Consider the following 60,948-nt stretch of genomic DNA (forward strand, 5'->3'; position numbering starts at 1 on the left):
TTTTGAGTTGATTACATTATTGAATAATTTTTATTAGAATTATATTATTATTTGTTATAATTATTTATAATTATTTATTATATTATAATTTATAATTTTGTTTTAAAAAAAATGTCATATCCGGGATGCCTACTAGACTCTTGTTTGGTCAGATTTAAGTGAGTTATTCCTAAGAATTACAGGCCTACAATATAAAACGCCAAATTTCCTTGCAAATAATGGTACCGCTTTCAGCACCTTTTTTCTGAAATAATCATACCGCCAGGGAGGTTAAAGTGCATTTTTGATTGGAAGATGAAAGTCAGCAGACTCCTCATTTACTAAGCTCTGGAGCAAATGTTCTTTCAGAGTGCAACTGCACTTTGCAAAGTGCACAATCTATTTGACTTTAGTAAATCAACCTCAATAACTTTGACAGTTCTAGAAGAGTGCTGGTGTGGGGTTATTAAAAGATAATCCATCCTGGGTGTCAAATGCACTAGCTATGCCACTGTGTGTGGAGTTACCTTTCTATATATTTGCTCCTTAGCTGCAGAATTGTGGAGTTTTATATATGTGTTCCTTATTGGCAGAACTTAGCGGAGTACAGTATATATTGGAAACACCAATATATCACTGGTAAATGGGCCCTATAAATAGCACACACACTGTTGTATATAAAGCTCTCCTATGCAGATAGCACACCGCTTTGTACACAACACGTGTTTAGGTGGATTTAGCAGCGGGTGTGAACTTGCATGAAAACTTATTAAAATTCCTCACAGAGGGAAGCGGAAAAATCAGAGAATGCAGACACAGAGACCTGCAGTGGGGGGGGGGGGGGGGAATGTTCACAGGCAGACAGCTAAGGAAAAGCGAATAGACTGTAGCCAGTCAAAGTCAAAAACAAAAGGGATGGAAAATTTTGGGCAAATACGGAATACAGAACAAACAGCTGCTTGGACAGTAGGATAGTACTGATAAAGTGATTTTGTCTAAAGAAAAAAATAATTAAAATACAGTTCGTAAGCTCAACTCTCCAGCGGCCCGTGTCCCCTCGACTCCAGCGCTGCAGCCTCCATCAGTATATTCTGTGTCCCCTGCCTCACACAGTGGTTACATCTTCTGATCCCTATGTCCCTATGCTGTGTCCTGTAGGGCTCAATGGATGGAACCACAGTGCACAGCAGCGAACGCAGACACCTGACACTCCCAGTTTAAAATTGACAAAGGCTGCAGCACTGGTGGGGGAGGTGAGTGTATCCTATCTTCTTTGCAGGCAAATTATATTTGGATATTTACCAAGCTAGATGTGTTTTTATTTAAAAAAAGTGCCCCCATGGTAAGCTGCTTACTATAGGGACACTTCTGTGGGAGTGCTCTAAAACTGGGCTATGTGTGTTTATAGACACACACAGAGCAGCTTGACCCGCCCTGCACCCTGCATTCTCCCCACAGGTTTTTGCTAACAGCAGCAGGAGCCAATGGCTCCAGCTTCTCTCACTAAGGAATGCAGAAAGCAGGCAGAGAGGACAGTGGGACTGCCAGTAGGGACAGCACTGGATCGAGAGTGTTGTCAGGTAAGTGGTTAAGGGCACACACATTGGAAGTTTTTTTTACCTTAAGGCTGGGTTCACACTTATACGAATAGGATGCAGGTTTCTCTGCATCCAATTCACATGACATTAGAGTGTGACCGGTTCTCAATTGAGCCGGTTCACACATCTCCGGAGCGGCTGTAGAGCACATTGCACAGGAGTCCGGTCTGTCTTTGGCTCCCTTTCAGGCCCGAATTCAGGCAACAATTTGGCCGTGATTCGTCCCTGAAATGGAGAACAAGGACGCCCGGACCCCTGCTGTGAGCCACATCCATATTAAGTGTGAACCCAGCCTAATGCAGAGAATGCAGTAAGGTAAAAACACTTTTCCTTTTAGAATAGGGTGACCAGACATCCCCAGTTTCAGGGGACAGTCCCCTGATTGAGGACACTGTCCCTGGACCAAGTCTGTCCCTGGGTTTGTCCCCAGATTGGATTTAATAGGGGGCAGGGGCAATTTCGAAGACAGTCAGTGCAGAATTTAAATAAAAAAATTTGAATTAAACACCCCTGCTCCGCCGTGCCTACTAGCTTAGGGGGGTTGTATTTTTTTCATTATCTGTGCCCCTTTCTGATGATCATGTGCTGGTCAGAGCGGATGGAATATTTCTTCAGCTTCGCTCGCATGTTCTTCTGCCTTGGCTCAAATCCTGGCCAGCCGACCTGCTTATCTCCTTGCCTTCCCTGGCGGAGTGATCTTCCTCCGCTCCCCATCCAGTAGTAGCCGGGGCCTGAAGAGTAAGGGCTCTTTCACACGGAGCGGACCGTTTCTGGGTCTGCTCCGTGTGTCTCCGTCGGCTCAGCGGGGATCCCCGCTCAGCTGTCGGCGGATAGGGCGGTCCCCGCACACAGTGCAGGGACCGCCCTGTCTCAGCTCCGCTCTGCCCTATGGGGAACCGGATGCAGACGGACCGTCTGTCCGTCTGCATCAGTTCTGTTCCGCCGGACGGAAGAAAAATAGGGTTTTCTTCCGTCCGAAAACCGGATCCCGACAGACGCGGACGCTAGCGGATGCTCCATCCGCTAACGGACGCGATCCCATAGGGATGTATTACAAGTCCGTTAACGGACTTGTAAAAACGGACAGGTGGAGCGGACGTCTGAAAGGGGCCTAAGACTTGAGAGGCTGTGAGGCGGGCAGAGAGTCGCTGATTGCCGCAATTACTAGTAAAAAAAAATATGTCCCCGGATTTAATTTAAAAAATCTGGTCACCTTATTTTAGAACCACTTTAAAGTGTACCTTACTTCATTTTAAACTTTTGAAAGTAAAAGTCCTTCCTCACTTCAGATTACACAAAGTGCTTTTACTAGAGCCTTTATAAGTCTGAACGTCTTTTTTTGATTAACAGCATAGGTATGTCCCTGGCTGCCAGTTTGCTGAGTCATTGTGTATAACAGACACCTACAAGAATGTCCTGGATGATGCAATCATTCCATAGATCATTTAACAAACGTCACTAGAAGTTGTACTTTTTACATTTAAAATACTACTTTATTAATATAAAGTTCAAACAATATTTAACTGAAAATCCAGATAATCTTGTATCTTATTGTGCAGGTGTGGGGCTTGACTCCCTACTCTTCACCCAAGCCATTGGTTATGTGTTGCCTTTCTAATCATGCATGATTTGCCTAAGCATCAGCATCTTGACAATAAAAAATAGTGGCATGATAATGGGGATGATTGGATTCTGGTGATTAGTGGACTGACTAGGATATATATTCTCCTTCTACCCCTAGCTCCATCTTGGCTCTATGCCTATACCGAATATTATTTACATCTATTCACCCTATTCTGACTCCGATTGTTGTGAAGCGATCTATCCCTTGTGAGACCTCTGTGCCTGGCCAGTATAGGCAGATATAAAACAGTTAGGCTGTTCTACTCACAATTACCAACAAAGCATTCCACAACTCTGCCCCCAGCTACATCAATGACCTAGTCTCTAAATACCAACCTAATTGTTCTCTTCGTTCTTCTCAAGACCTTCTACTCTCTGGCTCTCTCATCACCTGCTCTCATGCTCGTCTCCAGGACTTTTCCAGAGCCTCTCCAAGCCTATGGAACTCCTTACCCCAATCTGTCTGTCTATCTCCTTCTCTATAAGAGGAAAAACTTCAGAGAAGCTTATCCTTCCCACACCTAACAACTGTATTTTCATTTGAGTCCATCTGATCATCCCCCACAGCTAACTACCCTTTGTTCCACTTGACCCTCCCTTCTAGATTGTAAGCTCTAACAAACAGGGCCCTCTGATCCCTCCTGTATTGAATTGTATTGTGACTGTACTGTCTTCCCTGATGTAAAGCGCTGCGCAAACTGTTGGCGCTATATAAATCCTGTATAATAATAATAATAATAATAATAATAACAATCCTCATCAGATAGCTTGAACTCACCAAGTACCGATTCTATTCGCAAAGGTGCTTTTATTCCGAACATTGGTTTACAGCAGATGACAGATAACACAGATGAATAGGTTGTGGTACTTATGCGGTCAAAAGATGATATTGTCTGTAGATTACTATGCAGAACACTTGTGCCCTGTGTGACAGGAAGTCAGGTAAATCTGGGGGTGTTGTCACAGACGGGAGATACATGTCTGCCTTGTTTAGAAAATTCACCAATTACTATCAGGTGTCGGCTGCAGAGGTAGCCAGAAAGGTTCAAGGACGTTGGATAGCTTCAGCTGTTCAGAATGAGGCAATTAAGGCCTCTATAAATTGTCCAGAGGATTACTACTCAATGCTGCATCCTGAAGCTTGTTGAGTTAAGGAGAGCAGTGAGCTGAGGAAGACTTCTGAAGGTGAAGTGGTTGTTGATATCTTTGCTGTGTGATAAGAAAATCAAAAAGACTATTGTTTTCTGCTGGAAGACAAGCAGTGTCTGCCCAGCAGTAGGCTGTGCCAGACTCCATAGGTAGGTTCCTGTGTTGTGAAGGTAGACAGCCCAAGTGGCCAGGGTTTATTGTATGTTTTATTTTGTTTATGCTGTTTTGATGCTTGCACTTGTTTCCAGCAATATGGAAGAATAAACCATAACCCTTGTTTTTCAACCACCCACGGCTGCCTCTCTGTATAATTCAGTGTGTAGTGAACCCACTCAGGAGGTCACACACCCCTCTACCGAGCTAACCCCTTACACCTGTTACATGTGGCCTATTAGCTTCAGCCATTACACATGAAGTACAATCACAGGAAGAAGGGGAGGAGCATTACATAGAAAGGAAGTATGTCATAACATCAGAGAAAAGACATGTAAAAACAAATGCATTACCATAAAAGGTCACTAGATGGCAGCATGTTAACCACTAGCCGACCGCCCACCGCCGTTCTACGTCGGCAAGTTGGCTCGGCTGGGCGAGAGCACATGGTATAACGTCCTCTCTCCCAGCCGCCACAAGGGGCGCGCGCGCGCCCCCCCCGACTCCCGTGCGTGTGCCCGGTGGGCGCGATCGCCGCCGGGCACACGCGATCGCTCGGTACAGAGCGGGGACCGGGAGCTGTGTGTGTAAACACACAGCTCCCGGTCCTGTCAGCAGGGGAAATGCTGATCTTCGGTTCATACAATGTATGAACCGAGGATCAGTGTTTCCCCTAGTGAGGCCACCCCCCCCCCCACAGTAAGAACACACCCAGGCATACTTAACCCCTTCCCCGCCCCCTAGTGTTAACCCCTTCACTGCCAGTGGCATTTTTATAGTAATCCAATGCATTTTTATAGCACTGATCGCTATAAAAATGCCAATGGTCCCAAAAAAGTGTCAAAAGTGTCCGAAGTGTCCGCCATAATGTCACAATACCGAAAAAAAAATCGCTGATCGCCGCCATTACTAGTAAAAAAAAATATAATAAAAATGACATAAAAATACCCCCTATTTTGTAAACGCTATAACTTTTGCGCAAACCAATCAATAAACGCTTATTGCGATTTTTTTTTACGAAAAATATGTAGAAGAAAACGTATCGACCTAAACTGAGGAAAAAAAAAGTTTTTTTATATATTTTTGGGGGATATTTATTATAGCAAAATGTAAAAAATATTCATTTTTTTCAAAATTGTCTCTCTATTTTTGTTTATAGCACAAAAACTAAAAACCGCAGAGGTGATCAAATACCACCAAAAGAAAGCTCTATTTGTGGGGAAAAAAAGACGCCAATTTTGTGTGGGAGCCATGTCGCACGACCGCGCAATTGTCTGTTAAAGCGACGCAGTCCCGAATCGCAAAAAGTACTCTGGTCTTTGGGCAGCAATATGGTCCGGGGGTTAAGTGGTTAAATAAACATAACATCCATAGAAAAATGGTTCAGAGAAACAATATGAGCTAGATTCAGAGACATTTTACGCCGGCGTATCTATTGATACGCCGCATAAGTTAAAGTATGCGCCGTCGTATCTATGCACGGTATTCAGGGAACAAGATACGCCTGAACGCCTGAAACGCCGATTCACGAACGTACTTGCGCCCGTCGCTGTAATCTACGCCGTTTACGTAAGGTGTACGTCCGTCGTAAAGTTATCCCTGCTATAGGTGCCGCAACCAATGCAAAGGTATGGACGTCGGAACAGCCATAGAATTTTACGTTGTTTATGTATGTCGTACGGGAATGGGGCTGTGCGTAGGCTACGTTCACGTCGAAGGCATTGAGCCGACATAGCTTAGGGAGTATATGCAACGTGATTCTGAGCATGCGCGATCATGCGCCGTTCGTATGGGGTCACGATTCATTTTAATACAACACGCCCACTACCAGCCTACTTTGAATTAGGCAGGCTTACGCCGACCATATTACGCTACCCCGTGGCAACGTATGGGGCAAGTGCTTTGTGAATACTGCTCTGGGCTCTGTGTGCGCCTTATCAAATATACGCTAAGCCGGCAAAACTATGCGCCGAGCAACCAGAATCAAGCTCTATATATCCAGAACTGTCAGTTTGACCATCTCTGTCCTTGCGGTCAATATGTGTGGGGGGTTACATGCTTGTGGCGCCCCTATGCTTGCCCAGGGAAATAACAGGTACGTGTTTGGTTATCCATGATCAACAGTATGAATTTGCATTGCTCATGCATATAGGCATAGCTCCCAACTATCCCTGATTTGGAGCAATGCCTCTCTGTCCCTCTTTGCCCCTCATTTCTCCCCCATTCTGATCTGTATAGTTGTATATAAAATGCACTTTTTTTTTTCCCAGCGCTAAACCTTTTATCCAAATTATAAATTTCTGTATTTGTAAATTTTAACAGCCAATATAAAGGAATAGTAGTGGTAAAAAAAAGTCCATTGCTAAATCAATTAACCTTTTTTTTTTGGTTAATTATCCTGTAAGGGAGATATAGGAGAATGCCCTATGCCTACATACCTTAGCTAGTAGGTGTCCCTCATTCCCATCTCAAAATGTTGGGATTTTTTGCATATAGGTTCTGCCTATTGTATGTGAAATTGCTGCGTTTAAATCTTACATTACTATATGTTGTGGTACTAATATCATGTTATTGTAGGTAATCCACTCTCTTCTTGTCTGGGTCCTGAGGAAGCCAAATGCTTGGCGAAAGGTTGACCTTACAGACAGCAGCTTATCACACTGGTGGTGGTATTTTATTTTTAATGTCATTTTAACTTTGTATAATAAAGATAAATTTGTTTTACTTACCTGTGTCTCCACCATGTTGCCACTATAGTTTGTGATTGTAGGCCACTGGAGTTTGCGCCGTGAGATTTTCAGGGAGCCAAGGGAGTTTTGAAAAATATAAAAAATTGCTAGCGTTTTGAAACCTTGAACATATCGGAAAAGTAAATGGTAAATCAATGTCGCAAAAGTTAAAAAAGTAACATATGTAAAAATGCAATCTTTGTCAGTCTGTGATTCAATGGTTCCTTTCATAACGGGAGACTGGTGCGAGATCTCAGGAGAGCTTGAGCACTCTAATTATATTATAATATAGACCTTTCCATTTCTTTGTTCTGTTTATCGACTTTGGAGCCTTGCTTCAATCTGATTTGCTCTCGAAAGCAAGCACATTCTTCACATTCAATTAAAAATGTAATATATATGTAAATATAAATAAGTTCTTCACCACAAAAATGTATAAATCTTTTCAGGTGTGCCTTGAAAACTTTTAGATGTTTTTGGTGCAAAAAGTTTGAGAAACACGCTCCAGTTTATGCCTAAATATTTTCTTGTTCTGTTTTAGTTGAGGCCCTAAAAGTCTCCTTTATTTACTATAGTAAAAGATCAGATGTCATAGCCATGTAGCGCCCCCTTTACTTTCAGTAAGGGCACTACGCTAAAGTTAGTGGGAGAACGAGGTAAGTTGCTCTCATTCTTGATTGTGTTAAATTTGGCTGTCGCCAAATCTGGATTGCTTCCTGGGTCAGACTGCGTTCTGGGGATGCGGTACCATCCCTGGGCGGCAGGTGGCGCCAGAGGGGTCCAGGCGGAGCCGCTTCTTCCCAGCAGCCAATGAGAGGAGTTGAGCCTCGCTGTGCATGCTGGGAGGGGGTATTTCTGTGGCGGAAGCCGTTGTTCTTGGTTCTTCGCGGGTTCCTGGTTCCAGGTGCGGCACCCACCTTTAGGGTCTGTGCCCCACCACTATGGCCTACCTGGCCTGGGGTCGCGCGCCACGCGGAGTTCCTGATTCTGGGCCCCCCTGGCCTAGAGCAACTGATGTCACAAAGGGGCCCCAGTGACTAACTGGGTCCCCCTTCTATTGAGAAGATCCCAGGCTGTGTGCCGTTCGGTGGGGGATCGGCTTGTGGAGAAACCAGAGGCAGGTTATCCAAAGAGGCTTGAGCGAACCATCGGGGATCTGGTGACCGGGACATTGACAGGTACACTTCCACTGTCAACCGGTGACCCTAGCACAATTTGCTGGGAGGATAAGCTCAACTATTTTGCTCATCCAAGTTCTAAGCCTGTGGCAGAGGCCCCATTAGAGCCACGTCTGTGGCAGAGACCTGCTCCTCCCAGCATCCTTAACCACTTAAGCCCCAGACCAAAATGCAGGTAAAGGACCAGGCCCCTTTTTGCGATTCGGCACTGCGTTGCTTTAACTGACAATTGCACGGTCGTGCGACGTGGCTTCCAAACTAAATTTGCGTCCTTTTTTTCCCACAAATAGAGCTTTCTTTTGGTGGTATTTGATCACCTCTGCGTTTTTTTTTTTTTTTGTGCTATAAACAAATATAGAGCGACAATTTTGAAAAAAATGCAATATTTTTTACTTTTTGCTATAATAAATATCCCCCAAAAATATATATATAAAAAAAAAATCCTCAGTTTAGGCCGATACGTATTCTTCTACATATTTTTGGTAAAAAAAATCGCAATAAGCGTTTATCGGTTGGTTTGCGCAAAATTTCAAGCGTTTACAAAATAGGGGATAGTTTTATTGCATTTTTATAAATATTTTTTTTTTACTACTAATGTCAGCGATCAGCATTTTTTTTCGTGACTGCGACATTATGGCGGACACTTCGGACAATTTTGACACATTTTGGGACCATTGTGCCAAATCCACAAAGATCCGGCGTAACTTATTTTTTTCCATTTAAGTTACACTGCCTTAAAATTTCTACCTAAGTGCCCGATCCACAAAGCACTTACCTAGAAATTTTGGGCTGTGTAACTTAAATTCCGCCGGCGCAAGGCGTTCCTATTGTAATGGGGGCGATTCCCATTTAAATTAGGTGCGCTCCCGCGCCGGCCGTACTGCGCATGCTCGTGATGTCATTTTCCCGATGTGCATAGCGCGAAATTACGTTACGTCGAGCTTTGTGGATTGCGACGGGTCAATAAAGTTGCGTCGGGGAAAAAAAAAAGATACGGCGGAAATTTTTTTTTTGAAATTTAGAAAAAATCGCGTCGCTGGACAGAAAGGTCTGCTTTTACATGGTGTACTAACTTTACACCTTGTAAAAGCAGCCCTAATTTTGCGTATGCAAACTAAAACTTACGGAGAAAAAACGAAGCTGAAAAGCTTCGTGGATCTCCGTAAGTGCTAATTTGCATACCCGAGGCGGCATTTCGACACAAAATGCCCCCAGCTGCGGATGCGGTACTGCATCCTAAGATCCGGCAGTGTAAGTCCCTTACACATGCCGGATCTTCTCCCTAACTATGGAAAACTGATTCTGTGGATCAGTTCCATAGTTAGGAACAGGGATACGACGGAGTAACAGCAGTTACGCCGTCGTATCCCTTTTGTGGATTTGGCCCATTGTCATTTTCACAGCAAAAAATGCTGAAGGGGTGTGTGTTTACAACTGTAGGGGGTGTGGCTGTAGGAGTGATGTCATCGATTGTGTCTCCCGATAAAGGGGATGACACGATCGATGCAGCCGCCACAGTGAAGCACGGGGAAGCCGTGTTTACACGCGGCTCTCCCCGTTCTTCAGTTCCGGGGACCGATCGTGGGACCCCAGCGGCGATCGGGTCCGCGGGTCCCGCTATCCCGGAGCTTCCCGTCGCGACCCACGGCTGGGTAGATGTACAGGACGTGCCGGTACGTCCATCTGCCCAGCCGTGCCATTCTGCCAATGTATATTTACAGGCGGCGGTCCTTAAGTGGTTAAAGTGACCCTTCGGCTGCCAGGCCTGTGGCAGGGGTCTGTCCAGAGGCACTTCACCCACTCTGGCTGGAGTGGCGACGAACTGTATTACTAATGCTGAAAGCAGGATTGCTTTCTTTTCATCCAAGCCTGATACTGCAAAGTTCCTTTACTTCATCAACCTTTTCTGTCTACCTCAAATTGATGTTGGTCGTGTTGGGCCAAGAATAAAGCATTCAGAAAACCTTATCTACTACCTAGACATTCGTTTATTGCTCTACTCACTACCTGCACCCCTAGACAACACTTAGAGGTAACTCAAAACGCCGATCCCAAAACAATCAGCGGCTCCTGAGGGGGTAGCGCTACAGTTATAACAAGCACACGAAGGGTGCAGTGGCTGAAAGAGACAGTAGTCGTATCAGGAGTCAATGATTTGAAGAGAACAGAAATCTCCAAAATCAGGAACAGTCCCCCAAAATCAGGGACAATCCTCAAAATCAGGGACAGTTGAGAGCTATGGTAAATCAACCCCAATGTTCCTGAATTACAGATCATTATTCTTTCACTAAAGACATCGGGCTAGATTCAGGTATCTGCGCCTGATCTTACGGCGGTGCAGCATATCGTATTTACGATACACCGCCGCAACTTACAGTATTCACAAAGCACTTGCTCCGTAAGTTGCGGCGGCGTAGCGTAAATGGGGCCGGCGTAAACGCGTGTAATTCAAATGTGTAAGGGGGGGGGCGTGTTTTATGTTAATGTGTGTTGACCTGACGTGATTGACGTTTTGTACGAACGGCGAATGCGCCGTCCGTGTATATATCCCAGTGTGCATTGCTCCAAATGACGTCGCAAGGACGTCATTGGTTTTGACTTGAACGTAAATTACATCCAGCCCTATTCGCGAACGACTTACGCAAACGACGTAAAAAAAAATCAAAAATCGAAGCGGGAAAGACGTCCAAACATTGAGTGCGCCTCATAGAAGCAGGCACAACATTACGCCGAAAAAGCCTTACGCAAACGACGTAAAAAACGAACGCCGGGCGCACGTACGTTTGTGAATCGACGTAACTAGGTAATTTGCATATTCTACGCCGAAAACAGAAGCGCCACCTAGCGGCCAGCGTGAGAATGCACCCTAAGATACGACGGCATAATAGAATTACGCCAGTCGGATCTTAGGCTAATGTCGGCGTATCTAGCTTTCTGAATACAGAAAGTAGATACGCGGCGCAGCTTTGAATTTACACGGCGTATCTATGGATACGCCGGCGTAATTCTTTGCTGAATCTAGCCCATCTGCTTCCTTTTTAGGTCTGGTCATTTTGCACCACTATATGGACTATAAAACTGTGACTGTTTTCTAGACATATACATTGCCCGCTTTTTAAGTTTTTCAGTACCAGTGTTTGCGCTAAGAGTTTATTCCAAATTTCCGTCTTTCACTAAAGACATACCATGGTTTTTAAGGTTTCTGGGATTCAGAGAGGCTCGTCTACATTCAGGAAGAGGCACATCATTTTCCACTGTATGATAAAAATGTTCTTCCCCAATGTGAACACATTTAGCCAAGAGAACTGTGATGAGAGTCCATGAGCGGTGGGGATGTGAGCGTGTGTATTGAGGGGCCAGCCCCTGTAAAGAGAATACCGATAATCTCTTTTCTATGTCACTAACATTTACTTTGGAAGGTATTTCACACGGTAAGGTCTGGAAATTAGACTCCCGCTTTGGTCTGTCTCCCTTTTCAAAGCACTGCCTTATAAATAGAAAATTCGATAGATCTATACAAGCAAATGTGGGTCCAGCTGTGGGGTCTAGCAGTCTAAGTTCACCAGACTCCCACAGTCCTGTCCTTTTCTCATCACATATCACATTCTTAGCTGACATGGAGACTTGTCACTGCCAAACCGACCCAGAAGAAAGTCACATCACTGAGTGACAAAGGATGAGGAGGGGAAGGAGTAGCTGTTATAAAAACGTCTGTAATGATTAAGCGACATTAAAATCGCATGGCAGGTTATAATGTGCTAGAACTGTGGAAAAGCAATACACGCTTCAAATGAATTCAATGAATAGAGCAGGTTTTACAAGCTTGCTGCATCTCCTCCCGGAGGCTGTAATGAGAATAGTTTTCTTTTTTATTTAAGAATATGAATTATGTGTGGACTCTGATAAACAAGGATGTTTGCTTCTGGGAATAAATGAATGAGGCTTACACCAGTGTTCCTGGTATGGAGTCACTGGGCCAGATTCAGATAGATTTGTCTATCTATCTGCTGGCGTAACGTATCTGTGATACGTTACGCCGCCGTAAATTTGGGCGCAAGTTCCGTATTCAGAAAGAACTTGCGCCCTTAGTTACGGCGGCGTAACGTATTTGGTCCAGCGTAAGCCCGCCTAATTCAAATAGGGATGATGTGGGCGTGTTTTATGTATATTAACTGTAACCCCGCGTATTTGACGTATTTTACGAACGGCGCATGCGCCGTCCGTGGAATATCCCAGTGTGCATTGCTCCAATTGGATTCGTCGTGAACGTAAATGACGTCCAGCTCTATTCGCGAACGACTTACGCAAACGACGTAAAATTTTCAAAACTTGGCGCGGGAACGACGTCCATACTTAACATTAGCTACGCCTCATATAGCAGGGGTAACTATACGCCGAAAAAAGCCTAACGTAAGCGATGTAAAAAAATGCGCCGGCCGGACGTACGTTTCTGAATCGGCGTATATACCTAATTAGCATATTCCTAGCATAAATATACGGAAGCGCTACCTAGCGGCCAGCGTAAATATGCAGCCTAAGATACGACGGTGTAAGACACTTACACCAGTCGGATCTTAGGGAAATCTATGCGTAACTAATTCTCTGAATCAGTCGCATAGATACGACGGCCCGCACTCAGAGATACAACGGCGTATCCGGAGATACGCCGTCGTATCTCGTATATGAATCCAGCCCACTGTTTGCCCTGAGATGAAGGGAAGAGTGTGGAGATGGAAGTACGGTGATGCCTCATTTTCCTGTGAAGATGAATCCCCACATAACCCCTTTCCCAGCTCCATGCAGGGCCGCAGGAAGAGGACTGTTGACTGTAGCGTGTCAATGTAAATATACATTTATGTGTAAAACACAGGATTTATATTCTGCAAATCTTAAACCGGAGACACAACTGGCCACTGGCGAAAATCACATTAGCAAGCCTTCACAACATCTTGGTATGTTATTTTTAGTTGTGTCTCACTTACCCCTGAAGGAGCCGCTGATGTATGGGTTCCCGGGTTCCTGGTGATAACGACCCATCAGGCAATACCGCTCCCTCAGATACACCAAGGCTGAAGGCAGGGCCGGCCCTATGATGGGACCGGGTGGTACAATGGGTACCAGGCAGCACTTTTAGGGGGGCAGCATACTGATGCCCGCCAGCCCGTTCCGCCAGCTCTGCTACCCAAATAAAATTGATGTCCTTTTTTTCCCACAAATAGAGCTTTCTTTTGGTGATATTTGATTGGTTTTTATTTTTTGTGCTATAAATATATATATTTTTTTACTTTTTGCTATAATAAATATCCCCAAAATTTAGAAAAATAAACTATTTTCTTCAGTTTAGGCCAATATTTATTCTTCTACATATTTTTGGTACCAAAAAAAAACACAATTAGCGTACATTGATTCGTTTGCGCAAAAGACATTGTGGCCGCCGGCAATTCACAGGTCCCTTTATACTCCTGGATACATGTATAGAGCCATGGCAGGTCCTTTTATACGCCTATATGCATGTATAGAGCCATGACAGGCCCTCTTTATACATCTATAGAGCCATGACAGGCCCTCGTTATACTCCTTTATACATGTATAGAGCCATGACAGGTCCTCTTTATACTCCTATATACATTTATAGAGCCATGGCAGGTCCTCTTTATATTCCTTTACATGTAAAGAGTCTCGACAGGTCCTCTATATACATGTATAGAACCATGACAGGTCCTCTTTATACTTCTTTATACATGTATAGAGCCATGACGGGTCCCCTTTAGTTATCATGATATAAAATAATGAATGTGGGGGCCTTTTGGTTGGCGTGATTTTTTTTGGGGGGGGGGCAGCATTTCATTCTTGGTCCCAGGCAGCGCAATGTCTTGGGCCGGCACTGGCTGAAGGAAAGGATGTTTGTTTGGGCAATACATTCAACAGAGCAAGTAAAGGCAGGGCAGCCATCAGAAATTTTGAGGCCCCTTACACAGCTTTAGGCCTGGGCCCCCCGGGGCCTGACCCCCAACATTCCCCACTACCCGCCCACTGGTCATCCCACCGAATCAGCCCACTGGCCACCCCACCGAGTTCTTCGGTGCACCCACTTTTATTTTAACACTCCTACACCTTAATATATGAAAAGTGGATTAAAAGTCATCAGTGCTTTCAATATTTAACAGTAAGGGATTACAACCCTGCCTTATCCCTTATTTCCTCTGTGATACTTCCTTCCATGTATTCTCTATGGAGAATAGAGACTGGAGGAATGGATGGTGCTCGGCCTGTGTGGGGATACATGGTTTGTGGAGCTGTAGAGATGGATGGTGCTCGGCGTGGATGGGGATGTGTGCGTTGGGGAGACTGGAGGGATGGATGGTGCTGGGCGTGGGTGGGGATGTGTGCATTGGGGAGACTGGAGGGATGGATGGTGCTCGGCGTGGGTGGGGATGTGTGTGTGTTGGGGAGACTGGAGGGATGGATGGTGCTCGGCGTGGGTGGAGATGCGTATGTTGGGGAGACTGGAGGAATGGATGGAGCTCGGCGTGGGTGAAGATGCATGCCTTGGGGAGACTGGAGGGATGGATGGTGCTCAGCGTGGGTGGGGATGCGTGTGTTGGGGAGACTGGAGGGATGGATGGTGCTCGGCGTGGGTGGGGATGCGTGCGTTGGGGAAATTGGAGGGATGGATGGTGCTTGGCGTGGGTGGGGATGTGTGCGTTGGGGAGACTGGAGGGATGGATGGTGCTCGGCGTGGGTGGGGATGGGTGCGTTGTGGAGACTGGTCAGATCTGCGTCTCCAGGTCAGCCAATTGCGATTTTAATAAATAGATAATAAACACTCACAGTAAAGAATGTAGCAAACAGCATCAGCATGTAAACAGGATACCTCTGCTCTCACCCGCGAGCGGAGATGACGTCACCGACGGCTCCCCTCCTTCCTGACGCGTTGCGTGGCTGTACATGCCACTTAGTCATAGGATCCTAGTGGCAACGCGTCAGGAAGGAGGAGAGCCGTCGGTGACGTCATCTCTGCTCGCGGCTGAGAGCGGAGGTATCCTGTTTACATGCTGGTGATGTTTGCTACATTCTTTACCGTGAGTGTTTATTATCTATTTATTAAAATCGCAACTGGCTGACCTGGAGACGCAGATCTGAGCAGTGGAATCTGCTGGGCTTGTTAAGCCAGTAGCATATAGGCTTAATCTAGCCTTTCTTAAGGTGAGAGGCTTGTGGAAACGAATCACTGGTTTTTGCACAGTTTCACTGTGGGGACTTGTGGTGGACTTCAGATATCGTTTACAAGCACTGATGCATTTTGGAAATTATCGATTAAAGCACTATATTTTGGACCTTTTTGTCTATATTGGAGCACTATGCACTTTTGAAATCTTATGCTGAAGCACATGTATTATTTTTTGATCACTTGATTAACTATTTGCACGAGTGTGCACAGAGACTTTTTTGAGTTACGATATTTATTTATAACACATATGGTTTATCACTTGCTTTTTTATATTTTGATTCTATTGGTGGACCTTGTGGGTCCGCACACACAGGGACTATATATACTTTATGCTTTTGTCTTTTTTGCACTTAATGGAATCATTATTGGATGTCAGTTATTTACTCTTATTTTGAGTGTGATCTCTCAATATCACATTGTTTATTTATTTTGGTTCTCACTAAAATCACTTTTCCCATCCCCCGCATCATTTGTTGATGTTTGGTGGGTCTTCAAGGATTAGGAGTGAAACATTTCTATGTATATATCTAAATAACTTTTCTGATATATTCTATTCACAAACCATTACTTTATGTTATTAACAAGCAGTATCATTTTTCTCTGTTCTGATATACTGACCAGATTTAGTTTTGGGCATTTTGTATTTATGGTATACCTTAGTTTTAGCAAGTGCCATTACACCCCCCCCATTTTTAATGTATAGTTTATACTATAAAAAAAAAATTGCTGTGCGCCACTAAAATAATCGGGTTTGACTTGAAGAAAGGGTGGCAACCCTACTGTAGGTGGCTATAGCTTATTGATTCTAATGGCTGAGAAATATTCCACTGTCAGAATACAATAGCACAGTGGGAGGGATTAGGTGTTCTTCTGTCTGTAACTCCACACAGTAATGCAAGGCTTTCTCCCTGGTGTGGAGTGTTGTGCTCGCCCCCTCCCTTGGACTACAGGAGAGTCAGGACGCTCTCTAGGTTGCAGATAGAGAAAGGAGCTGTGTGTTCGTGGGCGTTCTGACTCTCCTGTAGTCCAAGGGAGGGGGTGAGCACGACACTCCACACCAGGGAGAAAACCTTGCATTAATGTGTGGAGTTACAGACAGAAGAACAGGAAGTGAGGATTTCTCAGAAGAAATAAGGACATTTAAAAGCAAAATGGTAAGTGAAGAAGGACTGCACTAAGGTAAAGGAAGCTATTTAGGAAAAAATGTTTTTACCTTTACAACCCCTTTAATTTATATGTTAATTTGAGTCTTTGCAGCCCACAGGGTGATTTTACTATGATGCTAATAAAAGTTTTGTATTTTTTTATCTTATATATTTTGTGTCCATACTTAGAGTCCTGGTATTGTCTCCATTTTCATAATGCTACTAGTGAATTGGAATGTGGCACCACAATGTTTTGGTTGTGTGTAGAAACATGCAGTTCTAAAAGATGTTCTTTGAGGTGTGAATATCTCATCCCTTCCTCCTGGAGAAACAGTCAAGGTAAAGATAAGATAGGTTAGAAATAGGGTTGTCACCTTTCCTGGATTCACCCAGACAGTCTCGGTTTTGACTCATGTGTCCGGGTTTCAGTGCGCCTGAAAACCCAGACACGATATTCAGACAGGAATGTGACTCGGAACAGCTAGGGCCTGACAGGAGGCTGAGGGGGCACTATACAAGCCACATTACTATTCTCTTTGAAGTGTCCCAGGTCTGTTACAATCCTATAGTGTATGCTAAAAAAAAAAAATTGCTGTGCCCTGCTAAAGTGTTTGGATTTGGCTTGAATAAAATTGGCAACCCTAGTTAGAAGAGAATGAAGAGCAGAAATGAATCTGAACTGGTGTGGACTTTGCCTATTCACACCAAAGACCTTTTGAAACATGTTATGACCTTTTGGGAGGATGTTCTTGTGGGTGATTATTTGTAATACAATTTTAAAACCTGGTGGGGATGGAGATTTGTATAACCATGGTGAAGTATTCTAATCAGTCATAATACAGTTTAGTACCTATTCTTATTCATGTCTTTTGGACAGGGAAAGTGGGAGTAATTGTATCTATTTGGCCCAGTCAGCTTCTGAGCCAATATTTTTTTTCATTATTTTTTCCAGTGTTGAGGGATTCTGACTGTGGAGATTAAGGGCCAGATTCTGAAAGGACTTACGACGGCGCAGCGCCATGTACGCCGTCGTAAGTCCTAATCCGACCCGTCGTATCTATGAGCCTGATTCTTAGAATCAGGGCCAGATTCTGAAAGGACTTACGACCGCGCAGCGCCATGTAAGCCATCGTAAGTCCAAATTCGACCCGTCGTATCTATGCGCTTGATTCTTAGAATCAGTTACGCATAGATATCCATTAGATCCGACAGGCGCCATCGGATCGTAACTGCATTTTTCCGCTGACCGCTAGGGGCGTGTAAGCTGATTTACGCGTCGAAATATGTAAATCAGCTAGATACGCAAATTCACGAACGTACTCCTGACCGACGCAGTAAAGTTACGACGTTTATGTTAGGCTTTTCCCGGAGTATAGTTGCGCCTGTTATATGAGGCATAAGTGCAGCGTACCAATGTTAAGTATGGCCGTCGTTCCCGCGTCGAAATTTGAAAAAGTTACGTCGTTTGCGTAAGTCGTCCGTGAATGGGGCTGGACGTCATTTACGTTCACGTTGAAACCAATGACGTCCTTGCAGCGTACTTTGGAGCAATGCACACTGGGAAATTCCACGGACGGCGCATGCGCCGTTCGGGAAAAACATCAATCACGTCAGGTCACAGTAGATTTACATAAAACACGCCCCCCTGATCCAAATTTGAATTTGGCGGGCTTACGCCGGCCGATTTACGATACGCCGCCGCAACTTACGGAGCAAGTGCTTTGAGAATACAGCACTTGCCCGTCTAAGTTGCGGAGGCGTAATGTAAATCAGATACGTTACGCCCACACAAAATTGCGCAGATGTACGAGAATCTGACCCTAAATGTTTCAGCAGGAATTGTATAAGTTTCTCCACTATGCAATATGCATGACAATTTTTTTTAAAACGACATATAAAAACACAGTTGACTGTATGTTTATTGCAAGCCTACAACACCACCTACTGTCCATTAGTGATCACTGAAACCAATAAAGTATATCTAAAGCTCAAGCTTTTTTGGTACGTTTTTGATAGAGTATGGAAGTGTTCAAACCCCTGTCAAGTACTTTATCGTGTAGCAAAGTCCCGGGTCCCTTTAGGCCTAATGGTCAGGGACAGCTGACATACTTCTGTGTAGAGTGGGTTACAAGGCATGGTGGGTGTAATGCAAGATGAAAAGGGTGGGTGCCAGACACTTTTTTAATGCAAAGATATTTATTGTCTCTTAAACAGAACTGTGGGAGAGAGAGTTAGGGCCAAGACACCCAATGTTAATTGGCAGACCCCAAGACTTCTATAGGCAGACAGCAATGCAGATGAAGGCTTCCAGCCAGACACCACTTCTGTATAGGTAGGACGCTGGTTCTTATGGCCACACCTCCCAACTTTTTGAAATGGGAGAGGGACACCTATCAGAAAAAGTATGCAGGCATAGGACACACCCCTTGCCACGCCCCCTTTAAGGAGAATTGTACAAAAAACAAGATTGGTTAAACCCACAAGTGCTTTTTTACCACTACTCTCCCTTTATATTGGCTTTCCAAAATTCCAAATACAGAAATTTAGAAACCAGATAAAAGGTTTAGCGCTGGAAAACACTTTTTGATTTATACAAAGTTAATTTTATGTACATCTATATAGATCAGACCAAAATGAGGGACAATCGAGGGGGAAAGAGGGACAGAGGGACATTGCTCTAAATCAGGGACAGTCCCTCGAAATCAGGGACAGTTGGGAGCTATGCTTATGGCAACAATCTTGTAGAGGTTACTCTTTGCTTATGCTGACATGCTAGGTCCCTGCCTTGGCACTCACTGATGCTCCGCAAGTGTCACCTCTGCTGTGCCGCTGGGTCCCTGGCTTGGCACTTGCTGAAGTTTTCCCACCTCTTCACTGTCCCCAGCTGGTGAGAAGTCAGCTCTGGTACTGGCCTCAGGTTACTCACAGTGGTCTCCGGTAACAAGGTGGTTGGTCCCTTAGTGACGACAGCTCCCCCTTTACCTCCAACAATAACTGGTTCCCCCGGGCGGCGGAACCGTTAATTCTGGTTGGACTACCAGCCCGCAGTCCCAACCCTGCGCTGCTTCTGGATAGGCCCTCAGACAGCCTAGCAGCCAGATGTCCCTGGGATAGGCCTCAGGCCTCAGGCCTGGGGCAGCATGACACACGTCCACACAGACAGCCATCCAGGTGGCACAAAACCCCGGTCACCTGACTACACCCAAATAAATAGGCTCTGCCAGCAGGCCAAGGGACCCAAGAAAATCCCTGCCCATTGGCTAAGATATCCTATTCATTCATAATATGTCCTATATGCCCTTGTCTTATCCAATGTCATCAGCTACCAGGCCACCCAGTGACAGTAATTTCAGATTGAGGGGGAAATCAATTGATCCCCTAACAATTGGCCACAGCAACATTCTTCCTGGCAACTAAATTTAATAGCAGCCGTGCCTAAACATCAGGGTGCTACATCCTCTCCCTGCCTAGGAATTAATTAATACATTTTTCCTTCCCATTATCCTTCCCATTATTCTTATGGTGGCCATTTTTACTAAGGGCAGATAAATCTATTTCCTTTACTTCCTGAAACTCAGCCTAGAACTCTGGGTCTGTCTTCTGTGACAGGAAGTTCCTAGGATGCATCTGTGTGGCCAGGGTGACATTATCAGTGCCTTGGAGAAACCAAGAAATAGAAAAACAGTAAATGTCAGCAAGACCCCTTTTACAGTGACAGCGCCCGCCATTAGCGCTAAAGCGCCACTAGTTTTAGCAGCACTTCTTTAAATACTCCCAATTTACTCCCATTTTCAGGTGCTTTGAAAGCGTTACCCATTCATTCCAATAGGCAGGGTGTTTTGGGCATGCTAAATATAGCGCTCCCAACCCGCCCCAAAGATGCTGCTTAAACGACTTTCCGTAACGTACCGCCCCGCCCCAGTGTGAAAAGACACACTGGAATGAATGAGAGGCGCTTAGCAGAGGCTATTTCCAGCAATAAAGTGCCTGAAAACCACCCGAGTGTGAAAGGGGTCTAAAAGTAAAAAAAAAATGTGTGTTTTACAAATGAACGTAACATAATTTATTATCAGTATACAGAGCTGGTGATATTTAGTGAAAAGGTGGATAGGTCCACTTTAAGCAAGAAAAATGTTATGCCGCGTACACACGATCAGTTTTCTCGTCAGGAAAACTGTTATGTTTTCTCTTGGACGAGAAAACCGGTCGTGTTTAGGCTCTCCAGCAGTTTTCCCGATGAGAAAACCACAGCGAATCGCGGCAGTTTTTTCCTCTGCAGTTTTCCCATAGGATATGGTAAACGTTGTAATTCTAGAAACTGATCATTATATGTTATTCAGGTTTTAAAAAATAGTAACAAGATGTTATGCAGTAAACAATCATAGTTATGACTTATATTTACATATAACTACATGAATACGTAAAATCAGGAGATATCCACGCTGTAAGTGCAAACAGACTAGGCTGAGTCAATAGGCACAACATAAAGCATACTAACAGACATAGCATACTGAGCTTGGGTGGAGGAGTAACTGGGACAGTAATAAGTACAACTTACAGCACTATATGCTGTGTATATATATATATATATATGTGTACAAACTGTACATGTATATACACACACATCCAGAGGAGGTACTAGGCCCAGTCATCTGCCGATATGATGATGTACAGCTGTAGATTTTTAGCCAGATTCAGAGAGAGTTACGCCGGCGTATCAGTAGATACGCCATCGTAACTCTGAATCTGCGCCGTCGTAAATTTCGTCAATCACGTCGGGTCACGGTTCATTAGCATAAAACACGCCCACCTCTTCACAATTTGAATTAGGCGCGCTTAGGCTGGCACTTTTACGATACGCTGCCGTAACTTAGGACGCAAGTGCTTTGTGAATACAGCACTTGCCTCTCTAACTTCCGGCGGTGTAGCGTATATGAGATACGCTACGCCTGCCTAACGTTAGGCTCATCTACCTGAATCCAGCTATTTATCTTTAGCCCTGGTTCACACCAGTGTGGCTTTGAAATCACAATATTTCAGCACGATTCCGAAGCTGCCCGATCAGTGCGATTTGGATCTCCGATTTCATTGTGGCTTGCGACTTCATTTGATTTGACAGGATTCAATGCAAGTCGCAATGAAATTTGAAGTCATTGCAACCTTAATCGTGACAATTTGAATGGTTCTATTGTCAGCGCCTTGCTATGCAATTTTGAACTGTCACATCGCATGACAAATCGCACTGGCGTGAACCAAGGCAGAAGTTTTTTTTTACCTTACTATAACATAGCTTCCAACTGTCCCTGATTTCAAGGGACTATCCCTGATTTGGAGCAATGTCCCTCTGTCCCTCTTTCTCCCTCATTTGTCCTCATAGTTGTATATAAAATGCACTTTTTATCTTTTAAAAAAAGTGTTTCCCAGTGCTAAACCTTTCATCTAATTTCTAAATTGCTGCATTTGTAAATGTCAAAAGTCAGTATAAAGGAATATTAGTGGTAAAAATAAAGTACTTGTGGGTTTACCAAATCTTTTTTTGTATGATTCTTCTTTAAAGGAGGAAGTAAATCCTGATTGGTTTTAATTCCAATTTTGTTCCTTGCAAGGTAGGGAACACTTAGCTGCAAATGAAGCCCGCGCTGTCCCTGCTGGAGGCTGCATCCATGTTCGCCCCTCTTCCTTCCGGGGCTGCGGACTCCGGCTCGGTGACTGGCTGGAGTCGCGTGACGTCACTTCCAAGCTTGCGCACGTGGGAGCAACCAGACAAGGCACTCGCTAGTGAAGAAACAGCATGGAGGTCCGTTTCTTCACAGCGCACTCGCCGATGACATCATCAGCGCAGTACATAGTAAATATCTCCTAAACGCTGCACGTTTAGGGGATACTTACTGTACCCATAGGTAAGCCTTAATTCAGGCTTACCTATAGTAGGGTGACCAGACATCCCCGGTTTCAGGGGACAGTCCCTGGATTGAGGACACTGTCCCCGGTTATGTCCCCGGATTGGATTTGAACAGGGGCTGGGGCAAAGACAAAAAATAAATAAATCTGAATTACACCCCCCCCGTGCTACGCTGCTAGCTTAGGGGGGTGTATTTTTTCCATTATCTGTGCCCCTTTCTGATAATCATGTGCTGGTCGAAGCGGAGGGAATATTTCTTCAGCTCCACTCGCATGTTCTTCTGCCTTGGCTCAAGTCCCGGCCAACCTTCCTCCACTCCCCACCCAGTAATAGCCGGGGCCTGGAGAGTAAGGCCTTGTACACACGATCAGTTCAAACCGATGAAAACGGACTGAAGTTCAGTTTCATCGGTCCAAACCGACCGTGTGTACGCCCCATCAGTCTGTAGTCCTTCAGTCCACAAACAGAGAACTTGCTTTAAAATTGGACTGATGGACGCCTGACCGATAGGTCAAAACCGATGGTTTGTACGCAAAAGCATCGGTTCCAAACCCGGGCATGCTCACAATCAAGTCGACGCATGCTTGGAAGCATTGAACTTCATTTTTCTCTGCACGTCGTTGTGTTTTACGTCACCGCGTTGGACTCGATCGGTTTGTGAACTGATGGTGTGTAGGCACATTAGACCATCAGTCAGCTTCATCGGTTAACTGATGAAACTGAACTTCAGTCCGTTTTCATCAGTTTGGACTGATCCGGTGTACAGGGGCCAAGGCTGTGAGGTGGTGCAGCAGTGGCGACGGGGATTGAGTCGCTTATTGCCGCCATTACTAGTAAAAAAAAATATGTCCCCTGTTTTCATTTTAAAAATCTGGTCACCTTACTGTAATATATATTTTTCCATCCGTCTGCAGAGCGGATCGGGTGAACAAGGACAGACGGTCCGTGTTCATCCGATCCCCCCCCATAGGGGAGAGTGGAGATCTGACAGGCCGGTCAATGCCTGCTCTCTATAATGGTTTTGCACAGAGCAGCCCTGATCCTCCTTTGTTGGGGTCCCCCGCGGACGATTCCAGCTTCTTCTGCCTTCAGAGTACTCCTATAGCATACCCCACAACTTTTTGAGATGGGAACGAGATACACCTATTGAGGGCTAGTGCAAGGATTTTTGACACCCTAGGCGGAACCTAATTTTGCCTCCCCCTGGCTCCACCCCTGACTCCACCCCTTTTCCCTGCCCATGTAAACCCCACCTTTATAATGAAGCGCCCATCAAAGGCAGCCCACCAGCGCCATCAAATGCAGCCTCACCAGCACCCATCAATGCAGCCTCACCAGCAGTGGCATCTTAAGAGCATTATAGGCCCCCGGGCAATACAGTGCACTGGGGCCCTGTCTACACAATCGTGCATGAGAATTTACTGACAAAAATCATGAAATTTACTGGCAGAACCACATTTTTTTTACTGGCACTGCAAAAAAAGTACCTACAATTACAGTTTTACAAATGTCTTCATTGACATGAAGGTTAGGTTACTATAACCCATCCTGCTCAGAGTTTCCTCTTACATCAGAGTCTGCAGGAGTCCCCCAGAGTCTACAGTTCTGACCCGCTGCTCTCCACGATTTTTTACTGGGGTCGCTGGTTAGCCGATGGGGGCCCCCCAGGCAAGTGGGGCCCCTGGGCAACTGCCCAGCGTGCCCAATGGAAAAGACAGCCCTGCTCACCAGTGCCCATCAAATGCAGCCTACCATAAGGTGACCAGATTTTTAAAATGAAATCCGGGGACATATTTTTTCTTTACTAGTAATGGCAACAATCAGCGACTCTCTGCCCATTGCCGCCCGCCTCACAGCCTCTCAAGTCTCACTCTTTGGGCCCCGGCTACTACTGGATCAGGAGCGGAGGAAGATCACTCCGCCAGGCAAGGCAAGGGGATAGGCAGATGGCTGGCCAGGATTTGAGCCAAGGCAGAAGAACGTGCAAGCAAAGCTAAATGGGCATGCGCCCGAAAATGAAGAAATATTCCCTCCACTCCGACCAGCACATGATCATCAGAAAGGGGCACAGGTAATGGAAAATATACAACCCCCCTATGCTAGTAGGCACGGCAGAGCAGGGGGGTGTAATTCTATTTTTTTTATTTTAATTCTGCACTGATTGTCTTTGAAATTGCCCCTGCCCCCTATTAAATACAATCTGGGGACAAAACCAGGGACAGACTTGGTCCGGGGAAAGTGTCCTCAATCAGGGGACTGTCCCCTGAAACTGGGGATGTCTGGTCACCCTATATTACAGTCCTGTCTGAAAATCTACAAGGCATTGTTTTAGGCATGTTTCTGTTTTTTTTTTTTTTTTTTTTGTACTTTACATAAAAATTGTAATCTGTGAGTCTGATAATATGTTCCAGATTCGACCTCTAGTAGTAAATACATCTTTTCTGTTTGGTATTCTCAGAGTGGATTAGAGATTTTGTTCCCTAACCATAAAGCTGCATAGAGATATTCAAGAATAAATTGTCTTTTTTAAACTTTACATAATAACTAAATTATACAACACACTTTTTTTGAGGTTTTTATCCAATTAATCAATTAAGCGAAGCAATAATCGACCAACTAATCGATTATAAAAATAATCTTTAGTTGTAGCCCTAACACAAAATGAAGAGACATCTTAAACAATTGTGCCACCTAGTGGTAACAGCCTACGGAAGGCATTTTTCTATTCCAGCATGTATGTTCCTCTGTGCACAAAATCAGCTTTATGAAAGCTTGATGTGATTGGTTTGAAATGAAGGTACCCAAGAGGTCTGTACACAGCCCTTTTGAAAACCTTTAGGCTGGGCTCACACATATGCGAATTGGATGCGGTTTACACCACATCCAATTCGCACAACTTGGCAAATATGTTCTTTACAATGGGTCTGCTTCACATATGTGCATTGCATCCGCAGTCTGCATTGCACAAAAAAGTGTGCATTTTCTAGGCAGTGCGGTGCGAATCGCAGGCACATAATCTTCTTGACTTGAGTCAACTTGACTTGAGTCGCTCCTATTAGAATGGTTCTATTGAACAGAGCAGAGCGCGACTCGTCAGGCGACTCAGCTCCGACTTAGAAAAAGGTTCTTGTACGACTTTGGGGGCGATTCGGGGCTCTCACTGTTAGTGCCGGTTCAACACGACTTCAACACGACTTCCAGCACGACTTTGCGAGATGATTTCAGCGCGACTTGGTGCGACTTACAACGCCACCACAATTTGCCTCCAGGACAGGTGACTTTGCTAGTGGCCAATCAAACAATAATCAGCTCTGTGGAAGGGAGGGGTCGCTGTAGTGTGAACCGACACTTATACGAGCTGTACACTACTTTACATTGTAGCAAAGTGTCATTTCTGCAGTGTTGTCACATGAAAAGATAGAATAAAATATTTACAAAAATGTGAGGGGTGTACTCACTTTTGTGAGATACTGTATATCATTTTGTCAGACTTTTTACCAAAAAGATTAGAGTATTTATAGTAACACTATTTTTTTTTTTTTTTAATCACTGGTCAAGCTAAAAAAAAAACTCTTGATTTGGTTGAGACACAATTGTCACTGAATCAATAATTCTTTAGCTAATAAGTGACTTATAAGGGGCTGAAGAGCTGCAAAAGCTGAAGGGGTTAATAATTACTCTGGTTTACATTCTGCAGCTCACGGCTCTAACTGAATGGGGGCATTTTAAAAAATGTCACACGTTACATGTGTGGAGCGCGTCTACATGGTAATCACACCGAGAAAACACGTCAGTCTTTAGCGCAGCAAGTCATGCGATTGTTGCAGACCAATTATCGGTGACAGTGATCTGGGGTCAGTTAGAAAACATTTTTTGGCTAAAGGCCCAGCGAAGTGAGCGGTTCCCATGCAGACATGTGGCATGAAAAGGGTTAAGTAGTAGAGGAGTGGTTTTGCTCAGCAGACCTTCCCTAAGCTTGTGACTCATCAGCAGTTCATCCCAGGCAGACATGGACCCCCTTTCCTTCTTGTTACAGCCGCCTGTCTTCTACCCGGTGTGTACTGGCATTATAAAGGGAGGGAAGGTTGTTTCATGGGGGGGTAATACAGCCACATATGGCTGCAGTACAGTGAGAAGTAACCACATGGCAGCCTGGCAGGGTGTATGTATGGGAAAGCTTATCTACATTGCAACAAGTTTAGTGGCACGCTTCCAAAAGCTTCTATTCACAGAGATAACTATTACGGGAATGAAAGTTGTTTTCTGCAGGACTTAAAGTTTAGAAACTAAACTGTTGGAGCTTTTCAGGTTGCATTTGCTGCAAGTTTATATATATATATATATATATATATATCAAGCACTGCAGAGTTTGTAACAGTGTATTTAACCGCTTCAATACAGGACATTTTCTCCCCCCTTCCTGCCCAGACCAATTTTTCGTTTTCAGCGCTGTCGCAATTTGAATGACAATTGCGCGGTCATGCAACACTGTACCCAAATGAAATCTTTGTTTTTTTTTCCCCACAAATAGAGCTTTCATTTGGTGGTATTTGATCACCTCTGTGGTTTTTATTTGTTGCGCTATAAACAAAAGAAGAGCGACAATTTTGAAAAAAACACAATGGGGTAGATCCACATACAAATAGATTGGCGCAGCGTATGTGAGATACGCTACGCCGCTGTAACTTACTTTAGGCCGGTTCGAATACCCCAAAGAATTTGCGCCGTAAGTTACGGGGGCGTAGTGTATCTCTCGCGGCGTAACGGCGCATAATTCAAATCGGCGAGTAGGGGGGCGTGTTTCATTTAAATGAAGCGCGTCCCCACGCCAAATGAACTGCGCATGCGCCGTCCCTAAATTTACTGCCGTGCATTGCGCTAAATGACGTCACAAGGACGTCATTTTTTTTTAACATAGACGTGAATTACGTCCATCCCGATTCACGAACGACTTACGCAAAAAAAAACGAATTAAACGCGGGAACGACGGCCATACTTAATGGCAGGTTTAACTATACGCAACGAAATAGCAGCTTTAACTATACGCCGGAAAAAGCTGACTACAGACGACGTAAAAAAATGCGACCGTGGATCGTCGAAAATAGCTCGGAAATTTGCATACCCGACGCAGAAAACGTCGTGAACGCCACCCAGCGGACGCCGAAGAATTGCATCTTAGATCTGAAGGCGTACGAAGATGTACACCTGTCGGATCTAACCCAGAAGCCGTCGTATCTTGTTTTGAGGATTCAAAACAACGATACGACGCAGGAAATTGTAATGTACACCGGCGTACTCGCTCTGTGGATTTGCCCCAATATTTTTTACTTTTTAATTTAATAAATATCACCTTTTTTTTTACAATGTTTTTCCTCAGTTTAGACCGATATGTATTCTTCTACATATTTTTGGTAAAACAAAATCGCAATAAGCGTTTATTGGTTGGTTTGCGCAAATTTTATAGCGTCTACACAATAAGGGATAGATTTATGGCATTTTTATTTATTTTTATTTTTTGCTAGTAATGGCGGCGATCTGCGTTTTTTTTTTTTCTCTCTTTCTCCGTGACATTGCGACGGACACATCAGACACTTTTCACACGTTTTTGGGACCATTCACATTTATACAGCGGTTAGTGCTATAAAACTGCACTGATTACTGTGTAAATGTGACTGGCAGAAAAAGGGGTTAACACTAGGGGGCGATCAGGGGGGTTAATATGTTCCCTAGTGAGTAATTCTAAGGCTCCATGCACACAGAAGCTAAAAAAAAGCTATAAAAAAACACCAGTAGCTTTTGTGTTTTTGCAATAGCTTTAGTTAGCGTTTTTCAGTGTAGCGTTTTTTTTATGGCTAAAAAAACGCTGGCGCCAGCATTTTTTAAGCGGTTTTCGTCGTTTTGCATTTCTTAGCGTTTTTTTTCCCGCCGAAAAACGGCACTTTGAACGCAAATTTCGGGCGTTCAGAAAAAATCCAATAAACTCCTCTGACAGAACATGGATTTTTTTTTTTATACGTACCTGAAGTGCCTGCTGCTAGGCAGATCGTCCTAATCTGCCACTTCCTGATCCCCGGCCCGTCTTCTTTATTCTGCTCCTTGGCTGCCTCCTGTGGAATGGGGGAGCGGTGTCTTCTGGGACCTTGTGTGTGTCCCAGGAGACATCATCCATTCACGTCGCGCAGCTCGCGCATGCGGAGTAGGGAATCGTGCGGTGAAGCCGCAAGGCTTCACTTCCTGATTTCCTCACCGAGGATGGTGGCGGGGCACCCGAGACCCGAGCGTTTGCTTGGCTTCGGCTGCCGTCATCGCTGGCACCCTGGACAGGTAGGTCTCCTTACTAAAAGTCAGCAGCTACAGTGTTCGTAGCTGCTGACTTTGAATTTTTCGGTTTTTTTTTAACCGGACCTCCGCTTTAATAGCCCTGTAATCCTATTTTATTAATTTTTTTATTATTATTTTGTGAAATTAGTTCTACTGTGTTTTCCTGCCTTCTTTTACCATCCTTTTGTGATCTCCTGAACCTCTCCTTTTCTCCATACTTCTTTATTGCCTGGAATGAGCAGTGCACATTCGTTGTGTGCACTGCTCTTGTACACTACAAATACCAGAGTCTCTGGCCATCTCAGGAGTGAGTAATGCCTTCTACATGTGGGTTTTTATATATAAATAATAATAATATATAATTAATATTTGTATTTATTTTTTTCAACCTGGCGGACTGAGAAAAAACTGAGTTGCTTGCTGTACTAAGATCTCCCCGCTAAGCTATTGTATTTTGCCAGGGATATTTTAAAGCGGAGTTCCACCCAGAAATGAAACTTGCGCTGATCCGATTCCCCACCTCCGGTGTCACATGTTTTTTTTTTTTTTTTTGTAATCTTTTCTACCGCTTTAAATGAATCGAACCACCAGAAGCACAATCGTGTAATGCAAGGATGTCTTGATCAAGACCTGGAGTAAGATATTACCAAGGGGTGGGGGTGAGAAATGTCCAAAAATTGTCCCACTTGATTGTGGGGGTTATGCCATATCCTCATCCTATTATTTTTGTCCTTGGAATCCTGTTGGGGTGTGTCTTTAATTTTTGGTTCCATAGCAGGCACACATCAGTAGTGCAGTTTCCTGGGGTATTTGGAGCATTTGACAGTTTGGTTTTTATTGTTCACTTATGCAGATTATCCCCTACGCATGCACGATATTTGGGGGTCTCCGCCCTGGACGTATGATCCTCATACAAGGAAGTGTTGGGACCAGTGCAACAAGGTATGTGATGCTCTACAATTAGAGGTTTTGTCTATATCTTGATTTTTGTATCTTCTACTGACATCAGCTTCAGCTCATAAATATAAGTGAGGATTGGATCCTTTAACCACTTCTCGCCCGTCATATAGCAATATGACATGCTCAAAGTGGTTGCGTTATCTTGACCGGACGTGATCAGGATATGAAGCTATCAAGGATATCGGCTGTTCCTCACTCACGTCAGACAGACGCGAGTAGAGGAGAGCCAATCGGCGGCTCCCCTGACGGGGGGTCTGCGCTGATTTATTATCAGCCCGGCTCCTCCCCCAAGGATGCCCACTTAGGACCACCAGGGATGCCCATCAGCAATGCCTGTCAGTATCTCCATATCAGTGAAGCCCATCAGTGCTGCCTATGAGTGCTTATTTGTGCCACCTATGGGTACCCATCAGTGCTGCATATCAGCATAGCTCCCAACTGTCCCTGATAGGGTTGAGCGCCTATTTTTTCTTGTATATATGTCTTTGAGGTTACAGGGCCAGATTCTCAAAGGCCTTACGACGGCGCAACGCCATTTGCGCCGTCGTAAGTCCTAATCTAGCCTGGCGTATCTATGCGACTGATTCTTAGAATCAGTTACGCATAGATATCCATTAGATCTGACAGGCGTAAGGCTCTTACGCTGTCAGATCTTAGATGTAATTTTGTTTCCCGCCGCTAGGTGTCGCCGACGTCGTCTTCCCCATCGTCTATGCAAATTAGCTAATTACGCGAGATTCCCGAACGTACGCGCGGTCGACGCAGTGATTTTTATGACGTTTCCGTAAGCGTAAACTTACCCCTGCTATATGAGGGGTAAGTTTACGAAGGTCCGTCGTATGCCATGTTAAGTATGGTGTCGGGTCAGCGTCGTCTTTTTACGTCGTTTTCCTAAGTCGTTTCCGTCGTGAGCTGGAGCATGCGCACTGGGCTATTTTAACGCCCGGCGCATGCGCAGTTCGATCGGCGCGGGGCGCGCTTAATTTAAATGCAAGCCGTCCCCTTTGAATTACGCGGCCTTACGCCGGGCCATTTACACTACGCCGACGCAAATTACGGCTCAAGTGCTTGGAGAATACGGCACTTGCTCCAGTAATTTGGGGCGGCGTAGTGTAAATGGCTTACGCTACGCCGCCGCAGATTCTACAAGAATCTGTCCCTAAGTATTTCAGCTTTGAATAGGCAGCAACTTCCCCTTATTCATTATCACTTAATTTAAATATATTTTTATCCTCTATTTTTAGAGGTCCTACACACAGTGTTTTGTCTTCACGTGAAAGTGGGTTTAGTGCAGAGTTTTTTTCTTTTTTTGTTTGCTGGTCATACTTCATTGACTCTTCTACCTAATAATTTTTATTTATTTTTTTACATTTTTAGGACATAAAATGTATTTTCTTTTTAATAAATACTTTGATTAGAATTATTATTATTATTTGACAAGTTGACAAAAATATAAGTATAACAAAAAATGTCACATTAATAACAACTGTTTACAAACTAACCATGTGATCATCGTGTTGTAACTGATATGATCACGTGACCAGGAACCTTGCTGATTGGTACTCATTTATTAATGGGGACGGGAGCTGTCGGTGACACCCCAATCTGACAGTTGGCAAATGCAGGCAATCAGCTGCTAGTAGGAAGTTGGATTAAAATGACCTCTGACCTGGGCATGGTGCAATGAAAAAGTAATCTTTACATTAGATACCAAACTCATAACTCATATGTGTGCATTAAAAGAAATGTTGGTAGTATTATGTATTCTTATGTATTCTTTAAATAAACTTGCAGCATCATCTAGAATGTTATTTTTCTTTGCAGATTTCAGATTGATTTCCAGTGTGGCTGCAGCACACGTCCACGGTCTGATGTAGCTTTTCATTTCAACCCTCGCTTTTCTTCTTCAGATAATGCACACATAATCTGCAACACCATGCGCAAAGACCATTGGTTAGATGAATTAAAGTTTTCAGGGGCCCCGCTAAAAAAAGGAGAGTCATTTGTGCTCCTCTTTCTCTTCCTTACAGACAAGGTCAAGGTAGGGGGGGGGGGGAATATAAATATAAATATATATATAATATGTGTGTCTTTTGCTTAGTTTAGAGTGGATGTAAACCCACTCTCATCCTTTCTAAACTACTGCCATAGTACTGCTCTATAAGGATATACATGCCTCCTGCATGTATCCTTACCTGTCAAATGTCTCCCCTCTGTCTGTTATGAGACCCGAAAAACTGCAGATTCTATGGGTGGGTCTGTTGTCTGGAACTCGTGGGTGGAGTCGTGATGTCAGTAGACTCCCCGCCCACCTATACACTCCCCTTGTCAACATGCATTTTTTCCTGTGTATTTCTTACACTAAATTCTGCTATGATCACTAACATCCAATCAAAATCCAGAAAAGTAACCACATGACTTCAGAAAAGGAGTGGGGGTGGGAATTAAAAAATAATGCCTGTCTCAGGCTAGTGATGAGATATGTAAATAACCTGTCACTCACAACAAGGGGGAAGAACGGACAAAAGTTTTCTCCTGTTTGTCCGTTTATCTCACTGAAAAAAAGAAAAGAGGATTGCTCAGAGCTGGATTAACTCTTTGTGGCAAGACTGGGCACAGATGATGGGAAATCTTATACTCTACATTGTGACAGCAAAAAAAATCGGGTTTACATCCACTTTAAGTCTGACTTATGCTGAAATTCTAATGGTGCTCAAAGTAGACTCTAGCTACTTACTGTACTCACCACTGGTCTAGTACCCTGTATAGTTATTCCAAAGTTGTCACTCCAAGTTGTTGTGTACACCTCACTTTTCATCTTTTATAATGGAACCTAGAGTGATTCTTTATTCTGTATACCAGGTGAGCATTGGTGGACACCATTTTCTAGATTTCACCTATCGACTTCCTCTGAAAGATGTGGACGCTGTGGGAATTTATGGAGACGTCACCATAAAGGAGATCTCCTTTCTCAGCAGTAATGTAAGTGATTGGAAGTCATCATGACACATTGTACATAATGAAAATTCAGTGCACTTAGAAACTCCTTATATCAAGAAGCTAAACAAGAATAACTCTAGCAAAGGGTGCATATACTGTACATAGGATTTTTTTTTCTGCAGTAGACAGTCTATGTTTGAAATCTGCTTTATTACAATTATGTAGATTTTTATTTTACTTTAATTGTGTAGTGTGGATGACTGTTCTGAGGCCTCGTGGCCTGGCTGGAGTCCGGGTTGTGGCTGCCATTCATCTCACTTCATGCACATGGGTCTGCTTCATGATCTGTGGCTTATGGATCTTTTCCTTTGACATTACTGCAGGTTGGAGCTGAGACAAGCTCCCTGTCCCTGCCTGCACTCACAGCCGTCTAGTTAGACTTTACCTCTCTACCTGAGTGCCACCTAAAGTTTGTCTTTTTGGGTTACCTGAAATAAATAATTTCAAAACAGAAGTGATAGCGCCCAACTGTTCCTGATTCCGAGGGACTGCCCCTGATTTGGAACAAAGTCGCTTTTTTCCTCATTTGTCCCTCATTTTGGTCTGATCTATATAGTTGTATATAAAATTAACTTTTTTTTTTTTTTTTTTTTTTCAAAAAGTTTCCCAGTGCTAAACCTTTTATCTAATTTCAAAATTGCTGCAATTGTAAGTATCAAAAGCCAATATAAAGGAATAGTAGCGGTAAAAAGAAAGCACTTGTGGGTTTAACCAATCGTTTTGAATGCTCAGTGGACATTATGGTGCCCCTTATAGAACCTGACCCTTTTGAATCACCAAGGAAATGTGGCTTAGTGTTCATAATAATTACATTAAAGTCTACTGCAGCCAATTAAAATCTTGTTTAAAAGTACATCCAGAAATCCCTTTAAGATCTGTCAAGCTGCCACAAGCACTCCTTCAGTTGGCCCCTGGGCTTGCTTAAAGGGGTTGTAAAGGTTCGTTTTTTATTTTCTAAATAGGTTCCTTTAAGCTAGTGCATTGTTGGTTCACTTACCTTTTCCTTCAATTTCTCTTCTAAATGTTTTTTCTCTTTGTTTTCTTTGTCTGAATTTCTCACTTCCTGTTTCTCCTCAGTAAGCTGTTCTTAATGACTTTCCACCGCTCGGATGATGGTGGAAAGTTTACAGAGGAGAAACAGGAAGTGAGAAATTCAAACAAAGGAAAAAAAAACATTTAAAAGGGAAATCGAAGGAAAAGGTAAGTGAACCAACAATGTACTAGCTTAAAGGAACCTATTTAGAAAATAAAAAACGACCCTTTACAACCCCCTTAATTGTTAGGCTGCCCAACAACCAACTGAAGACATGCTCATAGCAGGCTGATAACACTACTGCTAATTGCAAGGAGGGGGTTTAATGTTGTCAGTCTGCAGCAAGAAGTGCTGTTGCTGGCAGGTTCTTCAGGTAATTAACTTTGCAACAGATGCACAAAGGAACAAAACTGTATACAGTGAGGCATGATAACAAACATACAAGAAATTAGGGTTTAATGCATTTTAAAACTGAACTTTACCCATAACAACTTGATAAATAATAATGAAGAACATTAATGTGGAACATACATTTTACATTAACCACTTGCTTACTGGGCACATATACCTCCTTCCTGCCCAGGCAAAATTTCAGCTTTCAGCACTGTCACGCTTTGACTGACAATTGCGCGGTCGTGCGACGTGGCTCCCAAACAAAATTAACGTCCTTTTTTTCCCACAAATAGAGCTTTCTTTTGGTGGTATTTGATCATCTCTGCGGTTTTTATTTTTTGCAATATAAACAAAAATAGAGCGACAATTTTGGAAAAAAAAAAAAACTTTTTACTTTTTGCTATAATAAATATCCAAAAAAAAACATATTTTTGGTAAAAATAAAAATCGCAATAAGCGTATAGTGATTGGTTTGCGCAAACGTTATAGCGCCTACAAAATGGGGAATAGGGGATAAAATTATGATTATATATATATATATATATATATATAAAATACATTTTTTTTTTTTTTTTTTACTAGTAATGGTGGCGATCTGTGATTTTTGTCAGAACTGCGATATTACGCCAGACACATCGGACACATTTTTGGGACCATTCACATTTATACAGCGAACAGTGCTATAAATATGCACTAATTACTGTATAAATGTGACTGGCAGGGAAGGGGTTAACACTAGGGGGCGAGGAAGGGGCAAATGTGTGCCCTGCTAGGTGATTCTTACTGTGGGGGGAGGGGACTGACTGGGGGAGGTGACCAATTGTTATCCCTATATACAAGGGACACACCATCGGTCTCCTCTCCCTGACAGGACATGGATCTCTGTGTTTACACACAGAGATCCATGTCCCTGTCTCTGTGACTGCCGATCGTGGGTGCCTGGCGGACATCGCGGCCGCCAGGCACGCGCATCAGCACCTGAGTGACGCGGCGGGCGTGCGCCGGCGACGCTTGCATGCCCCCCAGTGGCTGGAGGCCGTATATAGACGGCCTCCCGGCATTTTAGAGCCACATTGTGGCCGTAAAAACTCGTTGGGCGGGTGGGAAGTGGTTAATAAATATGATACCAAAATTAGTGTGTGCTGTTAATTGCCTCCAGTATTGCTCATGTTTCTTCTTGCTGAGGCTGCCATTTTGCTGAAGCCCAGAGCTCCTAAACAGCAGTAAATCATGAAGCAGAACTAAACCCATTGATTTTTAACTGTTTCAAAAAATGGCATTGCTAGCTGTCACATTTTACTTGTTTCCTCAACCAAACTGTCAAACCATCAAATGGCTGGTGTCATAACTGATCACATGTGCAACCCCATGGCAGTTGCAGATCAAACAGAAGCGGCTTCCTTGGCTAAAAAGCATACCTCCCAACTTTCTGAGATGGGAGCGAGGGACACCTAATAGCAAATGTATGTAGGCATAGGACACACCCCATGCTGCGACCCCTTAAAGGAGAATTATACAAAAAAATATTGGTTAAATCTACAAGTGCTTTATTTTTTACCACTACTATTTCTTTTATATTGCCTTTTGAAATTTACAAATGCAGCAATTTAGTTATTGAGTGAAAGATTTAGCCCAGAAAACACTTTTTTAAGCTAAATAGTGCATTGTATATACAACTATATAGATCAGACCAAAATGAGGGACACATGAGGAGAAATTGTTCCATATCAGGGACAGTCCCTCGAAATCAGGGACAGTTTGGAGGTATGTATAAAGGATAGAAGTATTAATTCCACTTTTTAGGCTGTCAGCAGCTCAGCCTCTACAAACTTGGCAGTGCCTAAAAATGGACAGCAACTGATAATGTGTAAATCAAGGTGAGACCGTGTATTACTGGATTTTAAACAGTACAGACACTTATTTTTTTTTTTGTTTACAAACTTTTTTATTTGGTACAAAATGGTGGTACAAGAAGCAAAATGGCATACAAAAAAAAGTACACATAAGAAAATGTCCAGGAGTAAAAAAATAGACAATAGTAAACTATACAAATCTTATGTAACATTAATAAAACATAGTTCTAAAGAGTAGAGAATTAAGATGAGGGTCAAAAAGTAGATATAAAACCATAAGTGTTATTAGGATAAACAGATCAGCAAAAGGAATTATGCGATTTAGATGGGATTAAAGAAAGTAGCAGAATGTTCAAACCATGGGTCCCATTTTTTATTATATATATGGATCGAATTTTGAACAATGTGATAGATTTTTTCCATAAGGTTTATATTGTTAATTCTCATTTTTAATTGATCTAATGGAACTGTGGGGGATTTCCAGTGAAAAGCAAACAGCCAGTGGATCGCAACACAGATTGTGTGGATTAGTCTCATGTGCTGTATGGGGAGGCCTATAATAGGGGAGAACAGAAGACAGTTCTGAACTGTCAGTTTGACATTGTAGTTTTGAAATCTTAGAGGCAAATTTCTCAAGTTGTTTCCATATATATGTGATTCTATCACAGTCCCAGAAAGTGTGTGAGAATGAACCAATGGAGTTGCAGTTTCTGAAGCATAGTTGTGAAACGGTAGGAAATATTACATGTAGTTTAACTGGGGTATAGTACCATCTGGTGAATAGTTTCAGTGCAGTTTCCTTAATAGCAATTGATCTAGTGCATTTGTGACAGACACTTATTTTTAATGTACATAGTTATAACTGCAAAAGGGCTCATCATGAAGTGATCTAGCAAGACTTAAATGGAAGTAAACCCTCCATTACAAATTTCACCTACAGGTAAGCCTAGATTAAGGCTTACCTGTAGGTGTTTGAAATATCATCTCATAAACCTACACAGTTTAGGAGATATTTGCCAAAAAGAATGCACCGCAGGCGCACTGAGAATGCTGGTATTCTGTATGAATAATGCCGGCTTTGACGGCTCCCACGCGCATGCACGGAGTGACGTCATCGCTGCTCCGGCCAATCGCAGCCCTGGAGCGGCAATACCTGGAAGTAACCTAAGGGACATATGTCTAATCCTGGAGGGGAAGACGAGGACGGCTTTGGGGGCTTTGATCTAAGGTAAGTAATGCATAATGAGCTAGTATGCTAGTCATACTAGCTCATTATGCTTTTGTCTTGCAGGTATTTTATTTTATTAAAAAAAAAAAATTGGGGGTTTACAACCGCTTTAATTTTCTGACTAAAAGTTCCTCCCTTTTTTTCCAGCCGCTTTCTTTCGCTCACGCTCCCCTTCTTCTCTGCCCCCTCTTGCTCTCTCCTTTTTCTCATACTTTGAACTATTTTCTATCCCCTAAGTTCTATATATTTTTTGCAACAATTAACTCTCTTTTATTTTTATCTATCCTACAGCCCTTTCATGACGAGTTGACTCCATATCCTTTTTGCCCGGTAAATTACAAAACGATATTTAGAATCAATTGCAGTTTTGCAATTTTGCACAAGGTGGAGCCAGACTGCAGGAAAATGTTGTTAGTACTGTGTGTCAAGAGCTGCACAAACTTATTATATGGGAAAATATGTACTGTATAGGCTAATTGGTTTTGTTGATAAACTGCACTGAATGTTACTGGTATTCAGTCCAGTGTAAATGCAATATACTAAAATGTACCCATTTATGAATAATACATTGTTATATAATGTTTGACTATCAATCATGCCTTTCTGTACCAATACACCCCTTATGGACCAAAGAAATGTTTTTTACATTTTGGCTATGAACCCATTTATTCAGCAATAAATGTGTCATTACTTATGATTGGAAAGAAATACAGGTATCATTTTTAGAACAAACAAGGCATCATATTGTCTTGCAAAGTACCGTATATTTATATTCTATGCTACCTAAAATATTAATAAAATTGATAAATAAAATGTTATAGTTGTTGCCTAAATTTTAGATTCACAACAATTAATGGCAATTTTTTAAAACAAGGAATATGGTTTGAAAGTCAATCATTAACCGTCGGTGAATCAGCGATTTGTTCATTCATTTAAAATACATGCACCAAGAAGATTCACCTGAAATGTCAGATTCACTGGGGTAGATTCAGGTAGCCATTGCGTCTGCGTAACCATAGTTACGCAGCGCAATTGCTTAGTTGCACCGGCGTAACGACTTTTCTGTATTCAGAAAGCTTGTTACGCCGACTGCAGCCTAAGATATGACTGGCATAAGGCTCTTATGCCGTCGTATTGTAGGCTGCATTCTTACGATGGCCGCTAGGGGGCGTTCCCGTAGTGGTCAGCGTATAGTATGCAAATTGCATACTAACGCCGATTCACAACCCTACGCGAGCCCTGCGTACGCAGTTTACGTAGTTTCCGTTCATCGGGTTCCGCGTAAGGCTGCTTTTGCTATTAGCAGGGGCAGCCAATGCTACGTATACCCGTCGTTCCCGCGTCGCGAATTTAAAATTTAACGCTGTTTGCGTAAGTGAATCGTGAATGGCGCTGGACCCAATTACGTTCACTTCAAAGCAAATGACGTCCTTGCGACGTCATTTGCCGCAATGCAAAGTTTCCAGACGGAGCATGCGCACTACATTCGGCGTGGGAACGCGCCTAATTTAAATGATCCACGCCCCCTACGGGATCATTTAAATTACGCGCCCTTATGCCGGGCAGTTTTAAGGAGCTTCCCGCGCAAATTACGTAGCTACTGCTTCATGAATGAAGCGTAGCGCAGATAATTTGCGTAGGCGCAGGGTAAAAACGGTACGCTGCGCATCCGTAAGAAGTGCGCAGCGGTACCTGAATCTACCCCATTGTTTTATAAATGTACCTGTTGGTATTACTCAAGTAGTACAAATAGTATTCTGTGATTTGACAAAATTAAAAAATACTAAAATTATGTTTCTGGCAAACAAAATGCACAGAAAAAATTGACACTTCTATGAGGCTAAATACATTGTGACAAAAAAATGTATGATGCTCTTTTCAGACTACATTCACATGGGACCTCCTGCTTTTCTTCTTTGTCCCTACTAAGCAGATTTTCCCTTGCTTCCGGTCCTGGGGATCATGGTGCTGAGAGCACGCTCAGAGCACAGAGGATGAGCTGTCAAAAACGGCTCCTGGTCTCTAGTAATGGTTGGGAACTGGCAGAACCCGCTCCCGATCATGTGACAACCCATTACAGTGGTTGCAAGGCTAGGCAGGCCTTTCCACCGCCCATGTGTAAAGACCCTGTTAAAGGGATGCTGGGGATTGGTAGGAAGGCATTAGGGTTGGTTGGTTCTCCGCTGAAAAGTATTAAAAAGCTACCTGAGACAAGATAAATAAAAACTGATTTTGAATAAACTTTTTTTTTTTTTTCCCAGCCCCTAAAATCTGGCAGTGCAGATCTGGTAGGTACATTGATTTAACAGTATATTTTTGCATGTGGTAATAGATATTTAGTCTGATATGCTACATTTTAAAACGGCGATCATGTTTTCATAACCTGAGTTATAAAATCAGTGCAGTTTGGGGTGTTTGTCCAGCCAAGACTTTTGATCAAAGTTTTGGATTGAGTGAGAAAGGTTCAGATCTACTGTTGTCAAAGTCTTCATTGGAGAGATTTTCCCTCAATTTCTGCCAGACAGCAAGGAAAGCTTGTCAAAAGTTCTAGCCTTATTCTACTAAATATTTGATTTATTTTTATTATTGTCTGTGTTGTCATTGCAAATTTTCCCTCATTTACTGTTTTGGAAAACCATTGTCACTGAGAGGAGAAACCTTTCTGACAGATCCATAGAGAGGAGTAAGGTCTCAATCACACAGGCATGCGTTCACTTGTGCAAAGGGCTGTCTTTGCTCAGGGGTTCCATGCATCTGTGTATAGGCAGTCCCATTCATGTCTATTGGGAGTGCACGGATATAGTCACTGGTCCTATTATGACATCTGTGTGTGTCCCCAATGCAGATGGTATGAATTCATGGACCCGAAAGGATGTATTAAATGGGACCAGTGGCTTTATCTGTATCCCACTAGACCTGAATGGGACTGCTGGCATGTGGATGCATGGAAAATCTGTGCATGTTGTGCGGGCAAAGACAGCCTTTTGCATGGATAAGCCCAAATTAATGAGGCCTAAAAACCCAACAGGGGTTCTAATTCTATCCCACTCAATCCAAAACTCAATTAAAAAAAACTTGGCCTGGACACTTTCGTTGAAGTAGACGTGAGATCCCAAACAATCACTGCAGTAAAACTGTGCTTATAGAATGCAATAACACCCTAAAAAGCGCTAACTGTAAGGAAAAAGTTATATTTATACTTACCCCTATCTTCCACACCTAGGTGAGGGTGACATAACACTTTTTTCAATGAGATTCTGGGAACCACGAGGAATCCAAATCTCATACAAATTAGTTCTTGCATTGAGCTGAAGTGTCTTCTAAAGAGATGTGGGGTACTGCTTAAGGCCGGGTTCACACTTGTACGACAAACGAGCAATAAACTGATCCGACTTTGGCATGCGACTTGTACTCTGAAGGGGAGCTCCATACCAAATAAAAAAATAAAAAAAAACATGGGTTCCCCCTCCAAGAGTATACCAGGCCCTACGGTTTGGCATGGATTTTAAGGGGAACCCCCCACGCAAAAGAAACGGTGTGGGCCCCTCCAAAATCCATACCAGACTCTTATCTGAACATACAGCCCGGCAGGTCAGAAAAGAGGGTGGGGACAAGCGAGAGTATCGTATCAGGCCAAATGCCTTCAACATGGGGGGGTGGGTGCTTTGAGCACTGCAGACCACTTAGCTCTGAAGAAAGGGGTACGCCCCTGAAACGCGTCAGCTGTAATATTGACTGTTGGTTCAAACGATTATTCGTGTTCCACTGATGTTGCTGGACATCTGCTGTACTCATTTTAAAGCCTGATTTAACTCCAATTTTGTGAGTATAACTATTGATTTTAATATTTGAATAAATACATTTTATCAGTATCACACGAGGTCGGTGCGCCCTCCGCTCTTTTTTTCTGCTTTGCCCCCCCCCCCCCCCACTCCAAAGCACCTTGTCCCAATGTTGATGAGGACCCAGACAAACCTGGCTGTTGTTTGTCGGGGTCTGCTGGCGGGGGGACTTATCGGAATCTGGAAGCCCCCTTTGACAAGGGGGCACCCAGATCCCGCCCCCTCCCCACCCTATCTGAACGAGTATTGACTACCCCTACCTATTCACCTAAAAAAAAGTGTCAAAAATAAAACACAGTACACAGGTTTTTAAGGCAATTTATTAAGGCAGCTCCCCTCTCCGGCTCTTCTGCCTCCTCCGCTGATGTCTTCTGCCTCTGTCGGTTATTTTTCTCCTTTCCAGATTTTCTCTGCTGATGTCTTCTAGCCCTCCCTGGTTCTTCTTCTCCCTCTGTCCGCCTGTCTTCTGCCTCTGCCGGGTCTTCTCCGCTGTATTCTCGCTCTTTTCCCGGGTCTGTTCACTCTGTTCTTCGTCCAATGTTGACTCGATGCTCTCTCCCGCTCTAATGCTGGGTGCGCGTTGCACCACTACTTATATTGGCATGGGGCGGGGTCACTGGGTGATGTCACCCGGTGACCCTCGCCCCATGCCACTATAAGTAGTGGCACACCGTGCACCCAGAATTAGAGTGGGAGAGAGCATTGCGACAACATCGGAAGAACAAAGGGAGAATACCTGGCAAAAGAGCGAGAAGACAGCGGAGAAGAAACAGAGAGCAGAGAAGACCTGGAGAGGGGAGAAGAACCGGCAGAGGCAGAAGACATCAGCGGAGGAGGGAGAATAAATCAGAAGTGACACCGAAGCTGCCTTAATAAATGACTTTAAAAACCTGTGTACAGTACTGTGTTTTTATGACACTTTTTTTTTATTTTTTTTAGGTGTAGGGGTATAGTGTACCTGGTCCGCATTCACATAAGGTGGGGGGCCGAGATCTGGGGGCTCCCTTGTTAAAGGGAGCTTCCAGATTTCGATAAGCCCCCTGCCCTCAGACGCCGACAACCAAAGGCCAGGGTTGTCGGGAAGAGGCCCTTGTCTTCATCAACATGGGGCAAGGTGCTTTGAGGTGGGGGCACTTGCACCCCTCCATGTTGAGGGTATGCAGCCTGGTGCGGTTTAGGAGGGGGGCTCTCGCTTGTCCCCACCCCCTTTCCTGACCTGCCGGGCTGCGTGCCCAGATAAGGATCTGGTATGGATTTCTGGGGGTCCCCAATCTGTTTTTTCGGCGTGGGGGGTTTCCCTTTTAAACCCTTACCAAACTAAAGGGCCTGGTATGCTCTTGGAGGAGGAACCCATGCATTTTTTTTTTCATTTGGCGTGGAGTTCCCCTAAAGATTCATACCAGACACAAAGTGCCTACATTGTCGGGATCAAAGTCAGATCCACAGTCGTTATAGTGTGAACTCGGCCTAACTCTTTACTCCTCCCTCTTTCCCTCCTCCTGTCATCCATCACAACCCATATGGCTAGGGCTGATGCGCTATGTGCATCTCATCATTGTGTTCTAATTAAACTAAATTAAGCTTACTGTTTCTATTGTTGCTGAATATGTCACTATTTACATGAGGATGTTTTTGCCATGCTTCTTTCTAAAACTGAAGAAAGTTAAAATCAAAGAGTCTGTGCATTATGAAGAGAGAATTTTGACCTCCTTTGTTATTTAACCACTTAAGGACCGTCGCACGACGATATACGTCGACAGAATGGCACGGCTGGGCACATGGACGTACAGGTACGTCCCCTTTTAAGAACCCAGCTGTGGGTCACGAGCGCGCCGGCACGCTCGCGACCCGGTCTGAAGCTCCATGACCGCACCCGCGGGACCCGATCGCCGCTGGTGTCCCGTGATCGGGTCACAGGAGCTGAAAAACGGGGAGAGGTGAGTGTAAACAAACCTTCCCCGTTCTTCTCTGTGGCTCGTCACTGATCATCTGTTCCCTGTCATAGGGAACGACGATCAGTGACGTCACACGTCCAGGCACAAAGCTTTACAGTTAGAAAAAACACATTAGGTCACACCTAACCCTTTAGCGCCCCCTAGTGGTTAACCCCTTCACTGCCATTGTCATTTTCACAGTAATTGGTGCATAGTTATAGCAATTTTCGCTGTGAAAATGACAATGGTCTCAAAAATGTGTCAAAAGTGTCCGCCATAATGTCGCAGTCACGAAAAAATCGCTGATCACCGCCATTAGTAGTAAAAAAAAAAATTATTAATAAACATATCCTATATTTTGTAAACGCTATAAATTTTGCGAAAACCAATCAAACGCTTATTGCGGTGGTGTTGTTTTTTTTTTTTTTTTTTTTTTTTTTTAGTAAAAATATGTAGAAGAATACGTATCGGCCTAAACTGAGGGAATAAAATGTTTGTTTTTTTGTTTTTTATATATATCTTTGTTGGGGATATTTATTATAACAAAAAGTAAAAAATATTAAAACATTTTAAAAATTGTCGCTCTATTTTTGTTTATAGCGCAAAAAATAAAAACCACAGAGGTGATCAAATACCACCAAAAGAAATCTGTATTTGTGGGGGGGAAAAAAGACGCCAATTTTGTTTGGGAGCCATGTCGCAATTGTCAGTTAAAGCGACGCAGTGCCGAATCGCAAAAAGAGGCCAAGTCCTTTACCTACATATTGGTCCAGGTCTTACCCGGTTAAAGGAGAAGTACAGCCATGAATCACAGTTCGCTCTGCACCCCTGTGACCCTTTTTCAGCAGACAGCAGACTCAAGTATGCTGTCAGCTGACGTCACAGAGCCGGTCCATGCTTGGGCAAGATCGCGACAACGAAGTCGGGATCCACCCACATGCCTGGACCAACCCTATGGATCTCAGCAAGCCTCTGAGCTGGCCGCTCCCACCCCTCGACAGCCCAGCGCTCCAGTGAGCGAGGGGGGGGGCAGAGCAGAGAACAGTGACTGATAGTCACTAGCTCTTTGCTCAGGTAGCCCTGAGAACCAAGTGATTGGTGGTGTTGGATCGCTCGGTTCTGAATGTATGAGACAGCGGGGTACAAATGCAGTTTCTGCAGTGCTTTTTTCGGTGCATTTTCCACACGTTTTGTGATGCCTTTTTGTTTTTGGCCAATTTGTTGTAGACTTGTAGAGTGGATTAGAGAACGCAAATGGCAGCTAAATCTCAGCAAAAACACAACATGCTTTTATTCAGCTCCTCCGTTTGAAGTCTATTAAACCAAAAACGCACTGCTTTGCTTTTAAAAAAGTCCAAAAACGCAGCAGCTGAAAAAAGGAAAATGTTAAATGGAATGCAGTGCGTTTCTGTAAAAGAGCAATAAAAAAATGCATCGTGTGAACCAAGTCTAATGGGACATTTGGAGTGCATTTGGTTAATGCAAATTCATGCTGATGCAGAAATGGCCCTAAAACAGAAATGATCAGCTTCGCATCCCTCCTGTCCATTGGCTGAAAAAAGCAAAACTTTGTTCTTGAAAAGTTGTTTTCCAGATACTGTATAAAATACCCAGCTGCAACAACTTTACAAATGCTTCCAGAAAAATGGAGCCAGTGTAAGTTCATAAACCCGGACATAAACGAAGTATCTGATTTCTGCTATCTTACAGACCGGATTCATATATTATACATGTGACTACAGGCAGTTTTCAGAGTTCAGATTGAAGTCAGAGCCTTGCAGTAAACCAGGCAGATAAAACAAAGCATTACCTTATCCAAGAAAATGACATAGATGTGCACCAAATCCATACAGTAATGTCCTAAAGGCAATGAAGTGTGTATGAGCTTGGAGAAATGGTGTACAATCTGTTATGAAGTCTTCCTAGATTAAAAGTTACATTTTAATTTTTTTTTTTTTGGTTTTCAGTAGTCCTACATTCCAGTGCTGGGGTTACTGAATACTACAATAAATGTCATTTTTCCATTCTTAAACCTGAATAAGGGGACCTTCAGGCCTGGCAAATACTATACAGAGCTAGTAAGAACAGTGGCGGCTGGTGCTCAAAATTTTTGGGGGGGTGCAAACAAACATTTTTGGAAAAAAAACATCAAACGCTGCCACTGTGACCATCAAACGCTGCCACTGTGACCATCAAACGCTGCCACTGTGACCATCAAACGCTGCCACTGTGCCCATCAAAAGCTGCCACTGTGCCATCATGGTTTTGGTAAATCTGAAGAAAATCTAATGGTGTGTATGGGGCCTATGATTGCACCTAAATCAACCATTTATCAGATCATCAAGAATTTCAAAGAGAGAGGTTCAATTGTTGTGAAGAAGGCTTCAGGGCGCCCAAGAAAGTCCAGCAAATACCAGGACCGTCTCCTACAGCTGATTCAGCTGCAGGATCAGGGAACCACCAGTGCAGAACTTGCTCAGGAATGGCAGCAGGCAGGTGTGAGTGCACGCACAGTGGGTGATGGTCTGGTGTTAAGAAGGGCAGCAAAGAAGCCACTTCTCTCCAGGAGAAACACCAGGGACAGACTGATATTCTGCAAAAGGTACAGGGATTGGACTGCTGAGGACTGGGGTAAAGTAGTTTTCTCTGATGAACCCCCTTCCTGATTGTTTGGGGCATCCCTAAAAAAGAAGAAAGGGTGAGTGCTACCATCAGCCCTGTGTCATGCCAACAGTAAAGCATCCTGAGACAATTCATGTGTGGGGTTGCTTCTCTGCCAAAGGAGTGGGCACACTCTCAATTTTGCCTAAGAACACAGCCAGGAATAAATGGCACAAAAACATCCTCGGAGAGTAATTTTTCCCAACCATCCAAGAACCATTTGGCGACTAACAATCCCTTTTCCAGCATGATGGAGCACCTTGCCATAAGGCAAAAGTGATAGCTAAGTGGATTGGGCAACAAAACATTGACATTTTTGGTCCATGGCCAGGAAACTCCCCGGACCTTAATCCCATTGAGAACTTGTGGTCAATCCTCAATAGGTGGGTGAACAGAAAATCCTGCGAATTCTGCCAAACTCCAAGCATTGATTATGCAAGAATGGGCTGCCATCAGTCAGGATGTGGCACAGAAATGGATTGACAACATGCCAGGGCGAATTACAGAGCACTTGAAAAAGAAGACTCAACACTGCAAATATTGACTCTTTGAATAAACTTAATGTACATGTCAATAAAAGCCTTTGACACTTATGAAATGCTTGTAATTATACATCAGTCTTCCATACTAACATCTGACAAAAACATCTAAAAACACTAAAGCAGCAGACTTTGCGAAAGTTAAAATTTGTGTCATTCTTAAAACTTTTGGCCAGGGCTGTAGATCTGTGGCGTGGGGAGCACACAATGGCTTAACAGGAGGAAGGTATTCCCCCATCAACACTGACTGCGGTTAAAGTGATTGGGGCTCCGAACATTCACAGCTCCGGAGCCTACGATACCTGGAAGTAACTCCGGGAGCGATGTCGCTTTGATCTCAGATGAATATTACATAATGAACTAGTATAGGGATAGGAGGCAATGTCGATGCCTGTTGAGGAGAAACGCAGCGTCGGGCGGAGCATTTTCTACCAGACGTCACCACGCCCCAGCTAACCGACTGAAGCCGCTGCTGGAAGGTTTTTACTCTGTTTTTAAAAGACTGTTCTGCCAAAATGAGCTTTTAAAAATTGATGTCAGTAAACCTGCTTTTCAATAAAGGTTTTTTTTTGATTACCCAAATCATACTGCACTATGAAGCTTTTTTTGCTCTTCCTCTAAATATACGTGCACATCACGCCACCCCTTTGGAAGCTGAGATTGCCTGAGATCCATCACAGCCCTGGGAAATTTGAATGAAGACAGACACGCCAGCATACCTTTGCTTAAACTGCAAGGATCCCTTTGAGTGACCCCTGGTTTCTATGAGCCCGTAAGACCTCCGTAATAGAGGTCCACCGGATCTGGTAAGCAGCTATTCTGTCTGAATGTATATCAACGGCTGAAAATCTTTTTGGATATCATTGTCGGATGAATTTTCCATTGTGTGGTTTCATTCAATCAACATCACTTGTAGTGGACACTTGTTTTTGTATAAATCGCTTGCACTGCTCACCTGTGGGATGTATCAAATTCTTCCAATGTTGCATTTATTTGTAAACCTTTCTTTCTTTTTATAATGGGATAATTCTCTTTGTTTTTTTCTTTTGGTTGCGCATTTTTTACCCATTGTTGACAGTGATTATTGCTTGCAGCTATAGCACCTGCTTACGATAATTGCAAACAAATCCGGCAGGCTGGTTGTACCCAAGTTGATTGATCAACTTGGTACATTAAGCCTGCCCATTAATGGTTCAACAGTTGATGGGTAGGCTGAATGTACCAAGTTGGATCGATCAATTTGGGTATAACCAGCCTGCCAGATTTGCTTGTGATTATCGCAAGCAGGTGCTATAGTCGCTAGCAATAATCACTGTCTTAAAGCAGGCCATAGATTATGTGATTTTTCTGCTACAGCCGCTAACGATATTTGCACCGTGTATGGTCTGCCCAAGAGTGAGTCTGTTCCAAGCCTCCTATCTTTAACCGTTTAACCCTCAGGACAGACAGGGTTCAAATCTAGTTACAATTGATAATGAAGATTTGCCTGCAAAATACAGACAGGAGAATTATGGCAAACATGGCTGCCCAGCCCCCTCACAAATAGATTTTTCCCTGCTGGAGGGTCCATGCTATGTGAATCGGGACATGTAACAAATATAAAGTGGGTGTTATCCCAATCTGGCTGCAAAAGATATTAAAGCGGAGTTCCAGGCAAAAATTTAACTCCTTTTTAAAACCAAAGCACCTACTTTTTGGGTATGTTTTCTTCGGGACTTCGTCCAATGGTGCCGCGGCGAGATACGTCACTACTGCGGTTTACTTTGTGCCCTCCTCCTTCCCCCTGTCACCTTCTGGGACCTGTGTGTGTCCCAGAAGACGGGACCTGTCAGAAAACGCAGTGCGACTCACGCATGCATAGTAGGAAACAGGCTGTGAAGCCGCAAGGCTTCACTTCCTGTTTTTCTCTTAGTGAGGATGCCAGCACCTGTACCCAGAGCCAATGGATGGATTGGCTTCGGGTGCCGACATCGGGGGCCCCTGGACAGGTAAGTGTCCTTTATATTAAAAGTCAGCAGCTACAGTATTTTGTAGCTGCTGATTTTTTTAACTTTTTTTCACCCAGGCTGGAACTCCGCTTTAAGCAAGCCTATGCTGATAGAAATATTTAGGCTCCAATTGCTGACTTTCAGTTGCTATTATGCATGACTATAGTGTGTGTTTTCTTTTTCTTTTTCTTTTTCTTTTTGTCACAGACCTGGGTAAAGTATACAGCAAGTAAAGTCAGAACTCAATCTACTTGGATACCAACCGTTTAATAAATGTTATAAATGTTCTTTTTAATTTTGGCTAACAAATGTTTTCTTTCTTTTTTGCAGCAAAAAACACCACTGTCAAAGACTTTTCCCATGGGTCTCTCTGACTGTCATGCGATCACTGTCCGTGGTTTAGTGACAGTAAACCCAGATGAGTCAGTGTTTTTTTTTACTTTTTAATGTGGATGTGACCTAGGCACATATCGGTAGTGTTTATTCATCTCTTCCCTAAACCCTAAGTCCCATTTCTTTCTGCTGCTCTGTTCCTCTGTTATGTGCATGGTGACTTCTGACAAGTTCTCTGACACAGGAGATAAAAGCAGCTGAAAATTTGTGTCAGGGAGAGAGCTTAGAGATAAGCAGAGAGCTGGTCTATTCACAGTACAGCTCTACAAGTTTCTTCGTTCCTCTGCCTATGTGGAAGGGGGGTGTGTGTCTTTCCTACAATTTTAACATGATGTGCACTTTCTAAAGAATATAGAAAGCTGGGCCCCCCCCCCCCCCCCCCCCACCTCAGACCAAATATGGTACTGCATACCGCTGTGGCTTGAATACTGTTAGTTTCGGGAGACGAGACTCGTAAACCAAGTCAGGATTTTTTTTAAAACAGTGTTCGTATTGCGAAACGCTCGTTAACTACGTTACTCGCAATCCGAGGTTTTACTGTAAAACGTATTTAGGGAGTTTTGTCCCATCTCTGTGTGTCATCTGAGGCTGGTCACTTCACTGGGTATAGGAGATGGTTTACATCCACTTTTAGCAATATTGTAGAATTTTTTTTTTTTTTTTTTAGGGCATCTATATAGCAGCCAATCGGGTTATTTTGTTAACTTTTACTTCTGTACTAAAACAAATGAGACCATGAAATACAAGTAATACTATGAGGATTGTTTATAAGGTCCAGTGATGGCTGATCTTTTGCATAAAAGTAAAAAAAAAAATCCAGTTGTGCCACTTTAGGTATTGCTGCTGTGGCAAAATCTTTTTAGCTTTTAGTGACCAGTTTCCACTTTGCCCAGTTTAAAGTTGAACATTTGCTTGTAGCTCTGTTTTGGAATGTACAAAAAAATGAATGAATGACTGTGAATAGACCAGCTCTCTGCTTATCTCTTATCTGAGGCTCAAAGCACAAAGACAACATGCCAGACTAGGATTTTTTTTTTTTTTAAGCAAGTTTCATCTGAATGATCATAAGTTGCATATTCACCAATGAGGATGTTTTTATTAGATGTGTATTCTATATTTACAGGCTTACTCTTCTGTTGAAATCCAGTGACTCCATCCCTTTTAAATTGACTGCAAATTTCCAGGATCAGTCAATGAGTTATAATTCTTTCATCAGTCAGTCATGGGGGCAGCCGCAAAATGTCCAGACCCCTTTCTTTTTGTTTTACCCAGAGAGATTTTTTGAGGTAAGTTTTGATGTGTATGGAGGAGGGGGATCAGCAGAAAAGCTGAAGAAGCAGACAAAAGCTTAAAGTGGTTGTAAACCCGCTCTTGTCACTTGCACCTACAGGTAAGGCTTACCTGTAGGTGCAAGAAATATCTCCTTAAAGTGGAGGTTCACACTTTAAAAAAAATTCTGACATCACACAGAGTCGCGCCATCTTTCCGACAGAATGCCGGTGTTTTTTTCTCAGCACATACCTCTTAATCCCGATTTTCACCTCACGGCAATCCCGCAGGAGTGGACGTTCCCAAGCACTGCCTGTGATTGACAGGCTTCCGAACGGCGCATACTGCGCGTCACAGGTTGCCGACAGAACCCGAACGTCGGTGCGCAGGCGCCGCATAGAGCCGCACCGACGTTCAGGTTTTTTCGGCAACCTGTGACGCGCAGTATGCGCCGTTCGGAAGCCTGTGAATCACAGGCAGTGCTTGGGAACGCCCACTCCCGCGGGATTGCCGTGAGGTGAAAATCGGGATTAAGAGGTATGTGCTGAGAAAAAAAAAAAACACCGGCATTCTGTCGGTAGGATGGCGCGACTCCGTGGGATGTCAGAATTTTTTTTGAGGGTGAACCTCCACTTTAACCTACACGGTTAAGGAGATATTTTCACAGAAATGGGCACCACTGTCTACAGCGCATGCGCACTGAGCGATGCTGTTTTTATGAATGGCATTAACTGGATTAATGCTGTGTTTTCGCACATGCGCGGGAGTGACGTTATCGGCCCTCCGGCCAATCACTGCGCCAAAACTGCGAAAACAAGGAAGAATCTCCAGGGGACATGGCAGCGGCGGTGGACGGGACCGAGGCGGACTTCAGGGGCAAAATGCAGTGCAGCTGTGCGTGGAAGTAAATCGGCTTCTAACTTCAGCTTGTTGAATAAAAAAAAAAAAATCTGGAAGCTGATTGGTTTCTTTGCAGATCTGCACCAGATTTTGCACTCTCCAGGTTTAGAAAATCCACCTCCCAAAGCATTTTGCTTTTGTAATAGATAAGAGAACATAAAGTATAAACATGGGCCACCCTATTACCACATCTGTTACTAGTGAATATCCAAACAAAATCTAAAAAATTTACAGACTTTAAAAGTACCATAAGAGGAAAAAATTGTTGTCTCCTTATGGCACGTTAAAGTCCTGTACATTTTTTTTACATTTTGTTTGGACATTCACTTGGATAAGAGAATGTCTGTTGGGTTGTTTCAAGAGACACAACCAGTGTTAATTTCGTAGATGAAAAGAGCACCCCCATGTTGAGGGCATGTGGCCTGGTATGTGGTTCAGGGGGAGTGGTGCGCTTGTTTTCCTTCCCTCTTCCTTATCTGCCAGGCCTCGTTTAAGGGTCTTCTATGGATTTTGGGGGGACCCCACTTCATTTTTTTTTTTACATTTTGAAGTGGGGGTTCTTCTCAAAATCCATACCAGACATAAGGGTCTGGTATGGATTTGTAAGGGAAACCCTGTGCTTTTTTTTTTTTTTTTTGGCGTGGGGTTCCCTTTTAAAATCCGTACCAAACTTGAAAGGGCCTGGTATGGATTGTGGGGAGGCGCCCATGCCGTTTTGTTTTTATTGGATTCAATAAGTGTTCAAAACTGATTAGATCTATTACAGAGTAAAAAATACCCCACCCAGTATCACTCAGTACACTCCACATATTCTAGGGGAGTGAGTATTTTGGTGAGAGATGGAGTGAGATTTTCCTGCAGACAGATCAGCATAGATGAGTGTGGTCGTTTTATTTTTCTGCACTGTATAATTGACAGTAAAATGTATGTAATAGCAAATATTTATGTCCCTCCACCCAGGGCCGCTGATAGAAATCATGGGGCCCCGTACATCCTACCTGGCGGGGCCCCCTTTGCAGCCCCACCCTCAACTCCGCCCCTGGCCCCTCCCCCATACCCGCCTTGAAACAAAGTGCAGGAACAGACTGGATGAAGTACATATATTTGATCCAGCTTGCCCGTGCCACCCTGCTGCAGTAAATGTACAGAGGGTGGGCAGCAAGCAGTTAAAAGGAAGAGGTTGGGTCTGATCTGAGCCTCCCATCACAATTATAGAGCGATGGATCTAAATGGACCTGTGTCCATTTACACCTGCCTACCTCTAATCCGATCCGCTAAACAAAACAGAAAGGGATCTGTTCCCCTCCGTCTAGCGGATCGGATTGGAGGGCAAGTCGGGTGTAAGCGGACAGCTGGTTTGTTTACACCAGTTTGTTTAGAGTAGAGTGGGCTGTGTCCGTGTCTGCTCTGCATAAGCTGAGTGGACACGGACCTGTCATCAGCCCACTCCATTCAGCCGGGATCAATGGACACTGGACAGATTCCCCGCTGAACAAGCAGATTCTACCCAGTCTTAAAGCCTTCATTGCAAACAGCAACACAGGGAGCTTAAAATCATCAGCATTATAACACATGACATACATGACATGGCTGTTGGGTGCTAACCTTGTTAACTTATGACCAATAAGCTACAAAATCTGCCATGTCATGTAACACACAGTGAGAGAGAACCTGCTGTCTGCTGCCTATGTGTTATACATATAGATATGTATGGTGGCATTAAAGAGGAGCTCCAGTCATATTTTTTTTTTAAAGTTAAAATTATATACATAACATATTCCCTTAAGCATACTAACCGCTCCCCAATCGATCAGCAAATTATAGTAATCACTCGCCTTTATGCTGCATGTCATTTTCTGGCCGTTTCCATTGCATGTGTGGGCATCAGCTGTCCAGTTCCTGTTTCTTCCCTGTTTACGGTGGAGAGGTGCATGCTGGGTAACTAGCATGCACCTACCGAATGACTACATACACAGAATGTACAAATATTGTTATATTCACCCACCACCAGCAGTAGCCACGAATTCCAGCTTCCTCCTCTGCCTCTGGACTCTGTCAGCTGCCTGACTCCGCCCACCTCACACTCTCTATCTCTTACGGGCCAACTACAGAGAGGGGAGCTGAACAGGTCACTCCGCATCGGCGGGAAGCAAACAAGCGACCGCATCTGCAGGCTGACAGGTAACATGTAAGGAGCGGAGCGGGCGCTGGCTGCAGTGCGCATGCGCCCGAAACTAAGAAAAAAGTTCCTCCACTCCAACATCAGGGGCCCGGAAAATCATAGCAATTATACACCCCCCTAAGCTAGTAGAATCGGCTTAGCGGGGGTGTAATTCAGCCATTTTTTTTTTCATTTTTTTGTTTATTCTGCGCTGTCTGAGACTGCGAGGCTGCCCGGGCCCCCGGAGGATGTCGGGCCCGGTACATCAGGGCTGGCTGTACTGGCCTATCAGCGGCCCTGCCTCCACCCTTTAAAATAGATATTATGCTCAGATTAAATGAATTTATACTGGGAAAGGAAGAGATACCGGTGTTGGTAGTAGGAGATTTTAATGAGGTATTGGACCAGGGGGTTGATAGGTTTCCCGCACCGTTGAGCTCAGACCTCAGGAAAAATAGCCGCCTGGGTCAATTTATGGAAGAAGTGGGGTTAATAGATCTGTGGAGAGTGAAGAACCCGGGGACTCAACAATATTCTTGTTACTCAAGTACACACTCCACACTCTCTAGGATTGATATGGCCCTGGGAAATCAAAGAGCATTGCAGATTGTGGGAAAAGTAATATATTTGCCAAGAGGAGTGTCCGATCACTCTCCTATGGTTTTGACCCTAAATCTAGGCGGACAAAAAACTCAGAGAGATTGGAAAATTAACGCACATTGGTGTGAGTTAATAAAGAAGTCAGAAGAGGTTCTGCCTAAACTAAAGGAATTTGTAGATATTAATGAAGGTTCCACGGGAACCGGGATATTATGGGACACCCTGAAGGCGTACCTTCGAGGGGTCTTGATTCAGCAGGTGGCAAAATTTAATAAAAAGGCCAGGGAGGCGGAGGAAAAATCCCGTAGAGAGGTGCTAGAGGCAGAAAATGACTATGTGGGGAACCCAACGCCGAAGGGGAGGGAAACATGGCTTGAAAGACAACAAGCATATAAGGTGGTAATTACAAGGGAAGTAGAGATTAGACGACTTTTCCTGCGACAAGCCTCGTTTGCAGATGGTGAAAGTGTGGGAAGAATGCTGGCGCAGGTGGTAAAGTCTAATTCTTCCCCCTCCGGCGTTCGGTCCATCAGATCAATAAGTGGCGCGATAACATCAGACACCTCAGAGATAGTGCAGACCTTCTGGGCATACTATCAAAAACTGTATACTACACAGAAGGGGGGAAGGGAGAAAGAAATGGAGGATTTCCTGGGGAGACTAGAAACCCCGCTGATAACACAATCAGAAAGGGAAGAATTAGAAACCCCAATAACACTTGGGGAAATACAGTTGGCAGTAGTAGGCATGGCGAATCAAAAATCGCCAGGACCAGATGGGCTCCCGGTGGAAATGTACAAATATTATGGAGATATATTGTTACCTGAGCTCATAAAAACTTTAAATGGAGCGGCCTTAGAGGGTAAACTCCCTGCCTCAATGTTGGAAGCAACTGTAATAATTATACCAAAAGATGGGAAAGATCCTCTGGATCCCGCGTCATATAGACCCATATCCCTTTTGTGCTCTGACGTTAAAATAATAGCTAAAGTCTTGGCAACAAGGCTTAACAGGGTTATTTCAAAACTAATTCACCCTGATCAGACGGGATTTATAGCTAATAGATCCACCAGTATGAATATCAGAAGGACATTTCTAAACCTACAAACCCCAACACAGAATGAGGGATCAAGAGCTGTATTGTCACTGGATGTGACCAAAGCTTTCGACAGCGTAGAATGGGGGTACATATGGAGGGTGTTGGATAAATTTGGGTTTGGCCCGATATTCTCGGGGTGGATAAAAATGCTCTATGACAACCCTAGTGCCAAGTTAAAAATAAATAATGAATTCTCAAAAAAAATTGTCCTTTGAAAGGGGGACGAGACAGGGGTGTCCCTTGTCACCCCTGCTCTTCGCCCTAGCGATGGAACCTTTGGCAATCGCTATAAGGTCAAACATCGAGATATCCGGATTCCAGAGAACGACGGGAGAAGAAAAAATCGCGCTTTATGCCGACGACATCCTGCTCTTCCTGGGAGACACGGGACAATCACTGACAAAAGCAATGAGCCTGGTGGAGGAGTTCGGGAGTTTTTCGGGGTTAGAAATAAACTGGGGGAAATCCGAGCTACTGCCGATAGATCCACTTGGAGAAACGGCGATACGGGGATTGCCACAGTTAACAGTGGTAGATACAATGAGATATTTGGGGATATTGGTGACGAAAAATCCCAATCAATACATCAATAAAAATCTTACCCCCCTACTTGCTAAGTTCAAACAAAAGATCTACATTTGGAAAAGTCTCCATCTGTCAGTTGCGGGTAGATGTAGTTTAATCAAGATGATCTGGCAACCGCAACTTCTATATATAATGCACAATTCCCCAGTGTGGATTTGTAAGAAATGGTTCAATAAAATTGAATCTCTCTTCAGAGAGCTAATATGGAAAGGGGGACAGGCCAGGATACGTCTTCGCACATTACAACTCCCGGTGGGGGAGGGAGGACTTGCGGTACCCCAACCCGAGATTTATTATTTAGTGGCACAACTGCAACAATTGGGGGGAGGTAATATTCCAGGAGGAGGTACCCTTAACGGGAGGATAATGATGAATGGGGTCTCACATGACACTATTTTTGAAGCACTAGAGGCTGACTCCTTTAGGCATAGGAACCCAACAATAAAAATGATAACTAAAATATGGAAAAAGGTTAAAAAATTGATGGGATATACCGGGTTTTCTGAATACTCCCCACTATGGAATAACATTAAATTGAAGGAAATCCTCCAGATAGGAAAAGTCAGAGTATGGGAAATAAATGGCATTAAAAGGTTGAAACAACTGTATATAGAGGATAAATATAAGAAATTCCAGGATTTAATAGTGGAATTTAAGATACCACAACAATCATTTTTTACTTACATACAGGTGGGGCATGCCCTCGAACCCCAATTTAGGACACAAGCCCTAGTGTGGTGCGAAATGCCCCTTTTTCAAAATTTAGGTAAGGTAGGACCAACTAAGGGACTTATCTCTGAATTATATAAACAGTTGGGTAAAAAGGCTAATATGGGCATGCATCTCCTAAAAATAAAAGAGAAATGGGAAGAGGATCTGGGGGAGGTGACACAGGATCAGTGGCGGAGGGTCTTGGAGATGGGACCGAAGGTTTCGGTCTCACCCCCACAAAGGGTCTCCCAGCTGATGCTGATAAATCGAGCTTATTATACACCTAAACGCCTATTCAACTTTGGAAGAAGAACAGATGACAAATGTCCTAGATGCCGGGGGACTGGAGACCTAGTACACATGGTGTGGCGTTGCCCAAAGCTGTTTCGATATTGGGAGGGGGTGATAAGGGTCTTGGGGGAGACATTTGGGGTTCCTCTAGAGGCGGAAGCCACACTATGTGTACTGGGAGTTAGGAGGGAACGGAAGGAGAAGAAAGTCACCACAGTCGCAGTACTGAGATGTTTGTTCCAAGCCAGAAAATTAATAATGATAAGATGGCAGGCGATAACACCCCCGGCAATAAGGGAATGGATTGGTGCAGTAAACGAGACGATCTGTAAAGAAAGAGCAGTTTATATAAAAAGAGGTAACCTGAAGGAATTTGAGGAAATGTGGAGACCTTGGCTGGAAGAGAACGGTTCCCCCCTCTAGTGGGTAAGAATTATAGCTGGGGAGAAGTAAAATTAAAAACAACACCCTAAAATAAAGACATATATATGCCAACTTAGGAAAAACTAGGATTGGGCTGGCCCTGAATCCTCACCGGGGGAGAGAAGAGAGGGGATGGAGGGACCAGTTATATAAAACTAAGGGTGAAGAGATTAGGTATTAACCACACCGTCTATAGCTAAAGAAATAATTCCCCTGATTGGTGGACGTGATCTGAGCATTTTTTCTCTTTTTTTTGGGAATGCCGCCTTCCCTCTTTTTTATACAAACAAGATAAGCAATGGGTATATACCTTTTTATATTAGCTGTGTGTTACATTAAGATTAAGATATATATAAGGAATAATGTTGACTCCTGAAATTTTTTATAAATGATTTGTTTAATAATCAAATGTGATTAAGAAAAAAGACAAAGAATGAAAATTTAAAAAAAAAAAAAAAAACTGATTAGATGCGATTCCATAGAAGGCAATGAGCCTGAAATTCGCATCTGAACTGCACCGCAGTGCTCAGCAAACACACAGGACTGTGTGGACACACAGGACAGGATGTATATACAGTAAGATCAACCTTGGCTAAAAAAAACAAAGAACAGACAGCTGCACTTTTTGGAAATTCCTGAATACCGGAAAAAGAACAATAGAAAATATATACAAAAAGGATTGCCCTGTCTATTACTAGGGATGGGCCAAACGCCCCCCACACCCCCATTTCGCACCAGAACACCTCGAACAGGCAAAAAGTTCTAGCGAACATGCAAACCCTAATAAAGTCTAATGCTGCGTACACCCGATCATTTTTGGCATGAAAGAAAACGTTTTTCAGCATGTCCAAAAAACAAAGTTTTTCCAACTTCATCATTAAAAACGACGTTGCCCACACACCATCGTTTTTAAAAAATGATGAACAAAGCGCGGTGACGTACAACACGTACAACGGCACTCTAAAGGGAAAGTTCTATTCGCCTTTGGGCTGCTTTAGCTGATTCATTGTTAGTAAAAGACGATTTGCGCTTTTTTGTCTGTTACAGCGTGATGAATGTGCTTACTCCATTATGAACGGTAGTTTTACCAGAACGAGCGCTCCCATCTCATTACTTGCTTCTGAGCATGCGCTGGTTTAAAACGTCATTTTAGCCCACACACGATCATTTTTTACAACCCGAAAAACAACATTTTTTAAAACGACGTTAAAAAATGCAGCATGTTCGAAAACAAAATGGCAAAAAATTATCGTGTGTACGCGGCATCAGGAACATAAACATGAAAAAAAGTCCTAATTTTAAAGGCTTATATGCAAGTTATTGCCATATAAAGTGTATGGGGACCCGGGTACTGCCCCAGGGGACATATATCGATGCAAAAAAAGTTTTTAAAATTATTTTTCAGGAGCAGTGATTTTAATGCTTAAAGTGAAACAATAAAAATGAAATATTCCTTTAAATATCGTGTGTGAAGGGTCCCCTTAGTCTGCCTGTAAGGCCTTGTTCACACTGCTGTGATGCAGGAATCCTGCAAATCCACTGCGGGTTCTCGCATCGCATGTTTCCCGGCGCCAGTTCACACTGCCCTATGCAAACTGTTGGGAGTGCCAGTTAAAAGTTCATGACACCCTAAAACATCAGTTTGCATATCGCAGTGTGATCTGCAAACTCGGACATGAATCGGATCGCATAGGTGTGAACACCCATGTGATCCGATTCTGCTGCGGACAAAAAAAGGGTCCTGTGCGAGTTTGATGGAAATTCAGCCATACGATTTTTATGGCTGAAATCGCATCGCACAGAGATCGCATGTGATTTGCACTGCAGTATGGTACGAATCACATCTGAACTCTGACATCGCAGCAGTGTGAACCGGCCCTAAATTGGCACATCTGTGCGATTTGTATAGAACATGCTGCAGCAATAATGACACTTCTAAAGGAAAAGATTTAATTTAAACTTGGCTTTTGGCTGTAATGTATTGCCACCTCCCAGCAATATCGATAAAAAAAAAAAATCAATAAAATCACGCCAAATGCATAAAATGCATTAAGGTGAAGAACATGTACCTTTACAACCCCTTTAAGTAAATTGGCACTGAGAGATGTATAGAGGCAATGTCTGCAGACTAAGGATGAGCTCTGGCTTGTTCGCATAGAACACGTGCAGAGCCCGCCAGGAAGTGTGCACGGCGCTGCGCTAATAACAGCCAGGGAGACATTTCACGACCCCTGCAGCCGAGCATTGGGACAATGTCTCCCTGGCTGTGATTAGCACAGCGCCGTGCTCACTTCCTGGCGGGCTCTGCACGTGTTCCAATCGAACACGCCGGAGCTCATCTTTACTGCAGACCTCTCCATTGCTGATTCCCACTCTGTAATCCAATGATTCGGTACTTTCTCACTCCTTGACCTGATTTGGTGATTCAAAAAGTATTGAAACGAGGGATAGTCGGGAAGCTAGCATTTTCAGAAGATCAACAATGGCATCCTCTGTGTTAATCTTGGTACAATTTTCCTTTTTGTAATCTGTATACTTAATTCTGGTCACTCAAAAGAAACCAAATTTCTCTTTACTGTTTTACAGATATTACTTCTTCCTGAAGCTGGACTATTCAGGCTTGCCATTAATGGGACTCCTGTCGGTGAATTCCGTCGTCCTGTTTTTGATTTGAAATCCATTGATGAACTGCAGATAACGGGCAGTGCTGGGCTTTTCCTTGTGCAATGCTGACCAGTGGCACTTAGTGGGCCGTACTTCCCATTACATAATAAACACTGCGAAGAGTACAGCTTTGTTACTGCAATAATGTGTTATTTCCTACTAAAATCTACACGAGGCAACTTTATATTCCAACTATTTCATTTCACATTACCTTTCAATCCCTTTCACTCATTGGGGATGATTTACTAAAGGAAAATGGGCTGTTCTCTTTACAAGGAAGTTGTAGGAAATTTGCCCTAGAATTTAAAGCAGTAGTAAAGCGTGTTTTTTTTTTTTTTTTAAACCTGCAAGGCAAAGTTGTGATGTGCTAGTATGCATACTAACACATTATGTGAAACTCCCCTTAAAAGGAAGCCCTCCAGTGGCGTGCTCTCACCACAGACAGGGCTCCTATCTTCACCTGGTCGTCTTTGCAGGTTGGCGGGCTCCGGACCTTTGATTGGACAAACCGCAATGACGTCACTCCCGCATGCGTGAGCTGCCTTTGTGGCACAGGGCTCTGAAGAACGGCATTGGTATGCTGTTCCTTCAGAGTGCATGTGTTGGTGACGTCACTGACGACTTTACAAGTAAATACCTCTTAAACTATGCAGGTTTGGGAGATATTTGCTGTACCTATGGGTAAGCCTTCTTATAGGCTTACCCAGGGCTCAAAATTTCAAGTCCTGAGCTACTAGCCAGGCCTCAAGAGTTACTCGCCACCAGTTGCCCCACCTAATTCATACACTGCCCTGCGCCTAATTGCACCCGTAAACACGCCCTCGTAGATTATCTCATGGAATGACAATGTTTTATGCAGAATCAAGTTACAAAATTAAATATTACCAACAACAACTTTAACAAAATGGGACAGGGCACTGGGGGCAGACCAGAGGGACAGGGGACAGACCAGAGGGACAGGGCACTGGGGGCAGACCGGAGGGACAGGGCACTGGGGGCAGACCAGAGGGACAGGGCACTAGAACTGGGTCTCTTCCCCATTCTCTTGCTGTCTCCTCTGCAACTCCCATCCATCCTCTCTCTCCCATTCATCTCATCATCAGGAGCCTGTGTGTGCGGCTCCACGCTTGCATGTCCCCACGTCCCCCTTTTATTCAGGCTGGCAGAGAGGAGCTGCAGCACAGCGGGAGGGAGTACAATCCAGCGCTGAGATCCACACAACTGCACAGCCATTGACACCATAGCACAGCGCACACTGACAGCGCACAGCACACATTGAGACCAGTCTGTTCACAGTGCTCAGGCTAAACTGTTGGACACTTACATAGAGCACAAGGAAAAGAAAACTGCACAAACTAGAAGGCTGCCGCTCTCATGTCAGGGCAACTTTCAGTAAGCGCTGCACCAGAGTGG

The 60,948-nt window shown here is 43.7% G+C and overlaps 1 protein-coding gene across 1 annotated transcript; it reads left to right on the forward strand.

The window, feature by feature from the left end:
- Window positions 1-26,633: 26,633 nt before the first annotated feature.
- On the forward strand, window positions 26,634-59,714 carry LGALS12 (galectin 12). The gene is made up of 9 exons (XM_040328653.1): window positions 26,634-26,741; window positions 29,862-29,950; window positions 31,793-32,009; window positions 32,831-32,950; window positions 37,767-37,805; window positions 39,737-39,763; window positions 48,770-48,861; window positions 49,956-50,118; window positions 59,458-59,714. Exons 1-9 carry the CDS (start codon window positions 26,697-26,699, stop codon window positions 59,602-59,604), a joined length of 939 nt encoding a protein of 312 aa, XP_040184587.1. The 5' UTR covers window positions 26,634-26,696; the 3' UTR covers window positions 59,605-59,714.
- The last annotated feature ends 1,234 nt before the right edge of the window (window positions 59,715-60,948 follow it).

The sequence above is a fragment of the Rana temporaria genome, chromosome 11 (genome assembly GCF_905171775.1).
Source record: "Rana temporaria chromosome 11, aRanTem1.1, whole genome shotgun sequence".
NCBI classification, from domain to species: Eukaryota; Metazoa; Chordata; class Amphibia; order Anura; family Ranidae; genus Rana; species Rana temporaria.

What these genes read in the sequence shown, in the direction of transcription:
- LGALS12 (XM_040328653.1), top strand. Translation starts at nt 26,697, where the DNA reads ATGGACCCCCTTTCCTTCTTGTTACAGCCGCCTGTCTTCTACCCG. An exon ending in GTTGGGACCAGTGCAACAAG is followed by an intron (nt 29,951 to 31,792) that starts GTATGTGATGCT and finishes TTTTCTTTGCAG; the next exon opens with ATTTCAGATTGATTTCCAGT. An exon ending in AATCTGGCAGTGCAGATCTG is followed by an intron (nt 39,764 to 48,769) that starts GTAGGTACATTG and finishes TCTTTTTTGCAG; the next exon opens with CAAAAAACACCACTGTCAAA.